This window comes from Sceloporus occidentalis, unplaced genomic scaffold, assembly GCF_023333645.1.
Source record: "Sceloporus occidentalis isolate IW3139 unplaced genomic scaffold, rSceOcc1.0.p SCAF_89, whole genome shotgun sequence".
Classification (NCBI taxonomy): Eukaryota; Metazoa; Chordata; class Lepidosauria; order Squamata; family Phrynosomatidae; genus Sceloporus; species Sceloporus occidentalis.
Window position 1 is genome coordinate 3,983,817 of NW_028317069.1, and position 71,433 is coordinate 4,055,249.

General features: G+C 42.6%; 5 protein-coding genes across 6 annotated transcripts; all 5 read right to left on the bottom strand.

The window, feature by feature from the left end:
* Positions 1-1,575: 1,575 nt before the first annotated feature.
* Positions 1,576-31,645, bottom strand: LOC149284759 (threonine--tRNA ligase 1, cytoplasmic-like). The gene is made up of 26 exons (XM_089496367.1): positions 31,607-31,645; positions 22,147-22,221; positions 21,564-21,754; positions 21,045-21,168; positions 20,601-20,722; positions 19,860-19,977; positions 19,105-19,166; positions 18,167-18,245; positions 17,840-17,986; positions 17,543-17,641; positions 16,030-16,196; positions 15,682-15,844; positions 15,398-15,535; positions 15,121-15,198; positions 14,166-14,266; positions 13,243-13,347; positions 12,980-13,052; positions 12,586-12,700; positions 11,281-11,400; positions 6,459-6,527; positions 6,232-6,300; positions 5,121-5,422; positions 3,943-4,407; positions 3,495-3,715; positions 2,124-2,211; positions 1,576-1,734 (listed from the first exon to the last, which is right to left on the bottom strand). Exons 1-26 carry the CDS (start codon positions 31,643-31,645, stop codon positions 1,576-1,578), a joined length of 3,489 nt encoding a protein of 1,162 aa, XP_089352493.1.
* A 90-nt stretch (positions 31,646-31,735) lies between these two features.
* Positions 31,736-43,017, bottom strand: LOC149284760 (regulation of nuclear pre-mRNA domain-containing protein 2-like). Its single transcript, XM_089496368.1, has 12 exons — positions 42,861-43,017; positions 37,387-37,516; positions 37,135-37,235; positions 36,295-36,350; positions 36,034-36,160; positions 35,744-35,919; positions 35,070-35,358; positions 34,905-34,946; positions 34,599-34,817; positions 34,143-34,337; positions 31,881-33,835; positions 31,736-31,789 (listed from the first exon to the last, which is right to left on the bottom strand). Exons 1-12 carry the CDS (start codon positions 42,952-42,954, stop codon positions 31,736-31,738), a joined length of 3,438 nt encoding a protein of 1,145 aa, XP_089352494.1. The 5' UTR covers positions 42,955-43,017.
* Positions 43,018-45,374: 2,357 nt separating this feature from the next.
* Positions 45,375-50,725, bottom strand: LOC149284761 (U4/U6 small nuclear ribonucleoprotein Prp3-like). Of its 2 annotated transcripts, none has more exons than XM_089496379.1 (15): positions 50,581-50,725; positions 50,174-50,316; positions 49,689-49,832; positions 49,427-49,504; positions 48,836-49,053; positions 48,337-48,643; positions 47,851-48,017; positions 47,632-47,714; positions 47,401-47,544; positions 46,994-47,093; positions 46,620-46,733; positions 46,388-46,506; positions 45,851-45,934; positions 45,641-45,702; positions 45,375-45,521 (listed from the first exon to the last, which is right to left on the bottom strand). In XM_089496379.1, exons 1-15 carry the CDS (start codon positions 50,723-50,725, stop codon positions 45,375-45,377), a joined length of 2,055 nt encoding a protein of 684 aa, XP_089352505.1. The 2 variants fall into 2 exon arrangements, with proteins under 2 accessions (XP_089352505.1, XP_089352504.1); XM_089496378.1 differs by having other exon boundaries at positions 49,424-49,504.
* A 2,364-nt stretch (positions 50,726-53,089) lies between these two features.
* LOC149284762 (small ribosomal subunit protein bS21m-like) lies at positions 53,090-53,575 on the bottom strand. The gene is made up of 2 exons (XM_089496422.1): positions 53,493-53,575; positions 53,090-53,270 (listed from the first exon to the last, which is right to left on the bottom strand). Exons 1-2 carry the CDS (start codon positions 53,573-53,575, stop codon positions 53,090-53,092), a joined length of 264 nt encoding a protein of 87 aa, XP_089352548.1.
* A 15,078-nt stretch (positions 53,576-68,653) lies between these two features.
* LOC149284763 (ankyrin repeat domain-containing protein 34A-like) lies at positions 68,654-70,279 on the bottom strand. Its single transcript, XM_089496369.1, has one exon. It carries the CDS (start codon positions 70,277-70,279, stop codon positions 68,654-68,656), a length of 1,626 nt encoding a protein of 541 aa, XP_089352495.1.
* Positions 70,280-71,433: the final 1,154 nt, after the last annotated feature.

Here is a 71,433-nt window from a genome sequence, read left to right on the forward strand (position 1 = left end):
AGCGGAAACAGTATCCTACTCACCCAGCCGCTTATATAGTCAGCAATCAAGTTCCAGGCCACAGCAGCGAAGGTTTTCAAAATCATCTGAAACGAAACGCACTACCGGAAGTGCATAACGCTCTTGACCGGAGGTAAGGGGATCGTCATGGAGGATGCCGTTACAGATCCCGACCCTACAAAACACCCGCGCCGCCTGAGAAGAGGCGCTAAACGGAGAAGAAAGGTAAGTGGCGTCAGGCATTGTGGCACCAGCCAACAGGCTATGGTGCAGACGGCATCCCCCAAACAACAGGGCTTAGCCCAGGAAGTCGGCTCAACCTAGAGCTGTTTAAAATAGCCAACGGGGCTATCTGGGAGGGGCTTTTAAGTGTTTGAGTCCTGCCCTATCTCAGGAACGGAGGAGGAGTCTATCCGTAGTGTCACCAGGGATCAACAGAGAAATCTTTGGATGTCAGCTGGAACCCAGTGTCACATCTCACCTGCCCTTATGACATCTCTCATTCTTGGTGCTGTTTCACAGGACATTCTTCAAACAGAGTGTAGACTGCATCAGCCCTGTCATCACATACCAGCACTGGGCATCTGAACAAACGCTCAAACACACACCCCGAGTGCGTTCTATGCTAGCTTCCAGGCTCAGGATTGAACCCAGTGGTGGCCTTGGCACTGTAGGCCTGTGGACTGTGTACCGCTGCACGCAGTGGGCTTGGGGCTTAGTATCTCTGGTGAGTGTTTCCCAGACACAATGTTTTACACTGAAATCTTAAACCCACAAATCTAGATATGAGGGTATTCATTCCAAGGGCATTACTCGCTGGCTGTGGGACGTGGTAACTATGGACCATTAAATGCACCGACACGACACTGTCAGCCTCACAAATCCTTTGCTGTAACAGTAATATACAATGTTGCACCAATTAATAAGGCACATTGTATTAAGGGTTGTTTGTATATGGTTTTATTGAAACAAACTGCATATATACATATACAAAAGTTAGTTTCTACCTAAAAAAAAATAATATTTCTTTGAACACTGAAATATCTTGATTAGTTTTTAGGCTGTATACACATTCTTTTCAGTTACTAAAAATCAAACGTGGCGCTATACAGAGCTATACGCGTGATATTCTCAACATATAAGAAGTAAAGCAAACTTTCTTCCTAGTGCATATTGTGACCTCTGTATATATATTTCTGAGATAATGCCTGCCATCAGGAATAAAATTTTAAGAGCTATGATTGCTTGGCCAATTGGGCTTGTAATTATTTTCTACCCCAATGCCTACATAAGCTGTGTGCTCTTCCAGCCCCTACCGTTCCTGCCTCCATGTGATACTCGGGATGGTGCTGTGAAGGTAGGTAGATAATGCTGGGTTTATTACGACTAGAAGTTTAACAAGAAGTGTGAGTTAGCTTATTAGTGGTTAACACACCACACTTGCGCCATCTGTATCTGTGTTGGAGAGAGTAGATCTCCTAAACATAAGGAAAAAAAATCAAGGTGCACAAAAATAAAACCACCCCGCAACCGCAAACCACAAATGTGCATTTGCGGTATCTCTCTGTGAAAGTCTCAGTCTGTCTGCTTTCTGTGAGATACGGCGACAGACACATCCTGCAGGTAGGAAGTGAAGCACTCGTCTCTTTCCGGTGTCTCCTTCTTACAACAGCTCTCAGAATCCTTCCACGAGTTTTTCTTGACGGTGCACAGTGTCTCGATAAACTTCTCTTTCTGTGTGAAGAAGAAAGGGTGTTAGTCTCTCTGTCCGACCAAGAAGATCAAGCAAAGTGCATTATGTACTATGTCTGTACTGATCAAGCTTCTAAATAAAACCTCTACTAATCCAAGCCAAGGTTTGAAAGCGTATAGGGAAAATAAGCCGGAATAGAGGGTCTGTCCAGCGGAGATATTGTTACCCTGGAAGCGCAGTGATCAGACAGCCTGATCTGGTTAATGTCTACGCAGAATAAAGGCATTTCATCTCGCTGACCACGTAGGTTTTGTATAATGTTTAGGTGATGTTGGGTGTTCTTAAAGTCATCCCCCTCATCTATTTAACCATACCTCATGTTTGCCATGTCTGGAAATATTTGGTCCACGTTTATCTGTTACACACTCACCTGCGTCTCCACACACTCCAGCGTGGCATTTGGAAGCAGACCACAGCAGGACTCTTTCAGGCTGGACACCAGCAACGTGATCTGCTTACTGTTGGGTAAATAAAAAGCAATGTGAGTAATGATGCCTGCTGTTGGAATCAATGGAATTTTGCAGGATCTAGTTTTATGTTGAAATACTAGCACAAAGTACTAGTACAAACTGGACAAAGCAGAATATTCCATGGGTTGCTATGGTGGTTGCACTACTAACACCAGAATCCCCATTTAAGATTACAGAATGAAGACCTTTAGAGAGTCATGGTCAGTGGTTGAGGAGCCACTGTGAAAAAATACCACTCAGCATATTAATGTAACAAACTGGCAGCCGTGGCTAGTGCTTCCCGCAGGAGCAGAAACCACATTTCCATAGCCCAGATTCCTGGGTTCATGCTATGTTCCACCACCCTTGGTATGGTGGCCGGAAGCAATAGGGGTCCTCCTTCCACAAACGTTGCTGGTCCATGTGAAAACTCCTACTTGCTCAGCAACCTGGAGAGATGCCTACGAGCAAGAATCAGCCTTGGACGGCCCGAGTTGGAGATGCAGGTTGTTTGAATATTCGGGAAATTGTCATTGCTTCATCCCCATCAATTTGTCCAAACTTCTGCTCCACAACTGGGACTCTCTGTCAGGGCCTTTGACCAGTCTGACATAAGCAGGCCTTTACTTCCTTGAAAGGCTCCTAGTCCCCTTCTCCTGAAATAACTGTGACTGACCATATCAATTCTGGCCAGCAGAGAGCGATGTTTTCTAACGTTTAAAGGGCAGGCAACTTTCACAAAAGCCCAAAAGACAAAAAAATTGCTACATTCAGAATTTTAAGGAAACCACACGAGCTTTAGAAGGATTTAAATATTAAATATGAAATAATTTATTGACTAAGATTCTACATTCTATATACAAGAAATGTATTTGTGTGCAATAAAACCCATGGCTGGAGGATCACTACTAATCCACTGATGGAACATTGTCTTTCTTGCTATACGTGCAATAGTTTTACATAGCGATATGGAGTCCTTGCATTTACACCCAGGACTGCAGAAGCTGGAGCCTGGAGGATATCAGATACTCTTAATAACTTTAAACAACAACAAATACTACTACTAGTGGATCTGTGACATCAGATGTAATCTATGAGCTGAGATAAATCTCGTGGACAATTCTAGATCGCCTTTCTAGAAGTGATGTTTTTAATTTCTGGTTGTAGCCAGGAGCTCCATGTGTTTAACTAAGCGGTTTAAGTGTTTAAAATATTTCTTTAATACAAAGAACTAAAGAATTGAGCATCTTTTAGGGAATGCATCAGTGATGAGCGTTATGGGTTGTACTCACTGCTTGGTGAGTAGCTTGTTCTCTCCGCATAAGATCTGCAGATCCTCCACAGTCACATTGCTCAAGTTCATAGTCTCCACCTCCCGGTCATACTCAGGGTAAGGGGCACTTTTGGCAAAGCAGCTGAACATGCCGGGCCGGTCCCGTTTTGCGCAGCATTCGTGGCGCTTGGTTTTGACGGTTCGCTCCTGCAGACAGAACTTGGCCAGTACTTTGTCCCACTGCATGTCACGGAAAACAAAAGAAGACGTTGGGATTAGTGCTACAGACATTAATATCTACAAACAGAAACTACCAAAGTTACTTAAATGCTGAATATTCAACAGCCCTTGTGCACTTTTACAGTTATCCCAGAAACAGCATTGTAAATGAAGTACTGTGTTTTACAAAACAACTATAAGAAGAGTCAGGGACTGAAATAGTCCCCTGGGTAAAGTTGGACACTCACCGCAGTGTGAGCGCACACCACATTTTCATCTTTGCAGCACTTCTTGAACTCGCTCTCCAAACGATTGATTGTTTTGGCCTGACGCACATAGAATCCAAAGCCGCTCTGGGGCAGCATGTCTTGGTTGTAGATTGGCCTGAACTTCCTCAGCTTGCAGATGTTCTGGATGTTGCTAGACCTGGGTTCTCCTGGTGGGAAGGACAGATCAGGTAGCCCGTGTGTGCTGTGTTTTTGGACTTTCCGTGATCTACCGGATATGATGCCTCTGGAGCTTCCCAGAGATGGTACGTCAGCGCTGCCTATTTCTTGCAAGGCAACTGGCACTGAAGGAAAGACGTATCTGGGATTGGGAGCTTCAGACGCGAAGCAAGCTTCTCTCTCGGATCCTTGCATCCAACAGCAATGGTAATGACGGGTCTTTATTGAAAACTCTACATCACAAAACGTCTCCAGGCTGTTCTTCCACTGGAAGAGAGTAAATCATCAGAATTTAATCTTTAAACATCACTACTACCAATTTTCACTCAGTCTCCTCATCAGTAGAACCTTGACCAACATGCCAAGATCAACAGAAAAATCACTGAAAGTTGTCCTCAGGAGCCAAACTCAGCAAGTTAAGACAAGTTTCACGCGCCTTCAACTGTCAATGGAACACATCTGACAAACTTGGCATAGCTGCACAGTTTCAAAGCCAAGTTAAGCTTCAGTGGTCCCCAGATAACAAGCTTGGTCCTCAGTCAGCAGATAAAGTTTGGTTAACATGGACCCTATAGATATGAGTAATCTCAAGGCATTGGTTTTTCAACCTATGTACTGAATTAGGGATGAGGTAGCAACAAAGCCAGTACGTACAAAAATCCTGTTCTACTTCTTTGGCCGAAGGAAATGCAATCTTAAAATTTAGTGAAGGGCAAATAACTCTTCACTGGAAGCCCTGTTGAGGTGCAGATGCAAGAACCATAATAAGATTCATCAGAATACTATGTACCAAAAAGAACAAATTCTCAGAATAGTTGAAACTTATCGTCCTTATAAAGTGAAATGTTCATATTTTGTTTACAAATATCTATGGAGATTCTACCACTTAAACACTAGACCAATATTTGGTGGATTCGCTATATCCTATGAGGGTGCCATCGCCATTCAGATCAGGTTTCAGTTATAAAAACCCCACTCACCACTTGCACCGCACAGTGCAGTTTGTCAGCCTGCCGGCAGCATCTTGCATATCCATTTTCCATGTTGTTCATGGCTTCTCCTTGGCGGCTGAGGTGGGAGAACCCAGTCTGTGGAAGGTTGTGTGGACCGTAGCCGGTGATGGGCCGGTTCATATTGCAGATATTACCGATATTGCTCCGATCTGGCCTTCCAGGAGGGAAATCCTTCACATTGCTGCCTATAGACGAGATGCGCCCAGCTACGGGTCTGTGGCCACGTGGACTCATGACAGGTTCACCATGATGGGGAAGAGGAAAACGAACTGCAACGACAATGTCACAAAGTTACATAAAACTAACGGCAAGTTAATTAATGTGCTCTGTACATTTTAAGATGGCCCTGTGGGCGCCTGGCACTTAAGGCAAAACTATTTGCCATTACAAATAAAACATGTAACAGCAAAGTGTGCGTATAATGGAATGTGAGCACGGCATGTGGTCTTCTGGATTTGACCTCACCCATAATGCAAACAGAAAATGCTGCTTAAATTAATTATAAAGGCACCCTGGGCCAAGTGCCAGAGGTTGGCTGAGGGCAGAAATTCACCCGTATTTATCACAAAGTAAGAAAGCTGCTGGTAATTTCTCATAAAGTCTGCCCTTATGTTTTAATTTTGTGGAATTCCAATAGTTTTAATAAGGGTAAAGCTATTTTAGCTCTTGGATATGAATTCAAGCAGCAAAGCGAGAGCTTATCTCAGCCCACCAAGAGGTCCAGCTCTCCATGATGCAGGAAGTAGATGCATTGTCCTGGTCTTCAGTGTCTGAGAAACTATTTTTACTGATACGAAGGGCTTAACATGAAAAAAGCAAAGTTAAAGCGTCTTCTCCATTGGTTGAACATAATCAAGATAATTTCATAAAGATAAAAGAAAAAATGTAGGACAATAAGAATTAAATATTTATTTTATAAGGGGCAAGAGGTGTGCTGATAAAAGTACTGGACTGGTGGAAAGATAACTCAATAAACTACCAGTGGTCAAATATTCTTGAAGCATTTTGCCACCGAGACGGGACATCCTAGTAGTTACACGGATCTGCTCTATGATAATAGCTGCGAAACCATGTTTACCTTCTCTCTGCTCCTGAATGGGCATCTCCGGGAGGACTTCCCTCTGATACATGTTCCAATCATCGGTAACTGGGGAAAAATGGAAAGGAAAGAAGTCACGCGTTGGTTTTATTCCAGGTAGAATATACAGAAACAGTGAGACTGCTTACGAAGGAGGGATATCAGAGGTGACCGGAGCCTCTCTGTGATAAAAGCTTTATACACAATACTAAGCAAACCATTGTTACCTTCTCTCTGCATCTGCATGGGCAGCTCCGGGAGGACTTCCCTCTGATACATGTTCCCATCATCAGTAACTGGGAAAAACACAGAGCGCATGAAATTAAGTCACGCGTGAAAATCCGAAGAACGCGTATCATAGCACAGCGCTACGGAGTATGATGGTGCCATATAAATTAATAAATAATCACATACACATTATAGACCATTTAACTATGCTATGGATGAAGCTTTCATCCAAGACTTAATAAAAATCAGATTAGTTTCTATTAACCCTTCTGTATCAGGGTCACTGCGCGCACATTGTATGGAGGTAGTGCAGGTATTTCCAGCCGTGTTGGAAGGAGGACCGGATCTTGCATTTAAAGCTGACATTTGGAAACGTTTCAGGATTACTTCCGTCTTGCTGCGGTGGAAAGATTCCGTAAAACGGAGTGGGGAAATGCCTGGCATCAGGACAAATTATGGGATTCTCCCGAAAAAGAGAGTGAGTCTGTGTGCTGGCGCACAGCAATGCCTCTCCAGTAAATACGGCTTTAACATATGTTTTATACAAACATACATACATATGTTACACATACACACTCTAACACTATAGGGGACTCAATACTAATCTAGTAAACAGGATTAATTGTTTCAACAATATTTAAAAAGTAAAAGGTGTATTTGGCCCCAGGAAAGCAAAAATCTGGATTTAAATGGAAACCAGCTGAAAAGCGAAGAACAAGGAATTCTGCCTGTTTACATCTGCACAAGCAGTTTACAGATACCAAAACGCCAAATATTTTATATCAACAATATACAAAAACAAACCAAAATTGGCCATATCTCTGGAAATCTGCAATATTGCTTAAAAAACGGTAAATTTACAGTTCTGAAGTGGATGACACTGTAACTCTGACCTTTAACACAAACATTCAGGACGCCTGCGAGGGGCAAACGAGTTCAGATTGGTTTCTATATGTTTATGCAGCAGAATCTGGTCTTCAGCACAGAGGACAAAGAAGACCATCTCACCCACCAATAATAAATAGGGATTCCCTTTCCAGACAAAACAACCAGCAGCCTCTCCCTTTTCTACTCTTCAGACAAAGCAGTCTTATGCAATTCTTTTCTAAGCTGCATTAAGCATCAACATACTGTCCCTGGGATTCCAACGCTCCCAGATGTAGCGCCAGTGGTCTCCAGGACGGCCTTGTACATCTTGAGTTTAGTCTCAATGAAGGCAGGAATCTGGGATTCTAATTTTAGAATGATTAGAGTGTTTTGTTAAGTTCTGACTTTGATTCCGTTAATAAACTGACACCTTCCCACAATCTGCCCTTAACGCATATGGTTTCCAAGCACCTTAAAGTTGTGTTTCCAGTACAACACCAGTTTGGCAACTGTGCTTCAATGCAATGGCTGGCACAGCAAACAGGACATGAGTCCAAAGCTAAAAGCAACATCTGCTCTAGAACGATCCAACGGCAGCACATGCAGGTTTATAATGTGTTGGGATGAGGGTTTTTTTTTCGCTTTTAGGGAAGTAAAAGGAGAAATCTAGACACAAAGCGGGTTTTCACATGACTCGGCTCTAGAATGCTGTAGAAGTTTATACAAAAATTCAGCTATAAAACCAAAGTAAGCAAAAATGACTTAAAACACTATCCCTGCTTAATGCAGCAAATTCATATACCCCGTACTTAAATTCAATGCAATAGTTAACCTTTCTAATATTGGAGTGGCTGACTCCCTTGCACTAGAAGGGTTAAATTAGATTAAGGTGCAAAAACAACACATCAGAACATGTTATTAGAAATTGTGGGAATGTCCCAATCTAGCACTGTTAGCCCTTCACACATTGTTACTAGTCTGAGAGTTCTAGTGATATTTGGAGAATCGGAGGGCACACAGATAAATGTATATTAGATCATAGGAACATATGGGATCAGGGATAGGCGAAGTATCTGTATAAGGACACCAGTGTCCGTGGCGAGGTTTGTGAAGGTCTATAGAACATCATTAAATTGTCCACCACAGACCCAGTAAATGCCTAGCCCTACGTTAGACGCATATTCCACTATTAATCTGAAGAGATGCGATGGTAAATGGGCTACAGAGATCAAGAACTGGTGGGTTATTTCATTACGAGAGTCGACGAGTCTACGCTATGGAATCGGAGCCTTATATTTAATCACAAATAGTCCTTTGGCTTCTTGCCCCAAATCAGCAACAACGAGATAAAATCAGGTCATACGGATTTAAAGGCAGTGTATACTGTGAACTAAAAACACGGTTGTGGGGACTCTTCTGACATGCAAAGAGTTTAAAAAGACGAGAGCTCCGAAAATCTGATGGCTACCACACCCCCAGCACCAATGATCCCACGTAAAGCGATTTCCTTTTAGCTATAATATTCCACACTAGCTGTCTCTATCAAAATCACTGCGTAATTAATGGGACCTTTTATCACATTTCGTTCAGTCGCTGGAAATCTGGAAATCCCAAATCTGATCTTGAATGTGGAACACCAATTCTTACTACGCTCATCCAAAATGATAATAAAGTGCAGAAGAACATCATAGGAGTTGTCGACAGCTGGAGCACTATTCTGGTGATTGCTCAGGTTCCCCTCTACTGGAAAGTGATTCCACGAATCCACTACACTTTTCCTAGATCCCGTCTCCTCTCCTGCTGAGGTTTTGATATTAAGAGGCTTACCTGCATGCACCACCAGGAATGACAGCTGCAGAGTTATTATCCACACGAATAACCGATCCATGATGTTTGGGATTGCGATGCTGGATTTCTCTGCTTCTGTCTGCCTTCGCTTGGGGTTTCCCAAGCCTTTAAACAGTTCTTTCCACACCCCTGTGTGTGACTCACCGGCCTGCAGTCACTCCCCCCCACGGTACACTCAATACTGTAGTCTCGTGATCAGCTGGTTTCAGCATATGTTGATTTTGGATCGTCCCCTGTGCTGATGCTGAGGAAACCTCGTATTGACGGTCACAGAATTTTCATGTTTGTAGAGCTCATTACCATTCCTTCCCAAACTTTTCGAAAGAATACAAAAAAACTGGATTTTTTTCTGAATTTTTTTCCAACGCCTGAGGGCAACTACAGTCTGTGGGTTGAAAGAGTGATGGGCTGCTGCTCATATAATATATAGTTATTCACAGCAGGCGCTGCAAAAACATTCATGGGACGCCAGTGTCTGCTTACGTGGCCACCTGGGTAAGATACATGGCAATCTCTTTCCGTCTGGGGGCCTCCGTTATTATTCCGCCACCAGTCGCTGACCCCTAACAGCCTGCCGTGCTGGGGACTGTGTGGCGATATAGCCCGCAAACTGATGGAAACATGGCGGCTCGGTAAGGGTTGCACTAGCCAGGCTAGTTTGGGATAGACAGGAATTTGGTGTATTTGCCAAATCAAAACAAACAGCTTTCTTGTGACCCATACAAGCAGTAATACAGCCCGATCGAATGCATTCCACCGTAACAAAGAAATTATTTTCACAAGGAAAGGGTGGGATGCTCCGTATCACCCAATCACAGAGCTCGTTTCACCGCCATCATATACACACACCACGTAACCGTGTGCCACTGCCAGTAATCTGAACACAAACATTGCATACGCATGAGGTTTATTGTAGGATGCCCTGTGCCGACACGAACACACACAGGCTACAGGCAAAGCTGGAACCTTCTCCCATACATCCCGTGCTACCCCCTGTATAATAGTAATAAATAGTAATTATACATGGATCTATGGGGTAATGTTAAACAATTACATTTAAGATTTTGGAAAAGGTAGACATGCTTTAAGATTATGCCTAATACACGGCACTTTACCTTACATCCTGACAGCTCTGTGCACGGTGGGATTCCACAATGGGGCAGATTGTAGCGTCTCTTACCACCGGTCCACGACACTCCTGTACACAAAAGGAGGCGGCCTAGCGCTTTCTCGTGCTGCCATATCTGGTCATGCGCCGCATATTTGTACCAAAACTACTTCCTATCTAAAAGATATTTATTTTATGGCCCCTTCTGTTGACAATTGTCTCCATGTACATACCAAAATGTAATTTATTTTTGGACTTTTGTTAGCGCTGTCCCTCTGAAGGTCAGGCAAGTCAAAACTCATGGCAGCTGATGTTCCAAAGAGGCCACCCCCACCTATACGATCATAGAGGTCACCACAAGTCTGAAAGAAGCAATACTGTTTACTAAATATTTTGTATTTTTTGCCTGTATGGTGGTCTGTTTATGATTACACTCTTTATGAGATAACAATACTTAAGTTATTATAAAGTTTATTGTTTTATAAAGCAACTTGTTTACAGCCTATTTCAAATTAATGTTATTGCTTAAAACAAACAAAAAGCACATAGTGGAGTTTCTATAAATATTTTAATGGTGTCGAAAGCGGTGGAGCTCACAGGTCTTCTTCAGCAAGACTTGTTCATTCTCATGATGTTGACAGCATGTTGTCTGGGGGGGGGGGTGTTAATTGCTGCTATGTCACATTCTATGAGCTGTGATGCTTCTGGTCCATCCAAAGTCCAAGAATGGCATTGAGTCCTCATCATGTATTCACATCTTAATGTGGATCCATAAAAAATTCAAGTGTAGAGAATGATTTGCCACCGTTTGCTGTAAAGAATAATAGCAGGTCCTGTGAACACACCTTAGAAGTGCAGACAGCAATGTTGTCATGGATATGTCAACCACCATTTGGCCAAACTCCCTACAGGAGAGGGAGAGCTGGAATCTGGAGCGATCCCCCAGGCGCCCCTCAGGAATCTGGAGCTTCAGAATATCTCCTCAGCGTTCCTGACACGCGAGTCTCGAAGCTCTGCCAGTCTCCCAATTAGCTCTGCCAGGTTGCGCTCCCCATGCTGCTTGTTGTCTCTTGTCCGCACATTCACTGTACTGTTTTGCCTTTCTTTCTCCCCAGCCACTGGAACGTAAAGAACAAATCCTTAACACAATGATGATTGACAAAACATGTTTTTATTTCTGTATGAGAAGGCGGTACAAAAAGTTACTCATAATTTTTGAAGACCAGCTTCCACATATATGTATTCTCACTGAGCTTTGAAGACCTCAAAGGGCTTTTCTTCAGATGTAAACGTCTTGTATCCCCCTTTTGATTCACATCTAAAGTGACCTCAGAGGTCGTGAAAGCTTATTAGTAAAAGTGGTAAAAAGTGGTAAAGGGGGAGAACAAAAGTCTTAAACACACAACAATAATGGAAACATTAGTGATTGAGTTCATCAGTTATCCAACCAATGTAGGTCATACGAGTGAATCACCCAGCGCTTAAAACGAGAGAGACGCGGCCACTCATCACATCAGCAGAACATCTGGGACAGTTCCAACTAAATTAATGACATACTTCCAGGAACCCATCACGTGAGTTGGTTAAAATATTCCACTCTGTGCCTTCTCATGTCACAGCACTGCAGGCGAGGATCAGGCATTAGCGAAGGAATACCCGCGTAGCAAAAACTGACACAACCAACGACATATTACGACGACTTGGACGCTACAAATGGGAAAGTCAGGAAAGCTCGTTAAAGGAGAGTTTTGGTCACTGTAACATTCCCACTTCCTGAATGTTCCGGTGGTGGCTAAAATCATCCAACTACAGATCACTTGCAATTTACATTTCCTGGTTATGGTATTTATAAACAATATGTATAGTAAAAAAAAAAAAAATCCTCCAGCTTCACAGAAGCTTCTTGATATTTTGACCGCGGGCTCCCTGGGCTATTGTCTGGACGCTGGTCAGGACTGATATTGTTTCACTGATCTAGCATTGTTGTGTGTCTTTATCATGTGTTATTCAAAAAGGACCCAGAGGAACAGCTACTTATCACTTCCGGACCGTCCTTCCTTCCAGCACGGAAATAAATAAGGTCAGCTTGATAGAAACAAGGCTATGCAAAGAAAGATGATGCACGAGTGTTATGGAAAACTCTTCTGGCTTTATGTCAAGACTTATGTAAGAGTTACGATGGCCTCCGAGCAGCCTACGGGCCTTTATTTTGCTGGTAGACAATCCAAAGGGGGTTATTTTATACATAGTACCAATAAAACATCGTATTAACTTATATATATATATATATCAAGGTTCCATACCAAGAATGAAGTTATACTGTGCCAGCTGGGCCTTGCGAATCTTTTTGTTCAAAGTGGTCCCTTGGTCAATGTCCACGTCAGCCATAAAACCACATTCGTGAATTGCCTGTCGTACCTAGTAGGGAATTAGAACAAATGATAAAGGCAATCCAGGAGAAAAAAAACAAACTCATTTTTGATCTTTAAGTATTTTGTGGAATGCATACATTTAGAAACACTTTGTATTTTTCAAAAAGCACCATTTCATACTCGTTTTTTTTTTCCATCAAAATAAGCCAAATCCTTGGCAACCACGTCACCCAGGGTTATTTGACAACTTTTTTACTGATTTCAACAATGAATGAGAAGGAAGGGGAACTGTTTAACCGTGTTACCTGGGATAGGATGATCTTACCTCGTTGGCATAACTCTCAACGCTGGGTCCTATAGGTATCACCATTACCTGGAATGGGGAGAGCCAAAACGGCCTGCAAAAAGTAAAATTGATAAATAGCAAGTTTCACTATTTTTTACCGCTGAGAACTCAACTGCATATCTCTTGGTGGACAATATCTGGCTGGCCGCTTCCTGTTGGGTATAGTATTGGTGGATTTCCAGCCAGGAAAGAGTCAGCAGGTTGACGCGTATATCGGTAAAAGCTGACGGGCATACGCTTACCACTTCCCGGCGTAGTTTTCAACCAGAACAGCCAACATCCTCTCCACTGATCCCAAAACAGCACGATGGATCATCACCGGCCTCTCAACGCTGCCTTCCAGCTTCCTGCGGAAAACACGAACCCGACATATCAAGCACGGAACTTAACGAATACACACACGTGTTATATAATTATAAATACACCTTCAGTAAATATCTGTACAAAGATCATTTACATGCAGAGCAAGAACAGAAGATTAGAAAGCCACTTAATTACAGTTCAACAAGAACAAAGTTTCTTTGTTTCTACAAACTTGGAGAAAAGATGAAAAAGTTGTCTTCTGATATTCTGGGACAAAATTCCTTAAAAAAAAAAAAAAAAAAAAAAAGTCCTTTCTTCATCTTAGGTTTAATCCTACACTTCTTATAAATGTCTAGAAGTCACGAGCTTCGGAAGATATTTTGGTGAAGCATCATATCTAATCCAAACCGTAAGAGGTCTTAACCTCGGGGCGTTCTATCTCCCAGAAACCTGGTAAAGTAGGGTTGTTGTCGAAATCGTTCCTCGTTGTTTTCCTACACGCTACTTGAGCCAAATTATTTCTGAAAGCTTTAAGCTGAAGCGTAAAGTCCAAGAACGCGCACTATTCGAGGCTGAAACAATCTGAGATAATATGCGATGGAATTACTTAGAAAAAATTAAGCCATCAAGCTGGCAAAGGAAGCGAAAGGAACATTGAGGATTTCAGAGGCATCCGGAGAGATTTGAGGCTGTTCAGGGATAAGTATATGAGGGATAGGAACAGGTAGGGAATTTGCAGACCGTACAGGTGTGTTGGATGTTATCTGCCACCACCTGAAGCTCTAGCTCGGAAAATCTAACAAGCCATATTTTGCAAATAAGAAAAGAACGTAAGAGAAGCCACGTGCGGCATGCCACGTACCCCGCGTAGCTGAGGTCGAAGCGAATTGGCAGCTGGAAGTCCAGCTGGATTGTGGCACATTGGTGATAACGACCCATAGCATCCTGTATCTGGATGTCAATCTGCAGTGAATGAAACCAGACAATCAGATACAGAATTCCAGCGTTTAACGTGGAACAGAACTCAATCATAGCAAGCGAGTTTAGTACTGCCGGGGATAGGAAACGGCTGCCGAATTATTGTTTCAAATCACCTGCCTATGACAGCAGCCTGCTGACACTGCAACTGGGACTAGTAAATTAAACACGATTCAAGATTTCACACATTGCAAGAAATAAAAGGATGACGCAAGATTGAGGGAAGTTATCAAAAAGAGGACAATAAAGCAAACTCACGAGTGGATTACAGGAAAAGCAGGGATTACACCTTTCTAAAATTTGTCATAAAGCAGGATTGCACTTTCTACCACGGATATTATTTTGCCAGCATGAATATGTTAATAGTTTCCAAGAAAGAGCCGCCAATCTATCCAGCTTCCGTTAAGCAATGTCTGGGAGAAGGTGGGGCTGTCCTGGAAACGGAGACAGCCTGGGGCACTGAAGATGTTCTCAAAAAAATTAAAGCAGACAGATTTTATTTTTTTTTTTAGAAGTGACCCAATCTGGATAGAAGCTGCCAGCGTTCCCAAAGAAGACGGAATTTCTAACTTTCTCAATGTTACTTAATCCCGGTTTGGATTGTGCGGTGAGTGATTGGGTAATGTGCAAGTTTTACCAAGTGAAAAAGGAAATACAGTTAAAGCAGGAAAAAAAAAACAAAAAAAAAAAACGTTAACCCGATTCGTAGAGGACACTAATTTAGCCGTGCCACAATGAACAGGCTGGAGAGATTTGGCGTCATGCCATGTGAAAAGGAAAATACATAAATGACCAGCGCCCCACAGGCAACAACTTAAATTCGGTTTATTAATTCTTACCTTTGGACCATAAAAAGCTCCATCCCCTGGGTTCAGCTCCCATGGGAGGCCAAACTCATCAAGACTTTTCTTAAGTTCCTGTGTTAAAAAAAGGGGTTTTAAAGGACACGGAAGAACAGACCACATCGCACATTGATGCTGCGGACTATGATAACTCTAATGTGCTATATGATATCTGCAATAGGTTGCAATAACAATAAAGTTTTTTTTCCCAAGGTTTTATCTGTTTTGCATGTGCCAAGCTAGATGATATTGATAAGCAAAGAAGTGAATTTACTGCTTCAGCTTCCTCCCAGACTTCCAGCTCTCCCATAAACTGCTCTGGCCGCGTAGAGAGGTAGAACTTGAATGTAAATCCAAACACGGAGTACACAGCGCGGACAAAGTCCAAGCAGCCGCTGATTTCACTTTCAAGCTGGTTGGAAAAACAGAGAAAATATTTTTGTGACCAACATTCTAGAACTACATAACATTACAAGAATATGACTTCATCTTGGGTACTTATGAAAAGATTCTCCCTACCAATTATCACCCCATCTTTGGTGACCTTGGCGGACTCACCTGATCCATTGAGCAAAATATATGGGCATCGTCTTGCTGGAAGCGTCGGACCCGGGTTAGTCCCGACAAGGCTCCGGATAGCTCGTTCCTGTGCAGCACCCCAAAGTCTGCCAGCCTCAGAGGAAGCTCCCTCCATGACCGTGGTCTGTGATCGTACATCAGACTGAAACGTTTACAAGAGGGATGGAAAGGATGGTCAAGGTGAAGTCTTCAGTTGAAGGTTTTTGGGCCAACTGAGGAAACCTTTCAGGAACATTGTTCCTAGTTTAATAATACTATATCAATGTAATTTAACACTAAGAACCAGAGCGCATAGACGGTAGCGCAGTACACATATGCCAAGCTCACCAGTGACCGGGACAGTTCATTGGCTTCAGAGAAAAGGTGTCTTCTTCCACGGTGAAGGAGAACATATTCTTGGCATAGTGCTCCCAGTGGCCAGATATCTCCCACAGCTTGTTGTTGTACATGTTCGGGGTGATCACTTCAGTGAAACCTCGCTTCCTGTATTCGCCCTGCAGAAGGGGAGCAGTGGGTGAGAGTCAGAGGGTCGGGTATGGGACGATTGCACAATAAATCTGGTTGGATTCTTACGCACTAGGGCCTTAAAGGAAAGCCATGGTTTCATGACTCAGATGTGGCGATGGTGAAATCAACTGCTGTGGCGTAGAATGGCACCATGCCAATGTGAATCACTACTCAGCCTTACTTTATGTTACAGAGCTTTTTAAGACACAAACACCATTACCATAGCATTATAATATTTCAAACACATGATGGCATCCAGTGACCCAGACATCGTCTCATTGCCCGCGTCATTGACATGTTTAGGTGTTCCCAAGGGAACGCAAACTAGACAGGTAATCTGTACGTGTCAAAACTTCAGTATTTTGTTTAAACTTATATTGGTGAATATCCTCCACCCGTTAATTGATCTCTGCCTTATTGTTAAAGTGCTGATTGTTACCGATTGGTTCAGGCACCCTTTGTTAAGAGAAGGAGAAGGGAGAGAACTTCAGGACAGGAAATTAATTAGATAATGCCAGTTCTGCCACAGGATGCCAATGATCTTAGTTATTTGGGGGTAAAATGTGTATATTCAGAACAATTACACTGGTTCAATAACAATAAGCATGCGCTATCGGTAGTTTTTGTTACTGAATGTAGGTCTCCTATAGTCTGTTAGGGGACACGGAGCACGCAGTTCAGGAGGATGGAGTTTATACGTAGCCAGCAGATCACTGGGGAAACACAATTGTTTCTAGTAATCCTGGAAGATGACTTTCCCTTGTGGGCTCCCTGCAAAATTTCCTATTACACAATATTAAGGGAGAGGTTGGCTACTGAGTAACAATTACAGGGTGTCACTGCTTGGATCTTGCTATAGGTAAAAATCCTAAAAAATAACATGGGACAGACTTCTGTTCCTAACACAGCTTTACTTGAGTAACTAGAAAAGATTCAGATTACGTAAACAAGCGTGGCGGCCTAGATTTAAAACAAGCTTTGATAACTAAATGTATGGATCATTAATACAAACTGAACTAAAAAGGGTCAACGTTTTAAGACTGAATGGGAAAAGGGGTGACCTCCATGATATTAGGCCCCATCCATTTGCAATAGGGCACAAAGCATTGACCAAAATGACGGATAATAAATGGCTGGCTTTCCCCTCGTCCACATTTTGGTGACTCGCTTAAGGGTTGAGTCATTAATAAGTCAAATGTGATGAGTTAAAGAATTTAGGTCAGCGCAGGACAAATCATCTAATTCTGAAGTCATGGAATCTTTATTCAGCTTGGTGGAGTGTTTAATACTTAAATGGCGTACGTCATACGGTGGAGGAACATTCGATAAATACCTTTATGAAATCTATTAAGACGTTGTAAATATGAGCTCCTCTGGGCAGAAAAAAACAGCTTCCGGGACTGAGATCATGGAAGAAGAATAAATTCTGGTCCTGGAAAAGAAAAGGAATACAAAAATTAGCAAGGGCCACAAAGGATTACATGGTTTTGATGTGAAATATTACATGTACGGTGCTGGCATCCTGGTTAAAAGGCGCGATCAAACCACAAAAAACAAAAAGTGGAGGAAATCCTGCACTCGATACTCAAGAGCAAATCCAAGAGGATTCTTCTAGGAAAAATGAACTCACCTTCCCGATTTTCCGGTGGTCCCGGTTCTTTGCCTCCTCCTGGGCTCGTTCCCATTCTTTCAACCGTTTCGTATCTGGGAAAGAAATTCCATAGACTCTCTGCAAAGTTTCCTGCGCGGGATCTCCTCTCCAAAAGGCAGAAGAGTTCTGTTAGAAGGCGACACAGGGGGCGATGTCATTAAAGCAGGAGGCAGCTTTTACAAGGACGCCATTAAATAGAATCACTTCCTTGCATAAACACATAGCGGAGGTAGTCAGCGTGAACCTGGCCAAGCTGCACAGACTTTCAAGACATTTTTCATATCACCTTGATGTGCTCCAGCTAACCTTAAGAAGTGTCATTGCTTTGACTTGGCCCGTGTGCCTCACATGTGGCCCCTGGCAAAGGTCTACTAATGTGCCGCACCTGAAAGGCAAACACAGGGCAACAATGAGCCATTGCGCAAAAAGGGTCGTGGTTTTACTTTTTGCATCATTGCATAAGGTGACATAATTTACATTGTTGCTTAAATTAAATTTTTCCTCTAAAAACAGACTCTCCACCTGGCACTGGACTATAGCTCCCATCATCCTCTCAACACGGGATATATATATGAACATACCGGCTCAGTTATGCAACAGTCTCACACATCAGCCGTGTCCTGTTCCACTGCTGAGGATCACGTCATGTAAAAAACTGCGACCCCGCAATACGCATTAACATTTCTACTGCTAAAAACACACATAGAACACTCTTCTGTTTCTCTTTTGAGGCAAAGTAGTCTCCTAAATACGCCTCCTGTTTAATCAACATACAACATCAATTGGGATCACAGATGCCCAGAGCTGGGCTGCGATGCACCCTTGTAGTTATATTCTCACCCTATATCGCAGCCTAGTATGGCAGAAGAGGCTGTGATCTCCTTCTCCTCCGGATAGACTATTGTTTGACTAGATGCTACATGTTCTCAAACAAGCACAAGCTGGGCTTTTACTGTTTGCAGGACACAATGTAACCTGTAGGTTTTGAGATTATCTTTGGGCCCAAGGCAAACCGGTGTCCCGATCTGTTTGATCATGGGGTGTAAAGCAGTGTCCATGTTGATTATGATCGTGTAGGGTACTTGTTGGAAAGATAAATATCACAAAATACATGTTGTGATAATGGTACATGTTGACCGAGGAGTTACTTCATCATTGACACGACAATCTCTATGTGCACAGGCATAAAAAGCAACCTGGAAATGTTTGCCCCTCGCAGGAACCCTGAATCGTCGCTAAGGTACCTGTAAACGGTCGTAGATGCTTTCACCTTCTCCTCGATGATCCGTGTTTTAAATTTGTTGTACTGTGGATAAAGAATAATTTACAAATATACATGGTTTACTATGTGAAGAAGAAAGACAGAGAAACATGGAGATTTAACAAGATAAAAATCTGTAAAATGAAAAAAAAGTGTCCAAATAGTCACATAAAAAGAAGGACAAGCGGTCAAATGGACAGACGTCCATAATATCTCAATGGACGGTCTAGGCTGACGCACTGAAAGGAGAACAACAACAAATTAGTTTGCCAGGTTAGGATTACTGGCCACGCTACATCTTAATACAAATGGACATGGGTTGGAATACATTAATTTTCAAGGCAGGTCAAAGTTCTGAGCTGCTCCTGATAACAGGCCCTTGTACAGCTCCAAAGTCATCACAATAAATAACTACCGGCTGCTACTAAATGGCTACTGGCAATCTCAAGAGTCAGTGGGCCAAAGGAACCCCAAAAAGTAACCATCAACTCTGCTCCTAAACGGCTGCTAGCAATACCAGGGGTCCGTGGGCTAACTTTGTGTCCGGAACGCCAATAGAATAACCTAATTATTTTGCTGAAATTATTTCACGGAATTATACTTTGCCCTTCCGTGGGGTAAAGTTTAAAGGAAGAAGCATTAAGAATTAACATGAGACGAAGAAAGCCTTGGCTTGTCTTGGACATTTGGAAACATACAGTCTCAGTTGGATCTAGCAGGTAGACCCGGAATCTTTACCTTGAAGAGCTCCAGAAGGTCATCCCGTGTCACCTCGATTCTTTGGAATGGAAGTTTCTGTTTCATGATACCTTTGCAGATGTTTTCCAGAGCAGGAAGGTCACTGCCCAGCACAGTACTAAACCAGAGAGGAAGCAAGCGTCACAGGGTTTGGGGCTCCATATTTGTTGGACATTAGTGCTGGTACACCGGATTTAGAATTTCTTAACACGTTTGTATATTATAAATAATAATACACTCGCAGTGATAACTATGTAGAAACATCAAAGGGTAAAGCGCCACTGCCATCAAGACAGCTCTTATCGCACCCAAACCTCAGATTCAGCTATTTGACATTTGGTTTCCTCTTAGAGAACGCGTGTCTCCACGCTGACATTATGCCCCTTTGACTTTTGGGTTTATTTGCTTATTTAACAGAAAAGTTGCAGGCGAGTATTTTTGTCACAGGGATTCCTGTCCACTCTGAGATTTCTCAACACACAGCTGCGCTTATTAGATCTAAATTAAAAAAAAGATGAAAAAATAGCTGCCGTTGGGACTATTTTACCAAAGTAAAGATGGCTTATGGGACAGCTGCTCTCAAAACCAAGAAAACTATTTACTATCCGGGACTCCTTCCTCTCGGCCGGCTTCAGCCATAAGACAGAGGCACTTAGTTCTCTACCGGGTTTGCAATAAAGTATACCGAGACAGCTGTAGGTTTTGGAGAAGTGACAGACGCCGCTAAAGGTTTCTCATTACCTGGTCGGTAGGTGGATATCATAGAAAAATCCATCTTCAGTGCTAGGACCATGGCATAAGAGACCCCCATAGAACTGCTCCAGAGCCGCTCCCAAAACATGAGCTGAGGAGTGCCAGAATACCTGCAAGGAGAAGCTCGGTCACAGCGTCTGCCAACACTCCATAAAATGGTACATTATTTTCAGGAAACCACCCATCTCCCTCAGGGAATGACAGAACAGTCCCACTGTGTTTCTAATCAAACCCCCACCAATTCTCCTGAACCTATTAATTAATGGTGCTGGTCCACTGGGATTGATGCCCAACAAGAACACCAGCACATTCAGCGGAGTAGAGGACATGGTCCACTGCAGAGGAGTATATGGGATCAGTAGCACAGACTATAACCCGTGTAATATAACCCATGTAATAATCGCGTATAACGTAGTATTCAGAGGAACTCACAGACTGCCCATCACTGGAGTCAAACGTCAGGAATTCAACCAGCGAGTCTTCTTCTAGAGGTCGAGTCAGGTCATGCACAGCTCCGTTCACTCTGGCTGCTACTGCGTTGTATGCCATGTCTGGCCTGAAAAAACAATGGATTGTGATGCCACTGTAATAACTTCTAAACAACCAATTAAAGAAAAATTCAATTCACAAAATTAAATATTTTTAGAGTGATAGTTGAAGCAATTGTCACCCCAGAGATGTACAGCTAGGGAGGAAGAAGCCAAGGTTGTTTCGGATGCCCCCTGTATGTGGGAGCAGAAGGGGTAAACCCTGAGGACACTTTGTCTGCACGCACAGACATTCTGTGCCATCCCGATGGACCAACAGTCCCCGGAAGTTATCAAACACCTAGATGGACTAAGGGGTTAAACAAGCCTTAAAGATCCCCAAAAACCACGACCGACTATGCTCACTTTGTAAATGACCTCAGCGAGACATCGGCCGTCTTTTATCTCCAAGGACCTGTCTTACCAAAGCTGTGAGGCCACGTCATAAGGTGTGGTTTTCCACGACGCCCCGTGGAGTTCCCTGCCGTCGGGCAAAGAGATGTTAATGGGGCAGCTCTCCTTCAGCACCCTCTGAGACAGTCTCTCGTCATGAAGAATCTGCAGCTTCTCAAAGTATCGCAGGCGTTCGTTGATGAAACCAGGCAAAGCGGTGGGCTGTCAAAAATATAAATGAATCATAAATAACAATGATAATAATCAAATCTATAACAATAATAGATTAAATAATAGAAACAATAATCGATTAAATATTTATAACAATGATAATAGAATCTAACAATAACAGAAACAATAATAATAGAAACAATAGAAATAATGATCATAATAGAATCTATAACAATAACAACAACAATAATAATAAAAATAGGATCAATAATAATAAACAGGGAACAAACAATCTTATACGAGAAGTTAGTAAATGGTTTGGGGTTTAGCATTATTTTATATTCCTCAGCATACATCCAAACGAAGCCGTCTGGCAGCGTAATTACTAGATTCGTTTTTTCTAACTTGTTTCATGACGTTTGAGGTGTTATTCCACAACGTACCTGGGTGTCTGGAGGCTGCTTTCCATTCCGACGCTGTTTTGTGTTATCTGTCTGCGGGATGCCTTCTGAGCAGCTCTAAAACAGAACAACAACAAAGCATCACTCACTTCATTCCTCTCGGAATACATCTGCCAACAGGCTTATAGAATATTCTCAACAAGTCACTTTAAACACAAGCCGGTTCTAACGCAAAAGAATCTGCCGGCAGATCGGCCCGTCTAGTCAGCCCCTATTTACTCCAATAAAGACTAAAACCCTTAATCAGTCTCATCTTAGATTCAGGAGCCATATGCATGTCCTATGCGTGTTTGACTTCCATCCCTGTAATAACCTCTACCACTAATGCTGGGAGGCTGTTCTGTGTATCTACCACCCTCTCAGTAAACATAATACCCCATCTTTACTCACTATAATATACAATGGAATATGTTACAGCAGAAGCAAAACTTTCATAAATACATTATGATTTAGAAAATAATATTCACTAAGGTCACTTCCTCCAGATACATAAAAGATGAAAATACAGTGTGACCCGGGGGAGGGAGACAAGCAGAACACCGACCCTGCAAAGCACGGCACCGACACGCGGCCCCCTGAACAGAGACCCCCTCTTTACAAGAGCCAACAGCTTCATAATGCACAGATCTCTGCAACCATCACATGTCCCCTTCTACACACAGAGCCGCCATGACAGTGCGAGCCACGCCCCCGCACCGTGCCAACCACAGGGAGGCTGCCATTTGACTGGCTTCCGAAACCCCTCCCACCTCCCCCACTGTTCTTACTCTCCCGGCAGCAAACCGAGCTGTCTTGGGATAGTTCCGCAGGCGCTCTCCTCTGCGTCTATGGGCTGTAAAGCTGGCTGCCGTGTGTGTCTAAAGCCTAAACGAGCGTCACTGTCATGTAACACACAGGAACTGACAGGTTTCACTGCATTAACCCCTCTGATGCCAGAATGATGACCAGAGGCAAGCCACACTCCCTGCTGCAGTAACATTCTAGCACATGAACGGTTTAACCTGTGCATTCGGATACCGCAATCCCCAGATGTCTATACAGCCAGATAATAAGATGCTATAAACAGCTACCCCTGGGTTCTTATACTGCTTTAGGATGGATGGAAAAGGTGTATAAAAAAAGAAATAAAGAAATTCTGATGTGGTGGCCCTGTTGCCATAGCAACCAATGGAGTGGCCCTATCAACAGAAAACAAGACCTGTTTTCAAACTCTGCACTAGGATTACTATCTATGCTTAACTCCAAATGTGTTTCCCACCGGGTTGGGTATTAAAACGCTAAATATATTACACTGAATAAAAATAGTTAAAGAGATGGCTTTTTAATCATATGAATATGTAATACGATGCTGCCATCTGGTGTTAAAATAAACTGGCACACTTTTTTTTTTTAAAGTAAACATTTGGTAATCTGTCCTTCCAATACATATTCAGGTTGGACTCTACTGTTAAAGACTCAGCTGAATGGAGTCCAGAAATGACCCCCAAGTATTTTGTGACTATTCATCATATTCACAGAATACATAACGAAGCCAAAAGAACTCATGAAAGCCGGCACTGACTAAAAGCTAGGCATGTCCAGGTGGAAGCCTCCCCACAAAGGTTCTGCATGGATACTTTTTTTAGTGAAAAAAAAAAAAGTACTTGGGTATTAACTATACCAAGTTTTCACAATTTACCATTTTGTTCTAAAATAACGTTATGATCTAAAGAACCTTAAACCTTGCGATGGATAAAAACATTATATTTTGCAGCTTTATACTGATTTGAATCCACCTCATATAATTTAAGAGACGTCTGTCTTACTTAACTCCACCCCAGCTGCCTCTACTGAGAGCATGCAGTATGCTTCTCGCACATGCTCAGTAGAACTCTAGTAGAACCTATGTGAACCAAGCCCCCACAACCAAACACATGCGATTAGCCACTGCTTCAGTGACAAATGGCAGTGCTACTGGTTTTAGTAGAGGCAGCCAGGAGAGGAGCTAAAATAAATTAAATGAGAACAAAAGTCTAATTTTCTAACCCCAACGATTAAAAGAATATATTCTCCATCTGAAGACAGTAAAATGAGTCCATGCACAATTGACTCCAACATGCATTAAAACATAACACGATATGATATAGCGACTAAGAGTAATACCCAAACATCTCGCATCCAAAAGTGATGGCCAGATCAGAGTAAAAAAAGAACACAACAATAAACCACAAAAACATACGTGCTAATAACATTCCTTGACCCCAAAAATAACGGACTGCAGCCGCTAGACAGTTACTCCAGTAAGTCAGTCCCAAACATGCATCTTAATGCATGGTACACAGACATTATAAAAGAAAAACTGCAATATATAAAACATACTACACATCTAGTACTCCCAAATGTCCTCCAACAGAAATATCGTTTTAAATGCTTTAACATTTGAAAAGTAAAATCCTGAAGAAAAAAACCCCAAAGCATAATGGCAATAAACTTGTTGTTCAGGTACAACACAGGTATGGTGACCATTACCAGCTCCACAATCCCAATAAAATACCTCCTTGGCTCAAACTATTGTGGGTCTTTAAAACTATTAGAACATTTAGAAACATGTCATAATTTCTTTTATTTCCCCAAAATTAAAATCATCATATGTGATTCTTGGTGAGATTCGTATATTCTGTAAAATGCATTTAGGGTGAGTTACCCTAAAATATAAATGAAGTCCTTAGAAGGAAGGAGAGATCCCAAAACATAATTTTTCTATGTTGGCCCAATAAAAAAGTATCAGCTTTGACTAAGGACTCTTCAAACTAAAATCCCAAAAATAGCTTTTATAAAGTATTTTCTCCCATACTAAAGCCTTATAACCTAAGGGGGGAAAAAAAAAAGATGTTTGAAAGGATTTTATATTATATATCATATATATTATGAAAATCTGTACGCTTATTGGTTTAAAATTTTCTACATTAATAAAAGTAAATTGCTGCTTTGAATTAAATGTATATCTGATGACCAACAGAATGCATTTGGTAAAAGCATACATCAATAAAGGCATTGTTTGATTATTTACCACAAAAACATAAACCAAACAGAATAAATAAGACAAAATACATGAAAACAAGTTTTGTTATCCTATGGTTACTTTATACTATTTTCAGCTAAGAAAAATAAAACAAGAAACCAAGTAATTAAATCTTTACATATCCCTACAAAATAAATATAGGGAAAAGTACTTTATAATTACTAGTATTTGATACTATAATATAAAATATTTCTTTGGTTTATAGTAACTCACTAGGATAAAACAGTGGTAGAATGTGCATAATACAGCGCTGCAGAACATGTTGGTGCTATATAATGTGAATTACTGTCTGAGAGAGAAGACTCGACTTCCAGAAAGATTTCGATTATGGTGTCTCCCCTTTTCTAAAATTCAACACAAACAAATGTAAGGTTGTGCATTTGGGGGAAAATAAACTTGCAAATCAAGCTTTAAGCAGACGATCAAAAGGAACTTCTTGACAATGGAACCTTGGGAGAAAGAGCAAAATGTCTTAACATTTACTGAAAAGGGGAAATTAGCCCAGAACCAAGAAATAATACCTCGTAAATTCTTGGGTTGGCAATTTTTAGAATACGACAGACAATGTGAAACTTTGGAAGGTTTTAGAGAGGCAACGGATTACATTAGGATCCGGAAGCCTACTGGGTGTAGTTACCTGGGAACAGGTATCTACGAGGGCTTAGAATTACTGAGGTTCATTTATAGAATTGGATGTAGGAACCTCCAATCGCAGAGCTTTCCAGCTTATGTGGTGGCGTTCTGAAAGATTAATGCCAAGATAATGTGTACAGAAAACACAGGCAGATAAAATTAGTAATTTGCCGCCATATAAAATTTTTCTTGTGGATTCAGTCTACGTCTTGGTTAAATGCTTGGTTCTAAGAAAAAAAAAAAAATGTTGTACAGAAAACACAAAGCTTTATATGTTAATGGTGACGGCACCAAAAAAGGCATTTTTAAATTAAAATGTTGTCTTGGCAACAACTTGCCCTATTTTTTTTCCTCCTAATAATGATTATTGATTTTATGTCACATTATCACAATTAGCCAAAAGGACCAGGACTTACTGTATGAAACGTAAGCCAAGTGTTTCAAACGTAAAGAGAATATGCTCTGGGCCTGCCAGACAAAAGCTTGTGGATGGCTACACCAGAATTTAATTGGATGTAGCCATTAAGTATGTCTTTTAATAGTGCAACGCTGATTGCAGCGGCACGTTCAGAGAGAATTATCCAAGATATGGATCACATTTATTCTTCGACTCATTTGTAGAAAATCTTGCACGCCAGGGGTCATTCCTATTTTAGCATATCCTTACTTCTGTTAACAGCTTTCATTATTAAGTCTCTAAAAAGTGTCCCTGTTGGTCCAAGGGACCATCATACAAGGTAAATACTCAAGAACTGCAAATGACCTCTGATGGCCTGCGGCTCATCTCGTTCGGAAAGGGCATGGGACGACCAATGTTTTTGAAAAACTTGTATTCCTAATCAAGAGTCTTTATCTGTGAGATTTTCTTTTGATAATGGGGGCTCTGTCACTTTGGAGGATCTTCATTTTAAATTGCTTCTGGGAATAGTTGTATAGTGCACAGCATTATGGGTATTCCAGCTTCTCCCAACAACCCACAAGAGAAGGGTTCATCACTAACAAATACTAAGAAGCTTGCAAGACTACGTGGCATAACGGAAGATGGTAAATTAACATGCACAACTCCAGAAGATTCGGAGGGCCGTACGAGGGCATACTGCAGTCCGATATCATACATTGGTTGGGATATAATTACAGTCGCTGTGAAGAAAACAGCAGGAGCGTACAATCTTACAGTTCCAAGAGTTTCATGAACAACGTGAAACGCGCTGTTGGGAGTTACTATCAATTTTATCGTAAGGTGGATCCAGAAACCTTTTTACTATATCGCTGGCAGTGATTAGGGTAACAATGTAGCAATTTGGGGCTTTTTTTTTTTTTTACCTACGAGGACTTAATTTATTCTTTTTAATTAAAAGCTTCTGGTGTCAGTGCTAACACGTCTTCCCATTTTAGATTTAAAAGGTGGTGTTAGCTTATTTGCATTAAAATAAATGCATTACAGCATTTATTGGGCCACCATGTTGCTCTACCCTCCTGTGTATCAATCACTGCCCCCTCCTCCTTCAAGAAACTGCACTCCCCAATCCTTCTGTAACAAGAATCTGGCCCACAAAACGCCTTGGATCCCCTTCAATACACTCCAGCAGTAGGACTTTGGACAAGCACTGGGCCTGGGTGGAGAAACTCATTGTGCCATATTAACGCAAACTAACTAAAACAGCCATTAACGGCATGGCTAAGGGCCGAGGTATGTCACTTTTTGGTTCTCTACCCATGGTACGTGGGCTCCCTCGTTTGCATATGACTGCTGTTTTAGGCACAGCTTTTGACTATATCAGAGTTCATAAGCAATTTAAGGGCAAATTTGCAGCTGATTATTAAATCTACTTTGGAACCTATGCAAAGTGTCTGCGTTTGTATCACTATATAGAACTTTGCTCTACGTAAACATAAAAAAAGGGGTTTGTTAAATCAGTTTTTACACCAAGTTAAATAATAATAATAAAAAAAATAAGTATAAAGTCATATCGCTATAGCAACCATTGGAATGTTCCTGCTTACTAGACCATTCCATGGGTTATAATGGTAACAAGACCACATTTCACACTTGTCACCAGAATCAATTTCCATACATTATCCCAGGCAAGCGCTCAAAGTTCTGGTGGTTGCTCATACACGGTATCAGATACATAAGGTTACTTCTATATTGAAGAGCCCTTTGCCTACACAGAATACGTTATGAACTTATCGGTTATCACATCTCTCAATGTGGATTGGGTAATAAAAAAAAAATGTAAAAAAATTGGCGGACAAATGTAAAGCTTGCCCGCTGGAGAGACCTTCACCTTGCAACACGTCGGAATTTGCTTTCTGGATAGTAAATGGAGTGCTCTGAAAAATATATAGAACAGAGCTCCCCCATAAAACTCACTCAGTTAAGCAGATAGAAGGCACAAGAGGACTATTTTGTTAATTCATTTTTAGCCAGAAATTCACAAAATAAAGTGCATTGCAGATAGAGCTTGCCCGCTAATACAGGATTAAAGGGCAAATATCCAGTCTCCCACCCCACACATTTCATAATTAGTTCACTGGTTATTAACTTATTATATTCTGTTTATGTGCCACATGATTCTCAAAAAAGAACAAATCAGTTCAAAAAGCAAATTCAATGCCGAGCTGCAATGAGTGCTAAAAAGTCATGTTGAGAAAACCCAAACTATGTATATATATATATTTTTTTTTTTATTATTATATGAAAACACGAGACAACCTTCACTTTATTGTTTCTGTCTGTAATGTAGTGTTTGGGGTTTTTTCCATTCACACAGAAACACAGAACACTAAGCAGGTTGTGATACAGGCGCACAATATTTACAGCTGTTTTTCATTTTCCTAACCCTAGAATCTTAATATAGGTTGAACACAGTTGACAGAAGATGGACACCTCCCTGTCCCATTAAACACCAACGCTTTAAAACGGATGCAATGATAGTAGAACGTTAAGAGTGCAGTTAGTTAAAAGGGTTGGTATGAAGGAGATCTTAAAATGAACATGTCTAGGAAGAATTTAGGGACAGGTGTCTAGCATATAAAATGTCATAGCTCTTTATACTTTATATATATATACACACTATCGTTCAAAAGTTTCAAAAACAAGGACATTTCCAACTGTAACAATTCCAAAAGGGCTTTCTAATGAACAGTTAAGCCTTTAAACTTGTAGTGAACACATCGCGCCATTGGAACACAGGAGTGATGGGAGCAAAAAAAAGCCATTGGAACACTGGAGTGATGGGAGCGATAAAGGGCCATTGGAACACTGGAGTGATGGGAGCGATAAAGGGCCATTGGAACACTGGAGTGATGGGAGCGATAAAGGGCCATTGGAACACTGGAGTGATGGGAGCGATAAAGGGCCATTGGAACACTGGAGTGATGGGAGCGATAAAGGGCCATTGGAACACTGGAGTGATGGGAGCGATAAAGGGCCATTGGAACACTGGAGTGATGGGAGCGATAAAGGGCCATTGGAACACAGAAGTGATGGGAGTGATAACGGGACTCTGTATGCATATGAAGATATTCCATTAAAAATCAGCTCTTTCCAGCTACAATAGTCATTTACAACATTAACAGTGTCTGCAGTGGATTTCTGATCCATTTCATGTTTTTTCAATGGACACATCTGGATTTTAAAAAAAAAAGGTGTCCCCAAACTTTTGAACGGTAGTGTATGAGTGACCCCAAACTTTTCAATGGTAGTGTACACACACAATGCAACAATTTGTAAAGGGAGACACTTTACTGTAGATAAATGTACGCATTTTGCTTAAGTTAACAGCCCTCAACTTTAATGCACTATTACGATCTGAGATTTTAACATGCAATGTATTGCAATATACAAGGTTACAATAACTCCTAGTAAATGGTGAAAACAGTCTTCCCTGGCCATTGGTAATAGATCTATCTTAAGAAAAGCAAGTATGCTAGTGACATTTCCACACAACATTATAAACCTCCCAATATATATATATATATATATATATATATATTTTATATTTTCTTAAATATTCCCAGCCCCACTGTTTTATTGGTACCCAGAATGCATATTATTGAGATGAGCAGCTGCAACAAATAGAATGACTGCATATCAAAATTATTAGCACAAGGAAAACAGAACAAAAACTTGCTTTATTTTCTTTTTTTTTTTTTTGGAATAATGAGAAGAAAAGAAAAAAAAAACCCCTTGTTGTCTGTTATACTTCCCTACGGTTAGACGCCAACTTAAGTTTCTTCTACGATGGTAACTTTCTCACTACCAAAGCAATGGATGAGCATTATAAGAGGGATGCACCTCTACTGCATGCAAACTCAACAGTCATTGGGGAAACAGCCATGGTAAAATGGTTAATGAGCATTGGGAAAGGAGAAAAAAACAAAAACACTTTGCGAAAGAGTAGAAAAAAAAAAAAGTGTTTTTTATTTTTCCATCCAGTCTGAGAGCCAAGGTCATTACCAACTACTCTGCATTTAAGAGTAAAGCTCTGTATGTATTTGTTTGTATATATATATATATATATATTACACAAATTTACACAAGTACTTCATTATGTGAATGTAGAAAGGAATCCCCTTCATGCCTTTCCTGTTAATTCAAGAATTTTAATGTGTAAAGCAATGTGGTGAGGCGGAATCAAATCCACCAAAGAGATAGTGCGGCTTTAAATTTAAACGCCTCTATGCAAAGAAATCAAAATTAGGCTACGCCTGAAATTCTGAAAGCATTCAAATTCACTTTTTTGTCATTTAGAGATGTTACACGCAGAAACAGAGAGCCTACAATCTAGGTGGTTTCACTTCTGTAAATACACATACTATGGAAACACAGGCACAACTTGGGAGTTTCATTAGCCCCACACCAGGCATTCACATGGCTCCTTATGCTCCCAGGACCGGGACTTGGCGCAAAGATGAAGCTGGTCAACTGCATTTTGGTGCTGGCTTTCTGCTGGAAACAGGTGTATCGGAGTACTGCATAAGTAAGACGGCTGGGAAAGAAATGTCATTTCATTAAAGAAAAAAAAAAAATCTGAGCTGAAGAGACTGATCTTGCCATCATGCCCCTGCCACTCACCTATCTGGAAATAAAGCAAATTGGTAGATCTTGTTATGCTTCAGAACTGATCAGTTTTTTGGCTCCACGGACAGGTTGATGAAGAATAACTTTAGGCGTGAAGATGGGATTCCATTTCGGACAACAGTAACATCGCTCAAGAAGTTGGACAGAATAATCGCTTTGAGTCGGCCACCTTGTGAATGGGAAATTGCACAGGTAACTTGATAGGGAATGGGGCATTTAGGCCCTCACAGCAGTCTCTTTTGCTTCTAGTAGTAGTTAACCTACGGCATTGCTCTAAGGGTAAAAAGGGTGAAATAACTAATGTTTTCCCTATTCTTACTTGTTTGAGCACAAGTATCTGCACCCTAAAAACAACCCTTAGAGACAAGCACAAAAGGTTAATGCCAAAGTTCCAAAAGTGATCATTTATCTTGTAATCGTAACTCAGTACCTCGGAGGATAAAAAGGACGTTTAGGGGAGAAGAACTGGGGGCCCCGTCCAAATGGTGGTCGTGGCCTTTTTAAACTGTTATATGGTTCCCGGGGCCTGAACTGCTGTCTTTGAGGCCTTAAGCCTCCTGGATTCATATTGTCTCTATGAGATGGAACAAAATGATGTGGGGGGCCACTATGGGGTCCATGGTGGTCCCTAGAATTGGGTACCATTGCTTCATTTACCCTACCATGGGGTGGACCATTGTGGTCGTGTGATGGTGGCCCATGATCTCTTGAAGCTGGGGGCACTCCAAAATGTTCTTTCATTACACCTTGGTGGACAGTGCCATGATCCTGCGTAAATGGACTTCTCATGTCTAGACGTGGTGGAGGTGAAAATGGTATGCTGCCATGTTCTGGAGGAAGATGACCTGGAAATGGATTCACGTGTTCTCCAGGTGGAGGGTGAGCAACATGAGATAAGGGATTGGGAGGTTCCACAGAGGACATGCGTGCAGTTACAGGAATGTCTCTCCCAAAGAGACTTCCATGATCAGGAGGTGGTGGCCCAGGAGGTGGGCCGGCACGTTCCATTTGAAAAGCACCACCATGCTCTATGGGTGCACCCATGGGTGGCGGCGGCAAGTGATGTTCAAAAGGTGGCATATTTTTTGCTCTGAAGTCACCAGCATCTGGAAATCGTGGTAAGTGGTCTTCATACTGAGTTTTAAATCCTCCACTAATAGATGGTGGATCATCAGCACTACTTGAAGGACCATCATCAAATGAGCTACCTGTGGTTCCCATTTCGTACCAACCCCCTCTACTTCCATCTATCCCATGACCTCTATTTCCCTTCACTCCCACTCTTACCGACTCAACTGTTTTAATAGGCTCCCCTGATAACCTCACGTTACCAGCACTATGATACCCCAGAGTTTCGATAGGTGCACCTTTTTCTTCTGTGCCATCTGATAAATTGGCACAAGATGACGAAACTCTTGTTTCAATGCGGTAATGTTCTTCTTGATGCGATCGCTCCTCAGAAGCCATCCCAGTATGGCCAGGACCACCGACATCTTCATGTAAGCTGGTTGGGCCATACTTGTTTTCATCAGGTCTGTGAGATGCATTTTTAAGCATGTTTTTAAACTCCATCATACTAGAGGCTGAAACAGATGAGCCTGGTTGTTCTACATTTGTCATCGGTGCACAACCGGAAGGAAGATTATTCTTGGGTGCAAAATTATGAGGTCTGTTTTGCAGAGCGTGGGGAGAGTTGGTGTATGGAGACTGTGACATAACAGGACGAGCCACCGGTAAATTATGATTGTCGGAAGGGAAAAATGACTCATCTTTCTTTGGAGAGGGCGTCTTATTCACGTCTAGATTACCTCTTCTTAGATTACGATTTCCATATAGTTCAGAGGTAGGAGACAATGGACCACTACCATCGCCAGAATGGAAAGGACCACGCATAGACTGTGGAAAGGGCTGCCTTCCATAGTCTTGGTTTTGACCGAAGCCAGGGGGCATTGACTGATATTCTGAGGACTCTAAATGGACATTAGGCTTCATGATGGGTTTTGAGGGCCTTTTTTCAAGACTGCCAATGGCAGAAGGAGGTGGACCGGAAAACTCAAAGTCACGATAGTCTTCATCCTCCGGAAACACTGTGTTTGAATAAAACTTGCCCAGTGAGGAATCAAGTTGCAAAGCTTTTTCTATACTATCTCCAGGCTGCCTATATGCATTAGGAGAACTTCCTCCCATACCAAAAGACCTATATGCAGGCATGCTAGCAAGCTTCTGAAATTCACTCTCTTTGTTCAGAAGAGGTGACCTTGTGCTACTAGGTGTAGAAGAGTCAGGGCTTATTATCTTTGATAACAGTGACACAGTATCAACACTGCTTGAAGCAGGTTTGTCCATCATCTCATCTTGAGTAGGCGTACCACTTCTTTCATCACGCACCGGAGTCCCATCTACATTATCAAGAGAGGTGCTAGAGGAGCCGCGGTGGAACTCAGGAGCTGCCTCAGGCACCGTGTTGGAACCTATGCCGGTAAGAATAGGGATATTCAGATCTAAACCACTGAAACCTGGATTTCCTTTTAAAAAATTATGAATCTTCATTTCAAGGCTTGACGGCTCGGTCGCATCACTGGACTTTGAGGTTTGCGGCACTTGGGTTATGGACTTTTCTGCTGGCATGGGGGGCTGAGATGAAAATGCCATTGTGGTAAGCTGTGGTTTTGAGCCATGGCTGACAGGAGTTTTTGCGACAGGCAAGGAGGAGGATTCTGAGTTAGAGGATGGTGTTGAGTAACCAAAGGTTTTAGGGACAGAAGGAGTAACAGAAGTTGTGATAGTTCTGTCTTTCATGGTCGACAAACCACTGTTCACTGGTGCTGTCGAAGTGCTGTGTGTTACGGTTCCACTCGACATAGCGACGCTTTGAATAAATGAAGAAAAGCCTGAAAAACAGAATAAATGTATTACAATCACATATGTACTACCAGCGCCCATAAGACAAACCGTCCTTAAAAACTATTCAGGTTATACAGGAACGTGTGTTGCCGAAAACACATACAAAGGTGGATAAAAAAACAAAAATTCGACAGCAGAAAGAATGATTCGGCTCATGTAGTCCCCATGACCATGTAAAGGAGAGCAAACAGAAGAACATAGCAAGGCGAAGGTGAACAAAACAAACAAAAACCTTTTATTGCTGTTAACACTATAAATTGATTCAAAACCAGATTCCTGATTCTCAGCATTTACCTTGCAAGGATGGTGTGGATGTGACTTGTGTTTTAGACAATACTGAAAGAATACTTTCTGGAGTTATCTCAACTTTCGACAGAATGTTTGCCAGCGGGTTTGATTGACCCTGAGCAGGGGGCTTCAAGCCACCACCCAGATTTGTGGTAGGCGTTGTCGGCGTGCCAGGAGAAGGCTTGCCTGCAGGGCTAACACCTAAAAAAGCAATATCGGTTAAGTACAAATCATGGAAGATGGGAAAAGGGAAGCATTTTGTAGGCTACATTACTCTAGATCGTTACAATGCATGCTATTTTTAGTTTAAAGTGTTGAACGGCACCGAAGTATTAAAGATTATACATAATGGGCAGGTGTAACAGCATGTGCAGAACATTATACATGATTTCAGTACTTCACCTCTTTAAGGCTATATGTTGCCACATTGGAATAGCGAGCCAAAAACTGCCAATAACTCACCTGTATTTTTCATAACAGAGGTTAAGCTACTTAGGATGGAACTTATCTTCCCCAGGTCTACATTGGGCAGGTTTGGCAACGCAAGGGGCATCGAGGGGGCGATTGTCGGCGTGGTCACCGGTTTTGCCGGCGCGGTTTGAGCTGTAGGTGGGGATGTTGAAACAGGTGTGGCGGTTGACACCAGAACAGACGCTGTGCTGCTGATGGGTACAGAGGTGGGAGTCGGGGCAAGGGTGGCCACTGAAGGTGTATTTGTGGAGTCGGGAATTGTTTTGGAAGCCTCGGTGATGTTATTGATGGCTTTTGAAGATGAAGCAGGATGAGTGGGAGTCTCCTTCCTTTCTTCAACTTGAAAAATAAAGAATATTAAATATTAGATTACACAAAAGTGTACATTAAAACTAAAACATCTAAAATATGTGGTTTCCATCAAGTGAATGCTCTGCAGTAATTTCAATTCAAAGAACCTACTAATAATATTGGGCATTTCTTCATCTGCATCCACATCCGACAGCTCCATGTCCTCTACAACACGGTTGTCCTTAGGAGGTTCCGGAGAGACAGCTGGAATGGGCTCTGGTTCTGGCGATAAAGGGCTCTCGGCACCCATGCCTTGGAATGGCGATTCAGAGCCAGTTGGAGATGGAGCATCCATTGTAGGTGAAGGCATTGGGGATTCCTCTGGGTCTGGAAGGCTAGCTTTCAGCTGGTCTAACTTTTTCTTTAAGTTATTAACCCGATTGGCAAAGGTTTTATAGGCCTGAATAACCAAAAACAGAAGAAAAAGCAATGCGTGGTTGGTACTAAATCACGTTTGTCACATGACAATGTCGAGTCGCTGCACGTAGGTACAGATCATACAAATTTCCTGGACGACGACAAGTTGATAAAACAGATCAGCTGCCACAATGTAAGGGTGCTTTACCGTTTTGATGGAAACTAGCGGGTATGCTAAGCTTACAGGCTCCGCGCGCTCATCTGGTCTAGCAGACAGACATGTTGCCAGCCAGTCGAGCCCAGGGTATAAAGTATAAGCCCATTAAGTGGTATCTTGACTGCCTACAAAGCTGCCCACACAGAGGAGACCTCATTCTAAAAACCCCATTCTGCAGTTGCATAAACGTCTTTCATCACCAGTTACTTACATTAACCACAATTTTAACTTCCTTGTACTGGGCTTCGTAAAATATGCCAGCGTTCTCCAAAGCGTCTGTCAAAGAAGGTCCGTTTTTCACTTGCTTGTCAAGAATATTGACAAACTCTTCGAGTTTCGCGCTGGCTTCTTCAAAGTCTTTTGAAAACTTCTTTCCTCCGGCTTTATCTAAACCCAAACATGAGAAAAGAGAACAGTTAATGCGACCTAAAGCTACCTCCTACATCCCAGAAGATAACACGGTGCCAGAATGACAATCACACAGAGAGCGCGTGCGCGTACCTTTCAGTCGTTTCAATGTCTCTGTGCTGCACACATCAACTCTCATGTTAGAAAGTTGTTTTTCTTTTAGGTCAACGTGATCCACAGAACGCTTGAATGTCGCCAAATCATCAATCAGTTTTTGGGGCTGTAATCAGAAGAAAAAGTAATATAAAAAGGGTTGGAAAATGTGCTTTTGTTGAACATGGATCTCAAAGGCAGGTTTCTATTGACCAACGGTGTTCGAGCCAAACCAGAATGGTATGAACATTGGAGGCTTACCCGAAACTCAGCCACAATCTTCGACTTCAGCGCAGCTTTGCTATTTGTGGCAACAGCTGAAAAAAGGAGAAAAAAAATTAGGCCTTGATAGGGATTTCTGATTGGTGGAATACGATTAAATTAACAATTACATTTACTACAGATTCTTAACTTATAAAACTTTAGCTTCAGGTTTCTGAAGTAAAAAGAGGAAAGTAGGAGAACTAACAAAAGCGTCACACCGGTACTTGTGGGACATCAAGAGAGCAAGAACTTTAATGACTATTTTCTCGCACGCAAGTAGAGGACAGAGCAACCCGCAGAGCTTCATCTGTCATGCCTTACGCAGCACCACGGGGAACAGACGACATGACGGATGCAATAACGCGCAGTGACAAGGCAAGGTCCAGTACGGGAGACCGGTTACATTTTTTGATCCAAAGTGTCGGCTCTAACCAAAAGCATTAGTGCCCTGGCTGCCGTACCCGGCTGTCTTACCTTCTGTCACCTTCTCAGCCACTCGAGCACGAGAGCTCCGGCTTCTCTCACTCCTCTCACGCTTTCCCCATGCTCCACCTTTAAAAAAGACACAGACGGACATTTCCAAAGAAGTGTCTTAAACAATACATTTTAATATACGTGTTATTTAAAGAACAAGACATCCGCGCAGGAGTTTCAATAAAACGTTGGAAAATAAATAGGTAAATGACTTCAAAATACTACTTCCTGATCATCGGAACGGGATGAGGTGTATTCCCAGTACCCCTATATCACCAACTACTTGGCAAATAAAATGCTTTACCTCAGTACATCATATATAATAAATAATCCATGAGGCTGTAAAGAAGTGAAGCTACTTACTTAAACCAGATCTGAACGATGCGATGGTGTCTTCAGAGTAGACGTTCCTCTCCTCCCATATCTTAAAGATTCTCTCTACAGCTTTCACCACGGACTGGTCCCTGCGCAAAATAAATAAATATAAACGTATAATGAAAGCATTTACATTACACAGCAAACATTTTAAAGAGTAATAAAAACACAGCAGAAGAAACGACAAGCTTTAGGCCGTCTTCTGAATTCTGCTCAGAAGTACAGCTGGAATCTACTCACCTGACCAGAGAGGCTGCCTCAGGAAGGGCTTCGGAAAAGGCCTCCCGATACACAATTGCATTTTTCCTTTTGCAGTTCTGTATGACATCATTCGCTAGATAGAAGAGGTTCAGGCGATGGGGGACGGACGCTGAGAAAGAAACAAAAAAATCATGGAAAATCCGCATACGAGAGGCGAGCGCCAGTCATGGGACAGACGGCAAGCTTGAGGAGAGCGCCAGTCATGGGACAGACGGCAATCTAGAGGAGAGCGCCAGTCATGGGACAGACGGCAATCTAGAGGAGAGCGCCAGTCATGGGACAGACGGCAATCTAGAGGCGAGCGCCAGTCATGGGACAGACGGCAATCTAGAGGCGAGCGCCAGTCATGGGACAGACGGCAATCTAGAGGCGAGCGCCAGTCAAGGGACAGACGGCAAACTAGAAGAACGCACCAGTCACGGGACAGACGGCAAACTAGAAGAGCGCACCATTCACGGGACAGATGGAAAACTAGAAGTGCACGCCAGTCACGGGACAGACGGCAAACTAGAAGAGCGCGCCAGTCACGGGACAGACAGCAAACTAGAAGAGCGCACCAGTCACGGGACTGAAGGCAAACTAGAAGAGCGCGCCAGTCACGGGACAGACGGCAAAGTAGAGGAGAGCGCCAGTCATGGGACAGACGGCAAAGTAGAGGAGAGCGCCAGTCATGGGACAGACGGCAAACTAGAAGAGCGCACCAGTCACGGGACAGACGGCAAACTAGAAGAGCGCACCAGTCACGGGACAGACGGCAAACTAGAAGAGCGCACCAGTCACGGGACAGACGGCAAACTAGAAGAGCGCACCAGTCACGGGACAGATGGCAAAATAGAAGAGCGCACCAGTCATGGGACAGATGGCAAAATAGAAGAGCGCGCCAGTCATGGGACAGACGGCAAAGTAGAGGAGAGCGCCAGTCATGGGACAGACGGCAAACTAGAGGAGAGCGCCAGTCATGGGACAGACGGCAAACTAGAGGAGAGCTTCAGTCATCAGATTCAGTTTAATAGAGCATCTGTGGCAAGCTAAATCTGACAAAGCCATTTCTAACATGTATTTCACTTTAACCGCCACATAAGCTTCCTGAACCTACGTGGAAACTTACTTGTCAAACATCTCTTTGCAATCATACAGATTAGTATATACGTAGTATTATATTTGTGGTATACAGTATATATATCGTATACTACAGGAGGTTGCGTCCTACGCAACCCTTCTGAGGACACACATCCTTGTGCCTGTTTATTAAGTAATACGAAGCCGATAAGTAACACGATTACAAGCGTTTAAATCCATACAATAATTCCATATTATATACTACTGCTTTTACAGCGCTGCGGAATACGATGGCGATATATCAAACAATAATATCCCACTAAATGGAAAAAGGAGGGTTAATATCCGAGATTGCCTCCTCTTCACATAAGTCTTGTCTTTATCAAGCGTCACACCTGACACTAAAGCAGTACCGGCTTTACATAGACGTTCTCAAGGAAGAAAGCCACGCGTTTAAACGGTTCCTTTTACCAGCATCCTGTGTCCCAAAGACACGAGCCCCGGGGACACGCAGAATTCACCGACGCCGGCTATCGGCAGGACAACAGGAACCGATTACGGCTCTTAGGAAAGTTTAACATACAACGCTAAACCCCTCCATGTGATGAACACACACAAGGTCAGAGATTACCCCACGCCGGCAACCAAACGCACCCAAGGCAACAAAAGCCCTTTAAAAAGGATTACGCAACCCATCACTAACTACCGGGAAGGGATCAACCCAAAAGCTGGTTGCCCAAAGCAAGCCGTTAGTAGCCATGGCTCTCAGCCTCAGGCCCTGAGAGTCTGTATGGCGCAAGTTTCCCATCTATATATATTAACAAGTCAGCACGCATAACGGGGATAAACCTACAATATTCCACGGAGGAAGCCGACAATTATAACATTTCACTGCCATTCAACTCAGAGGCTTAATCAGACAGCGTAATAAACTGGGTTTTCAAACAGACAAATCTTTATTGACAGTTACATTTGGTACGCTGCATGTAAGATGCAAACAGAACGAAGACTTGTGTTAATAGGAATAAAGCCAACGCTTAAGCTGCCGTGTTCTATAGAACGGCTCTAAAGAAGTACGTTACGGCTCTGAGGGATCACAATACACAAGCTTAACAAATCTGTGTAACTTCACAGATGTTACTCCGACGGGCCCGTTTAATGCAAAGAGGAGTAAAAACGCATCTAAAATTTTTTTAAGATAACTTAAAATAGGAACGGTTTGCTTCCCTATGACACGGTGACATTTACAAGCCACATCCACAGGAAGAGTAAGCAGTGTTACGACGACACAATACACAAGAGATCACACAATTACCCACAAGCCACAAAGGTACAACCACACCACTCTCAGCCAACCTAATGCATGGAGTAAACGCTGTGTATCTTACATAGAGCTTCCTGGTTTTGCTTCACGGCTCTTAAAACTCTTGCCAATGCCTGCCAACGGTGGCACTGCAGGCAACGCAACGGAAGACTGTTGCTCCACATTATGGGAAGGGAACAGGAGCCGCTCGCATCCTCACGGGAAGAGGAAGCCCACGACGTGCTCTGTGAATTTATTCTTAATTAAAAATAAATGAAAAGCCTGTTCTAGCTGTATTGTCTCATATATATCATGGTCTCTGCTTCGTATCTCAAATCTCCGTAACACATCCATCAAAATATAGCGTTATACAGCTGGGGTTAACTCAACAAAATGTGTTCCCACAGATTGCAGACGTTACCCTATTACTGCCAACACATCTGCCAGAAATCAGCACATCAAGGGTGTGATAATATATAGCGCCAACACTTTCCGCAGAGCTTCTTAAAGTGCAAACAATGGAAACGTACTAGAAAATATATACATTAGGTTAAAAAAATATATACATTAGGTAAAGGGCGCTTGGCTCACAGGCTTACACTCTACCAAATTTACCATTGAACACCTAACAGTATATCCCCCATTACATATATATCGCTAGATGAATGAACCCCTCGGCCAACATTACACCGCAGTGCTGTCAGAAATAGGTTAATGGCTATAAAAAATAAATAGTACTATGGGATATATTCAGCAACCCGCTTCGTTCTGGGTCGTAACAGTAAATATTTTCATAATATGTAACAATATTGCTCAGAGCTGTCCAAATCTGTCAGTTTGTTTTGAAAATAGACAATTTAGATAAAATGTATCGCAGCGGCAGAAAGGGAGTAAAGGAATAGATTTGTTCCAAGTGTGACATAATACCGTCGTTTCTCATCGCTTCCTGCGGTGACTTATCTGTGATCTTTCGTACGGGAGCCTTTACCCGCAAACAAACCCGAACTACACTCTGTGTATCGGACCGTGAGGGAATAATAAATAAATATCTAGTACTCTTACATTAAAGGAACAATAAATATCTCATACTCTTAAACGCGCTGTCAAAAGAATAAAATGATTAACCCTTATGTCTGTCTTCTGGGAGCAAAACGGATTCTATAGTCTGTGGCACCACCAGAGATTTAAAAGCACTCTATGCAGGGGCACAAGATGCCAAAATTATATGATATATATTTCTTCCTGTCCATTATGTGTGTGTGGGCATGTATAGCTATATATATATGTATAGTATGTGCGTGTGAATGTATATCATATATATTACGTGTCCATGAATGTATATTATACATGTGTGTGTTCTAGAACTGATGTGTAGCGGATTATTTGTAGTCGAATTACTTGTTAGACAGATATATAGATACAGAGTAGCCTGTAATACCCCTGCTAAAAAAAAAACAAAAAACTGTAAGCAACAAACGCAAATATGAAGGTGCATGAATTCATCCTAAAGAGATGATTGTACAGAGAAGCAGAACGAAGGCATCTCTCTTAATCCGCATTCTATTAAACATTCCCGATAAAAGCCCCGTGATACCCCTAGCAGAGCGTAACAGGGAACATTAAACACACATCACCAAAGCCACCTTCTTCGGGAGTAAAATCACATTATTCCCGTGGTTTTAAGACGCATTCATTTCCTTATATACACAAAGCGGCATTTTAGAACCAACAGAACCCACATTCCCAGTCCCCTCACGGAAGCAGATTCTGCGCTCTAGAGTCCAAAACGCTGCGTGAAAAGCCCGTGTGCCGGGGTCTCCCAAATCATCAGAACAGGGAAAAAAAACACACACACATCACGCAAACCGCCATCTAGTCGCCTGTTCCTCCTACTGTAAAGACTCAAACCTTAATCAGCCGTTGGTCTTGTATGTCTATCCTGTGCCTTCCCTCACTATATTATTATCTTTTCTGTATATAGCGCCAAGTGTTTATGCAGCGCTTAATACAATACATATGTTCAAGGGGTCTGACAATGGACAGACTAGTTACCCTCTACGGCTTTTGCTGGGAGGCGGTTCCACTTATCTACCACCCTCTCAAAAGACACATTGAATTCCATTTCAGATGCCTGCGGTTAATGATTTGAAGGATATACTGGTATATTATATATATATATATATATATATATAACTATAAAGGATATGCTCTTCTATATAAACATGCGAATGGGTTTTGGTGGTGCGGCGTTACCATATTTACAGGAATAAGCAGGCCATTTCTGTAGTGTAAGTCATGCTTTACAGCAGGCGGCCCCACCGATGGCACACGGGTCCTGAAAAACCTGAACGCAGCCCCTAGGGAAGAACACGTTGTCGGCGTGTGAACACATGCACTTCGCTCATAACATACGTGTGCCAAGAAGCCAGTGGCCGCCTGGGAGATAAACGCTTTAAAAGCGAATTGTCACAAGTCTGCCGGAAAACCGGTGATCTGAGACACAAACGCAATTTTCCTCCCCGATCCCCGTAAAACAGGTTAACACAGGGTACCCCCGAGAGCTGCCAACGCGCTAACTGCCAAAGCACACGCGTGTGCCCAACAACCACTGAGACACATCCAAGACCCCCAATACACTGCCAACCACACATCACGGTGTAAGCACGTAATACGCAGACCGTGATCCGCGCACCCGGGAGCACAATCACACCGTAAAGACCCGGCCAGCGCCAGGGAAACGGGGGCAACCATCTGCACTCAGCGTGCGGGGGGGCTTCGAAAGTTACAGGAGATTTCCGGAGCTCACACGTCTCTTTTTCAAATAGAATAGAGAGACCTCTGAGGTCCTCAAAGTTTATGGGACTTTACTCTTTTCAGAACCTCAGTGGTCTCTTCTTTAGATGGAACGAACAGGAGAACACCGAGGTCCCAAAAGCCTACGGGACTCTACACTTATGGATGCACGCGTCTTCTGCGAGTAGTATGAACGAGAGACCTCTGAGCCTAGTGAAACGGCACTCCCATCAGCCTACGCTGTCCCCTGCCCCATGACCCCCGGATGAATGATGGCGGCGGCCCGGCTCATACTCACATCTCCGCAGCCATTTCAGCCAGTAGTGCACGACGGTGCCGTGGTGCTTCTTGTTCTCGATGCACCAGGAGGACAGGCTCTGAATGGACTCCATGGTGTTGGTCACGGTCTGCAGCTTGCGGTCCAGGGTGGCCTCCAAGGCCCCGACAGAGGCCTTGCTGCTACCTCCGGCCGCCATGTTTACCCACAATCCCCAGCGAGCTCCGGAACGGACGGGGAGGGGGTTAACGGAGAGCAGGTGGTGGGGGTGAGTCCCGCTTAGGGTATGTGTGGTGCTGGAGGGGTCAGGAAGGCTTTAGGGGGTAAATCGAGACCCTTCCCGGGGGCTGGTGGGAACTCAACCTTTAATAGCGTCTATTACCGGGGGAAAGGTAGATAATGCATGAAGGAGCGGTAATCAGCTGCCTCCGACCGCTGGAACCAGCAAAACACACCCAGGCGAACAGAGGGGCAAAAGGGGGTTCTGTGAGGGCAAAATGCGTCACCACCAGGGGCAAGGCAGTCCGATCGAAATAACAGGAGGGGAGGGAGCGCGTGTCCGGGGAGCGTACGCGCACACCTCCAGAGGCGGGGACGCGTACGTCACGAGCACGCCCCCTGGAGACACAAACGCAGCTCATAAATGGCATTATATATACTCCAGAGTGACTTCTATACCTGCCAACTGTCCGTTTAGTGTGACCAGCCCGCCCGCCTCTTTTATAGCAGCTCAGAATGTTTGCTGGGTGTGAGGGTATCACAGCTTCTACAGCCCTAAAAACCCAATAATGTGCATAGAAACTGCGGAAAATGTCTTTATTAAGTCATAGTATATAATGGCAGTTATATGTTCTGAACAAATGGAGATATGTATATGCAAATTGCAATTAGAACCAGTATGGGCCCTGATCCCCTAGCAAGGGTAACCAATACCCCTAAAGTAACTCAGCCTTTTGCATCAAATGCATCAAGTTCCATAAAGTGTTGCGACCATAACCAATCATCACCAGCCAATCACTTTCACTGAATATCTCCATTATATAATGTGTTGGTTATATAGAGTATATCCTCAGCGTGACAGGAGTTGGGGTCACATCCGTGATACTGGGCCCCCGGTTCTAAGCTACTTTTATAATATCGTTAAAAGGAATCTTTTATTGCCCCAGCCCTCATCTGCTGCAGTCCAATTCTTGCCACTGATTGGCTGCTTGCAGAACATATAAAGGGAGCAGGCAGCTATTGCGGGCATTAAACTAACCCTTACCCTATTCAATACGCATTGCTCCAAAATGGCAAAAAAAAAAACAAAAAAAAAAACTTGTCTGAACCAGAAGCTGCAGCCCCGCTGCAACAGAACCCCCTCCCCTCTGTATAAACTATTCCTGAAATCAGTGGGAATGCTTTTCCATATGCTGTAGCCAAGTATATCGGCTGCAGGGAGATGTGTTGGGCTTAATACATCTCCTACATGGCATTTAGCCGAGGGGGCAGGATTTCCCACTGAAATCAACGAGGGGGTCTCAATTTCACAACAGAAAAAGTTCTCCTTTATCAGAAAACATCCCGTTTCTAACTTCCAAGAAGTAAACTAAAAAAACCAGAACTTCCATAAAAGAAAATCTTTTTATTAGGTCATAGGATTTGGGCTAAATCCCCTTTTCCTACACTGGATTATAAAGGTCAGAGTCAGTGCGTAGCGGTGTTGTTATACACAGGCGTCCCCCATATTGGCCCTCCGTCCACAAACAGTAATCATACACTACATGAAAATAATAATAAAATATATCAATACACCGAGACTCGACTAACATCGGCAACTTTAAGCCTGGCCGAGAAGAGCAGCCTCCTTAAAACCTCTTGGCATGTATTCACACATACAAATCTTTATTTACAAACATTTTGATGATCAAAGCCATCCTTAGATAACCCCAGAAATGTTAACTGTCAATAAAGATTTGTGCACGAACATTAGGGAAGAACTTGCGCAGAGCATTATGGGTAGTGTGAAGCCGTCAAAAAGGAAGCCCCCAAAAAACCCAATCATTATAATAAACTATAACTATATAATAATACATCTATGACCCAATCACTAGCTCCCACTTTTTTTTTTTTTTTTTAGCTTTAATGGGAATGAGAAAAAAAAAAAGAAATCTTGTTACTAATAAGGCTCAGGTTCATCAAAATAAACTGATTTAATAATAGACAGCGTCAAAAAAAAAAAAAAAAAATCAGCCTTATTCTTTACCAAAAAAAAGGACAAATTAAAAAAAAAAAGTTTTACATTTGTATATTTTCTACAGAGAATTCTGGAGTAGGCATCAAGGAACAGCGAGCCAGTCTGCAGCTATCGTTCAAGATAATGGGGTGACGAATGTAATATCCAAACCGCAGAATTATTTAAAGGGCGAGTTTTGCTGGAAGAGAAGGATGCTCTGGGCGTCTCGCGGGATAAGAGACGTGTTCAGAGGTTGTCTCTTGGCGACGAGTGGTGCAGCATGGGTAACAGTGATCCTTGCTGTAGGGCCCGGGGAGGACTCAGTCTGTAGGCTCCAATACAGACTGGCTTAGTGCCAGGTCCCAATAATGTTCTGCTCCGTTCTTCTTAAAATGTTCCCGCGCCATGTTCTCGGTCGGACACTGTTTGAATTTCATTTCACCGAAACTGCGTTCCTTGACCGTGCCCTGGTGAAACAGAGAGCCGCTCGTTTTAATGAGATGGTGCTAAAACTGGAAGAGCCTCCCAGCAGAAGTGGTAGGAGGTTAACACAGCTCCTGAATCTAAGACAAGACCAAGGACTTACCTCCCACACTAACAAACATCTGTTTGACTTTTTAACCGATTCTTCGTCCGATTCATCATCATCTGCAACACGTTAAATGGAGAAGGGAGAGTAAACATCACACATGGCTTTATCGAGATCCACCATCACATCGCTAAGGCCCGTCACTGAATCATTTAGCGGCCCGTCTATGCCGTCATGCAGTGCTTTTAATTCAGGCCGCGCACTCACCATTTCCCTTGGTGTTGGTCGTCTGCTCGTCCCATTTTATTCTGCTAAGCATCAGCCGCTTGAATTTCTTCTGTGCTTTGGGTCCTAAAGAATGAATGACATGAGATGATCACACGGGCAGCTGGCTTTCATTGTGACCGTTTAGAAACAAATGGCCCAAAAGCAGAGCTGGAAAAATATTTGCAACTCATTCAAATACTTTGTTGCCAGAAAAAGTACACAATCCCAATCTATGTATTTTAACCCCTTCAGTACACTGCTCTGACTACTCTGCCCTCCAGTGACCTTCCAGAGGACGTCAGTAACGACATCTACCGGAAAGGAACAGCCGATCGGGCATTCCTCATATAACTGCGTGCCAGCACCGATACCCACAATCCGGCAGCAGGAGGCCAATGGCTCTGGAGAGACGTCCCAGCCACAGTAACGAAATCAGGACGTACCGGTTGTGCGAATGGGATTCTTGGCACAGGTATTCAGGACGTACCAGTCGCAAAGGGGTTAAACATGAAACCCACGTGGACAAGTTATACCCACCTCCTTCTACCACGACGACGTTGACATCTTTGTGTAGAATGACAACTCCTGTGAGATACAGCTGGCCTGCGTTGGCTTCGATCTTGAACTTTTTGGATGGGTTACTTAAGTTCCTGATACTGGAGGAGGAAAAAAGGATTTTTGCTGAAACACAAATACAGAAGCCCCCCCCCCATTGCTGTAATAAATATTAAAATAGTACATTTTCAAGTTATTAAGGTACTATATATACCTATATACAGCTACGTGGACACCTTGCGACGTATCTTCCTTCAGCTTTTTAACTTTTTTCTCTTTTCTCTGTTCCGCTGTTAGTTTCCTCGCTGCATTCGCTTCTTCATGAGCTCTGGAAATAGAAGGGTTTGGGGGGGTATTTAAAAAAGGCTGAATTCAAGAGACGGCTTAATAAATGAAATAGCACATCCAAGAACATTTTAACACCATGAAAGGGTTACTTCATCTTCACAGAAGCTACATTGTATTTATTGGACCAACGCAAAAATGTAGAGCCAAATAAGCTTTCAGGACCTCAGAGGTCCTTTCTTCACATGGACTAAGCCACCACACTTCACTTGCTTTACAAAAGGACAGAGCCTCCACACTTACTTCTGTCTTTTGGCCATCTGGGCTCGCACGTGGGCTTCTACCTTCGTTGGGTCCTGGACTGCCTCTGTTCCCAGAACTCTCATTAAATTTGATATCCGAACTGGGGGGGAAAAAAAAAAAAAAAGCACACGCTCCATTAGGACCCCGATATGTGATATAAACTGTCTCCCCCCTGAATACGAGCCCCGCATCCTCAGCACAGACTTAATCAGCCGCAGGATCACGTGCAGCCTCTAAAATCGCAATGGATTGGAAATCACTTTGTTCAAACAAACTAAACTATAAAATAGATTTCCATTAAAGAACAAAATGTGCGAAAAATAAAACGCCCCACATTTCACACACTTTTCCTTCCTTTGTTGCAGGACCCGACTGATTGTACCAATAAAGCTGAGAGCTAAACTTGCCTTTGGGTTCAGGTGGAGGCATTAGCCCCAAGCGCACTTTCTCCTGGAGCTCTTTCTGAGTCTCTCGTCTCGTCTGACGCCGGAGCTTTTTCTGCTCTTTCTTGGTGAGGTAAATCCCCAGAGTTACGGGGGCATCTTTGTCAACTAGAGAAGAAAATCAAGCCAATTAATGGAGCGCAGCAGGTCTTACTGGAGTCCGGCCATACGATCGGCCGAGCAGGTCTACCTTACCTGGAGGGCTGAGCTGCGCCGGGTGCTCCACAAGGTTTGTGATACCGTAAAACTCCTCTCGTTTCAATAAGGCTTCCGCCGTTCTAGAAAAGGAAATACCCGCTTTAATAAAACATTATTGAGGTTCCTAACATGTTTTGTAAATTAACGCGAGCAGATCTGTCATTGTCTTAAGAATTAAAGGGCTTATCAGAACCTCACAAGACAACGGAGACTTACAGTTCGGTGCCGTTGGGGATGATAAAGGAATCCCACCACTCAATCTCTGGGATCTCTCCTTCCTTAACCTCTTTTTTCGGGGCGATAAGAGCCAGTCTGGTCGACGTCTGGATGCCGGTTTTCTTGGCTGCTTGTGCGATTTCAGACTGTAGTTTCTCCAGTTGAGACTGTTGAACAGAGACATATATGCTTAACGCAGAGGCCAGTGGCCACGGCTCAAATAACTGTCCTGCTCATGCAGTTTCAAGAAAATGTAAGGACTGAAAGCACGAGTTAAAATAAAAACGGGAAAAAAAGCACATGAAAGCAGCTCTGCCCAACCCTATACCCCTCAATTCAGCACATTTTATGCTGAAAAGTCACATAGATTTAAATGTATAACATCAAACTAACAGCATCTAGATTCCAAAGCCCGAGTTACAGAACGCAGCCTTTCCGATGAAAGCATTGGGAAGCTAATCTCTGAAGAGCCGGTGATAACGGTACCTTTGTCCGCAGCCGCTGAGCAATCTTCTCGAATTTGCCCTTTTCATGAAACTTGAATCCCCGTTTCTGGCGCTGTGCTGAGGTGATGGTAACACGGGGGTCAAAGAAGGTGTTTGACTCCAGATCATCGGACGGCTTTTCTTTCAGCTGCTGTTTGAACTGCTCCCGCTTTACAGCTCTGATGTTGGCCTTCAAAGTCGGCATACGATGGGTCAACTCTATCTCCTTCCCTGTTGCATCTACTGTCCGACCTTGGTCATCCAAGATTAGGGGGGTGGGTTTGGACTGGTCCCTTAATTCCACTTTTCTAGAAGAAAAAAAAAAAGGAAAGGAAACTTAAGGAAAAAAAATAGCATGGTACCTATTGACTCGCCAGGCAGGGAGGACACTTCCACGCAGTTCTACTTACGCTTCCAAATATTTAGTGCCTTCATACAAGAGCATCCCAAATAATTCTAAAGTAAACAGCCAGAAGCTGCTCGGGTTCCGCGGTACTTACGGAGGGGCGATCCCCATGGCATGCAGATTGGCGAGGCCAACCATGTTGGTGGTTCCGATGAGACCGGGTTTCAGAGCCAGTTGCGCTTGGATTCGCGCTTGTAACTCAGCTGCCTTCCTGGCCTTCTCAATGGCGTCATTCATGAAACTCGCAGCTTGAGATGGCTGGATTGTGTTCCCGATCAGGGACCGGTCTTGCTGCGTACCTGGAACTTTTGTCTATTTAGAATATAATAACTATTAGTCCACCACACATTTTTGAAACGCCTTCAGAACTTAAAGCCATCAGTCATATCCCTTAATTATAAAAATGGCAAAACATGGAAATAAACATAAAAGGTGTAGCAGTACTTTCAGTAGATCTGGTACTGCTGAATACCCAAACCCCGTCCAGGAATACATTCTCATATCAAACCTGGTTCCTAATTCTTCATTATTACTCGTGATTTGGCAGTCTGCTTTATTTGCTTGTAATTATGATGTTCAGAGCTACACATTTTCCCTTTTGGGAAAGTATTTCTGTTGGCAATCTAAGTCAGGAGACTTAACAGAACGGTCATCGCTATGTAAATAGCCATATGTCACTTACCACAGGGGGAGGACTGACAAAACTGAGCTGCTTCTTCCTCTCCTCAATCTGCTTTGTCGCAGCTTCCATCATCTGCTTAATCTGCAAAAGAAAAAAGCACGAGCTGAATAAGACAGGTTCAAATTTATAAATCCGTGTATCAGATTCTAATGTCTTCTTAAGAATGGTAAACAGCAGAGCACAGATATGTCGGGATTTCATCACAACGGTGATAGTTCTGCCCAAAACACAGCACGATAATTCTTGCTCATAAGGCACAACACACCTGCATCTTGGTCAGCATGCCGGGACTCTCAGAGGGAGGACCAGGAATCACTTCAGGCTCTTCCTCTACTTCCTCAAACCGAGGCACCCGCTTCTTCTTGGAACTGGAATCTTTGGAGTGATCTGGGTCTTCCCCGAACACTTCCTTAAAGAGGTGATAGAAGATGCAGATAAAGTGACTTCTAGTGACTAGAAGGTGCAGATAAAGTGAGTCCCGTTTCCTTTCTCCCAGAAACCTGATGGCCAGATGTCCATCTGAGGACACGTCCGCAAAATGTATACTGCAGGGGTTTATTAAACCCATTTTATGATTACCAGCACGCAGAGAAGTATTCCTCTGCATCCACAGCCAAAAGAAGACCGGATCATCAAAAAAATCACCCCACCAAAAAGCAATCGTTTTATCGTCACGCCCATCACATATCCATGAGGTGCTTGCATCGTTCCCGCTCCTCAACGACGCGGCCATTTTCAAGAACAACTTACCTTGAGCTCACGCTTTCTGCTTCGGTCGCTACTCCTGTCGCTACTTGACCTTGAGTGTCTTGAACCGCGGCTCTCCTTCGCAGCATCGTAAAGCTTTTCAACAAACCGTGACGTGGAGTCATTCAGGAACGGCTTCAAATGGTCTTCGTAAATAACAAAAAGAAAGCCATACGGTCACAGAAATACTCAAATTATATCAGACAACCCATCCAACCCAAACTTCCTGTGCTCAGGCTGGCGGAAAGATTTCCTTGGCTTTAAAGACTAAGGAGAACTGTCAGTGTACTCGGTCTACAGGATCTAATGACCTCACAGGGACAGCAGAGCTGTGACCCCTAATTACCGGGGCGAGGGGTGTTCTACAAACACGCGTTTTACCCGTTCTCAGGGCCCGCAAGCACACTCACCGGCAGCTTTCTTCTTATCCATTCCTTTTCCGAGGCAGTTCAGGGCTGTGGTGACCACCGTAGGCTCAGAGAAACCCAGGACTCCCTTAACGGTTTTCTCAATCCATGGCTTTAGATCTTCGAGCTCCCGCTTGGAGAGGGACATGATTACCCGGCTATCAATAAACTGAAACACAAACGGCTCTCGGTGTAAACAACTAAAGAGACTGCACTGTAAATACACTGCGTTAATGTCTGAGAATTCATTAAAAAATACATAGAAATTTACTTAAAAAAAATCTAAATATACAGAACTTCAACTACCATCACTACTTCAAGTATCATGCTCTATTAAAACTTTGTGTTACCATGGTAATGGCATAATTAAGGTCTCTATGTCTACAAACAGAAAATCATGATTTCTTTAATACACAGAGGATTAATAGCAAACTTGTGACCTGATGAAGTAGTTCGCACATATATCTGCAGCGAGCAACAGGTAGCCCTCCGGTGAGGGACATAAGAGGCAAAATCTACCTGAGCACCACAGGAGGCAGCACATTAACCTCTGGCATGCCGCTCGCCCGCAGGGGGTACTTCTATACCTATGGGAGTGAATCAGTACCAGCCGGGTGCCTGTAGATTTGGGGTGCCTCCCTACCCCCTGTAGGCATCCCCGTTCTCACATTCCTCCCTGCCCCACGGGGGTTATTCAGCGCGTTGCGGTGACAGTCCCAAGTGGGTGCCTGCAGATTCGGGATACCCCCCTGCCCCAAGCAGGCATCAGATTGTGAAAACCTTATAGTCTTGCTTGGAGCAATCAGGATTATGGGGGAGTAATTCCTGCCAGGGAGCGAGACAGACGGGAATCATTCCCTAACTTTATTCCTGTCCACTCCTTAGATCACCTAGATGTGCTGAGCCAGTATACATTTATATACTATATGTTTTATCTTAAATAATACTATATGTCATACTATTCTAGATTATACATTAAACTATAATATGTCATATATATGACTATATTATATCTATGACTATATTAAATAATACTGTTATATTAAATAATGCTATCTTATGAGATAATACTATATGTTATATTAGACTATATTATATATATATTAGTGCTTTATGTTATATTATATATTAGATAGTGATGTATGTTATACGAGATAATACTACATTATATAAGGGAAACTCCCCACATTGGCTTAAAAACATCCACAGACTGGGCAACAATTCTTTAATTCGGTAGATATATGGTTATCTGTAACGTAGATTATGTATGGGAGCTATGCGGTGAGGCCTTCTGATCGCTCCATAACATCAGTGGCTGGATCCCCGCAGTGAGTTCTACTCCAGGCCGGGGATTCTGCGGCCTCCCACACCCGAGCTTCCTAAAACAGCGATCCCACGCGACACGCGCCCCCCAACTCACCCGTGGGCTGGTTAGATTTCCACCCAACTCCTTTCAGTTCCAAGAACCGGGAATAACGGAGCCCCAACGTTACGACGGAACCGGAAGTAGATCTAGCATGCAGCCTGGCGCCCACACTAACACGCATCACGTGACAGGGGACACGGCGCATCATGGGTAACGCTTTTTTTTTTAAATTAACTTTATCAGTAGGGCACTGGTACCGATCATATTACCAGTTACAAACTGCCTAAATACCTCCAATCGCCATTTGTTAAAATTGATATAGTAAATAATAATTCTTATTGGGGACATCCTCCCAGCAGAAGTGGTAGAGGCTAATCCAGTGGGGGAGTTTAAACATGCATGGGATAGACATAAGGCTCCTGAATCTAAGACGACACCAACGACTGATTACGGTTTTATCTTTACAGCAAGAGAAACGGGTGACTAGATGGGCCGAACCTGACAGGTTCAGTCTTTGTCCAATACATCCAGAGACAAGCGGCGCCATAATTTGCTTCTTGTGTAGAATTGTTTAGGTTCAGTTCTTCCTTAAGTCAAAAAACTTCTCAAAAGCAACGTGGTAATGATGTAAAAGAAGTGATCTTGATGCAGTATGAAACATGGTCTTGTCACCATAGCAACCAATAGGATGCTCCTGACGAATGGACCATGCCATTGGTTGCTACGGTGATAAGATTTAAAAATTTCTACCAGAATCACCCTTTATACATAACATATACATGTGTGTATGTGTATATAAATATAGATATATATTTACACACACCCACATATATATGATACAAAATCATATGAAATAATATAAAGAGGTGGTAAAAAGCACTCGGTCCTGAGCCCTCTAAGACCAGTAACTTAGTAACTTGGTGCTGCTAATAGCCAAGAAATACAAATATTCTGAACCTAGTGAATATAAATTTATTATATATTTTGTGCTTAAAAAAAAATAAATCACACAAATTAGACAGCGGAGCATCTCAAATTCCTTATTTATCCCATACGTTGTATCACAAGTAAGCAAAGTCTCTGTTTGAGGTCATCGTCACGCTGTCATGACACCTGGAACTACTATGAAACGTCCCCGTCCGCTTCTTAGCATCCGGGCCAAGGATCCGGGCGATTCTTGCGCATTAGAAACGAAACCTTGCGCGCCATCTCCGTGTTGTATATCCTCCTGCAGTTTTCATAGTTTTCTCTCCGTCTCTTGTCGCATGGTTTCTCGTAGTAACGGCGACGTTTGGCTTCATCAATGATTCCATCCACTGTCAGAATTCTGCAGAGAGGGTGGTAGATAAGTGGAACAGTCTCCCAGCAGAAGTGGTAGAGACTAATACAGTGAGGGGGTTTAAATATACATGGGATAGGGATACGGCTCCTGAATCTAACACGAGACCAACGACTGAGTAAGGTTTGGGGAGTTTCAGTTTCCTATCGCATTTAAATGATTTCACCTCTATGATTTTCTTGCTATGGGTGCTTGGGGCAGGTTACTAACCTATTCAGCATCTTGTAGGCTCCGTCTACGTTCCCGTTCTGAACCATGACTGTACGAGCGATAAACTTCAGGTGTCGCGACATCCTGGCAGGGCTGGGATTAAAGAAGAATAAATAAATCTTTTTTCTTAGCATTTATTTGTTGGTGTTGGGCTCTCATTTCCACCATGCCCTTTAAACTGGCTTCTGCCTGGGACAAAAAATAAGCATTAAACAAATAAACAATCCCCCCATTAAATACTAATCATTAGAATTGCAGAACCCAAATATAGCAGAAAGGATCGAAAAGCACAAGGTGCAGACCCAATAACTGTGTCTGGGTTCTGGAGAGGAGACCTAGACAGCTCCAAAACCACATACATGGCACCAAATAACCCTATGATCGCCCATGCTTGGGAAACTGCAATGAAACGCAAAGCGTCCCGGCACCTGTAGTTCACACGCACAGCATGCCGGGAGTTGTAGTCTTCAGTCATCACAATGTTACACTCATGACCTTCTGCAGCTAAGCAGCAGATACTCATTGCCCGTAGTTACAGCAGCCAAAAAAGCCCCTCCACGGGTTCCGCAGGCATTTGCCCCACGCCTCTAGGAGCCCCTCCCAGGTCCCATCTGCCTCACCCGGGGGATGGTACACTCACCGACCGGGACTGCTCACGGAGCCCCGCACTGTCAGCGCTTAGCAGTAGCCTGTCACGTGGCAACCGACCCCGCCCCCGTAGGCTAAGCTAAAGGCCAGGCTCCACCTATTGGTACCCAGAGGTTCGTGCGCGCGCCTCAGGTGCTCGTGAGTGGATGTGCACGCGCTTCTAATTGTCTCTAGTTATAATTAGAATAAGGGGATGTGCAGTGACCCCACCAATCCAGATACGCATATGTGGGTCCTGGGATGTGTAATAAATGTCAGGCTACTGGGTAATACATTACCTATATGGTAACCCCTAGGGCAAGGTACAGATAATTACCCCATCTGCCAAATGTTAGGGCATATAGTGATTCTCTGTGCCAAATACTGGGCTACGGCATTTGGAAAACACTGCCCAGAACACAATACCAGAATATTAAAGCACCTAATGCCAGTCAGTGGAAATATCAGCGTATTGCGGCACATGGTGAGTCTGTAGAGGCAAAAACAAGGATATAAGGGTTATGTGCATAGTGACCCCCCCAGCAGAACATTACCGTTTGTGGAGATCCCCAGTTCAATGTTTCCATATTGTTTCTCCAACATCCTCTATAAATATATACAGTGCAACCAGGGCCGGCACCACCTATAGGCAAAGTAGGCGCCTACAGCCGCGAACTGCCGGCCGCGGTCATTCATTAGAAGAGCGGCCGCGGTTCGCGGTCACTTGATGGCAGGCAGGCAGGCAGCCGCGTGGGCAGTGCAGGCTGCAGCCGGAAGCCACCGGCCACAGTCATTCACTATGGGGAGGGGTGGGAGCGAGTCAGCCAGTTAGGGCTTGTGGGGGTGGAGCCAGGGGGCGGCAAAATTATGTTTTGTCTAGGGTGGCAAAAATCCTTGCACCAGCCCTGAGTGCAACTCATCTGCACATTATTCCCATTGGGTTTTCCCATCTGGATGTTGCTTAATAAAGGGCCACTCAAGCCAAAGGCACGTTAATGCCCCAATAGCTGCACAGTCTCTTTAAATGTCTCTATGGTCCCCATTTACAAAACCTGGGATGATTCTATAGAATCCTCCATATACATTTTCCACGCTCCCCAACTATTTGCCAGGCAGGAGTCCTGTGCGGTCAGTATATACAATGCCCTGTAAAAGCATTCACCCCCCCTTGGCATTGTTCCTATTTTCTTGCATTAGAATTTAGAATTCAAATGGATTTGTTTGGAGTTTGTATCATTTGATTTGCACAACATATCTACCTCTCTGAAAATGAAAAATATTTTTTATTGTGAAACAAAGAAAAACCAAGACAAAAACCCCCCCAGAAAACATGATTGAGTATAACCATTTACTCCCCAAAGTGAATACCCAAATTTGACTAGACAGAACCCCAAAAAACGGGGTTGTCCCAGCTAATTGGGACTGTTGGCAACTGTGCCCTAAGGTTTGGTCCAAACCTGCAACTATGCACAAAAACATAGAAAGGCGATCGCACCTTAACAGGATGCAGATTCCAAAGCAAGAGATTAGCACATAGCCACACTGTATAATTCACTATACTAATGTCAAACAAAAGCACTATCTGTGTGTCCTTCAAGGAAAAAAAAAAGGAAAAAGATTCAATGTTCTTACTTTATTGTTGATGTTTTAATTAAAAAAACATTCAAGTGGTTTGGATGCAACCTGGGTGCTGGGCAAGTCCCGTGGATACAATCTGGATGCAGGGGCAATTCCTGTGGATGCAATCTGGGTGCCAGGGCTGGCCTTTGGGGTGTGCGATCTATGATCTATGCCTGCTATATGGGTCAGGGAATACTAATGTGCGTTGTCCAATTGATCATACTTTGCTAGTTTTCTGTTTGGTTTTTGATTCTCACTTTGTTAACGCCATGAAAATGTAATGTGTTCACCTGTGATTAAGCAATGTTCATATTCTTAATTGTGCATCCTGATGGGCCAACCTTTCATATTTTTGGGCGATCTTGTATCATTTCTCCCTCGTTAGAGGGAGTAGGTGTACATGTTTTGTTCCATGTGCGCGCCTTACCATTAGTAGGTGCGCATGCACGGTGCGCACTTGTGCCAGTCCGTCGACGTCTGAGCTGAAGCCTCGCGCTGGAGCTGCATGTGCCCCTCCAGTCTCCCGCAGGTAAGACGCAACTGTGGTCGCGACAATCTGGTTCAGTATATAGTGATGGGAGTTAGGGTGTATCACCATTAATATCTGGCACAATATATAGTGAAGGGAGACCTGTACCACTGTCTGTGTCTGTCCTGCTATAATGATAAGAGATACACTGTACCCCATCAGTGTCTGGATCACGATATAATGATGGGAGTTATGCTGTTGTGGTTACGGTGATCGAAGTTTTATTATGCCACTGTCAGAATCAGTATATATATATATATATATATATATATATATGTATAAAGATGGGAGTTTTTTTGCACCCAGGTGTCAGTGACCCTAGGCTTGGCCCTGTGTTAAAAGATAAACTTACATTATACTGACTCAAGGAGACGCTGGAAACGTTCCTATTCTTCTGGATGTGAATTGGCTTCTTGTACAGTGGCCTTTTCATGCTTAATGTAATGTTTTTTAAACATATTGACGTTGCATTCTATTAGTCATGCGGAACTGTAATGTGAGGATAGTGCAGCCCTGTACCCTGTTTTATGCATTGCCTTTTTGGCAGCACACGTTGGACTTTCTGGATGTCAGAATCTGGCAAACATTGGTAGTCATAGAATTCTTCTTCTAGTTGGTCTCTAATGTCAGAAGTTACTACGTTTAGAAAAGCCTCCAGAAATATCTCCAAGCGTCTGAAGGATATGTCTGCTCTGTGAGGGACATTGAGAACGTGTTCTGCTTCTGTAGGTATCTGGTCATGAACCGGCTTATGAAGCCATTTCAGGACATCGGTATGAAATTTGTCAATATCGTTTGGTGTCATGTCAGATAAACCAATATATATCACTTGGGTAGCAAAGCCTATAAACAATCCTCCTGTTTTCTAAATCTACGTCCAGAAAAGAAGACTTTAAAATTCTTAAAAAACCATGAGAGCGGCGGATAATAAAATAATAAATATTGCTCTCGTTCTTCATTATTCTCTTCCGCTGTGAGTATTTCCATCCTGTGCATATGACTAAAGAGCTGGGCGTTTGTCTAACAGAGCTGGGCGTTTGTCCGTAATTTTTCTGTTGCCTGCCTCAAGGAGTTCTGATACTCTTTTGAAAAAGTATCTGCAGATATTCCTCTTTCAGCCCATCCAGTCTGCCTGTTATTACAGCATTAAAAGCTCAACTTTAGCCAGCCTGTGGCCCTGTTTTAGACTAAGGAGCCATATGCCTATCTCATCCATGTTCAAATTCTCTTATTGTATTGGCATCTACCACTTCTGTTGGGAGACGGTTCCACTTATCTAATGCCCATTCGGTAAAGTAAAATAGGAACTTGCTAAGATGGTGTAAATTAACATGTGGTTGTCTGCCGCACTTTATATTTCATACATTTTATATACATGAATCCACCCAAATAGCGCTTTATTGAATAAAACATCCGTAAGAAACATGTTTCTTTTTTAGAGAATTTTAGAGAAGCGGTACGGCTCATGTGAAATCCAAAGCTCTTTCTATCTGTCGTTTTTATTTTCCTTCAGGAATGGATATAGACCTTCATACGCCACCTTGACTGCCTGGGTTTGCCGTTTCTTGCATGTTGTAAAGTATCAGATCACGTCAATGAGCCCCTGTTTTTATGTTTAGTAAAGAAATAAAAGCAGTTAAGATGACAGTATAGAACCCAGAAAGGTGGACATCAAATATGTTATAGCCGTGTTTTTCTACGTAGTCCTCATCCTATGTATTTTAGAAGCCTTGGGCCACATATTATACCAGCTTAAGAATATGGCCTTTTTATAAAACTGATTTAACGCATAATTAAATAAGACAGAAAATAATAGGAGTCAGGCCAGTTCTACCGTTTAGGGGTCCTAGGTGGGCACCGCGGGTATGGAGCTGGCAGATGACACCACCAGGTTGGCAGGCGAATGGGTACCGTAGAAGCCGTCTCTGCCATCAGGAGCTTTAGCTGAAACTACAGTGATACATTGGTTCCCCTGTTTCGCCGATTACTCACCAAGATCGCGATAAATAGAGTTACAGCAACAATAATCGTATTGCAATCGCAGTCACAATCATAGCCCACTGTCTTGTATGATGATGTGGAGATTCTGATGTAAACAGAAGGTAAATAAAATCCAATTAATTAAAATAAAGTAAAAAAAAAAGAAATACTGAAAAAAAGAAAAACGGAACGCAAGATAAAAAGACATGCAGTAAGCAAACTACACAGAGAATTTAGATCTACTCACACCATGCGTAGCACAAGTAACAAAAAAGGCACAATTACAAGCTTTCATTGAGGCATACATATTATTCCAAGTACGAGTAAAAAAAAAACAATGATATGGAACAGGAGCTCAAAGCTCATGTGAAATGTCTCCTTGATATCGAGTTCAGGAATGAAAGGACCCTTGATGAGAAGGCATCAATACTCACCAGAAGTACAGATCTCAGGCAGCTTGTAATGAAATGAATGGAAAAACGGAAAGAGGCGATATCAGCCACAGAGAATGTTAGGGTTACTGAAAGAGCAGCCTGTTTAGGGATTGTAGTGACTATTATTGGTTTATTTTGGCAGCTAAGCAGTTATTTATAACTAAACAAAGGGAAAAAACAAAGTTCTCTAATTAACACACAAACACATATACCTCTCTCAGCCACACCAGCATACACTCTAACACATAACTGAGACTCTCACGATTATGACACGGATTACAGGCCCTGTGAAGTACGGTGTGCCTGACTGTTACTCCAGGGATGCGCAGGAGTTTTTTGGGGTGTAAGATGTTGTAGGGGATGCTCGCATTTACCTGCATAGCTCTTTGTACCCTGGAGCTTGCACTCTGCACTGGCCGTGCCCAGTGGGTTAGACACCGATGCTCTGTATGTCCCGTCGTCCTCGTTCTGTACCTTCAGGGTCCTGTTCTGCCCACTCAGCCAGTGCTTTTCAGGCAGGTCTCCTCCATCTCGGGTCCAGGTGACTGTGGCGTTGTCCCCAGTAAACACAACGTGCAGAGAAGTGGTCACATCTGACTTATTGCTTCTGATGCTGACCCCGGAGATGTTATCTTGATCAGGACAAAGAAGAAGCAGATAGTTTTTATTACACCAGACTACAGGGAAACTTATGCCATACAAAGGGCCCGGGGTTACCTGTAAAGAGCAGTTCTGGTAGAACTTGGTAAATCATGGCACCAGCGGGGACATTCTAATAGTCACGTTGCATCAGAATTGCACTTTACAAATTGCTAAAGCTCTATGAATATATTATTTTAATAACAATACAATATTTGTAGGGGTCAAGCTTGAAAAAGGGGGGATTCCCCTTAAAAGCCTCTTCCTGCAGCCTCTCTATCACACACTCTCTTCAATTAACTTACCCAGAATAACACACAAACTATTCAGGATCTCGACGTCCTTCCCGTCATCTCTGATTGATGTTATGGAATAGCTGCCAGAGTCTTTTCTCTGAGCATTTCTGATCACGCAGCATACACTGGGGAGATTGCATTCAGTCCTGGACTTGAAATGGTCATCTAATTGGACAAAGCCCTTACACGGTATATTGGCAAGAACTGAGTCTCCAAACTGGAGTCTGTGCCCTAAGTCCTGGGGGCCACACTTAGTTCCACAAATAGATATATTCGAGCCAATTGCCATGTACTGGGTGGCCCCCGAAGAAAGGCAGAACAAAGAGACCAGGACCACTAAAAATATAAAAAGAAAGCAGTGTTAGATCTACAGGATATGACACAAATTGCAGTGGTGAGTACCGCAACCGGTGCCGTCTCTTCTGCTAGTGTTACACTGAATGAATAAGGCAGCCTGGCCTCCCATCTCATACTCCTGGACAAATGACACATACGTGTGTGTGTACATATGTGTGTATATATATATATACAAGTAAACACACACAGTTGTGCCCCCCAAACTGAGGCAAGATGCCTCTTAGTAAGTACCTGTATTCAGGGCATATGAGTACATTAAATGAAATACAAATAAATAAATAACTACATAGAGATTAAAAAAAACATATAAAATACCCAACATGCTATTAACTACCCCTAAATCTCTTAAACCAGTAGTATTAAAACTAGTACACCGCGAGGTAATACATATGGGATGGATGTGACCTCATGGGTGTTGCTGAACATAAATTGCCTAGCAGAAATTTTGAATGTTGTTTTTTTTATATTATACACTGCTCAAAATAATAAAGGGAACACTAAGATTACACATCCTAGATCTGAATGAACGAACTAATCGCATGATATACTTGCGTCTTTACATAGTTGAATGTGCTGACAACAAAATCACACAAAAATTCTCAATGGAAATCACATTTATCAACCCATGGAGGTCTGGATATGGAGTCACACTCAAAATCAAAATGGAAAACCACACTACAGGCTGATCCAACTTTGATGTAATGTCCTTAAACAAGTCACAATGAGGCTCAGTAGTGTGTATGGCCTCCACGTGCCCGTATGACCTCCCTACAACGCCTGGGCATGCTCCTGATGAGGTTGCGGATGGTCTCCTGAGAGATGTCCTCCCAAAACTGGACTAAAGCATCCGCCAACTCCTGGACAGTCTGTGGTGCAACGTGGCGTTGGTGGATGGAGCGAGACATGATGTCCCAGATCTGCTCAATCGGATTCAGGTCTGGGGAACGGGCGGGCCAGTTCATAGCATCAATGCCTTCCTCTTGCAGGAACTGCTGACACACCCCAGCCACATGAGGTCTAGCATTGTCTTGCGTTAGGAGGAACCCAGGGCCAACCGCACCAGCATATGGTCTCACAAGGGGTCTGAGGATCTCATCTCGGTACCTAATGGCAGTCAGGCTACCTCTGGCAAGCACATGGAGGGCTGTGCGGCCCCCTAAAGAAATGCCACCCCACACCATTACTGACCCACCGCCAAACCGGTAATGCTGGAGGATGTTGCAGGCGGCTGAACGTTCTCCACGGCGTCTCCAGACTCTGTCACGTCTGTCACATGTGCTCAGTGTGAACCTGCTTTCATCTGTGAAGAGCACAGGGCGCCAGTGGCGAATATGCCAATCCTGGTGTTCTCTGGCAAATGCCAAACGTCCTGCACAGTGTTGGGCTGTCAGCACAACCCCCACCTGTGGACGTCGGGCCCTCATACCACCCTCATGGAGTCCGTTTCTGACAGTTTGAGTGGACACATGCACATTTGTGGCCTGCTGGAGGTCATTTTGCAGGGCTCTGGCAGGGCTCCTCCTTGCACAAAGGCGGAGGTAGCGGTCCTGCTGCTGGGTTGTTGCCCTCCTACGACCTCCTCCACGTCTCCTGATGTACTGGCCTGTCTCCTGGTAGCGCCTCCATGCTCTGGACACTACGCTGACAGACACAGCAAACCTTCTTGCCACAGCTCGCATTGATGTGCCATCCTGGATGAGCTGCACTACCTGAGCCCCTTGTGTGGGTTGTAGACTCCGTCTCATGCGACCACGAGAGTGAAAGCACCGCCAGCATTCAGAAGTGACCAAAACATCAGCCAGGAAGCATAGGAACTGAGAAGTGGTCTGTGGTCACCACCTGCAGAACCATTCGTTTATTGGGGATGTCTTGCTAATTGCCTATAATTCCCACCTGTTGTCTGTTCCATTTGCACAACAGCGTGTGAAATTGATTGTCCATCAGTGTTGCTTCCTGAGTGGACAGTGTGATTTCACAGATGTGCGATTTACTTCGAGTTACATTGTGTTGTTTAAGTGTTCCCTTTATTATTTTGAGCAATGTATATAGCGCTCATAGCGTCATATGCTGTGTTTCTGTGGTTTCAAAAGATACCCCTACTTGTCCTGAAATAAAAAAGATGTCTGAGTTGTGTGGCTACATCAAACAATGATTAACCCAACGTGGCAAAAATAAATACAGTACTGAAAATCCAGGGTACAGGAAGGGGTTAAATCACACAGTTACAAACCTGCGACAGCTAGTTTGCCACAAATAGTTACAAGAGAAAGTGATTACCGTTTGCTGCTTTTGATACATTTTAACACTGCAGGGCATTGTCTCCTTTAGGCTGCCAAGCCGTGACATAGGAGTGTGGTGTGAAAGGGTTAAACGCCATCCAGACCTGTCACAAGGCTACCACCACGGACCCCAGCCACCCCCAACACTCCCAGCATAAAACAAGCTGCCACCACCACCACCACAGTAGAACTGCGATGTACATGCAGAACTAACATAACTATGTAGTTAACCCCTTAGTAACATGAGATCTATATATACATATAAAAACACATGTATCATCTTCCTGTCAAAGGTGACAATATCCACGTATCTAGCACGAGTAATCAAGATTCATGTCGGGCTCCAAAGGGAAATGCATGAAAAAATGTTAAGGAATGAACCAATACTGTGCCAAGCCCATTCTCATTCTCATTCTCCCTGACATTGCCCGCACGCTACAGCCACAGTCGCATGTATCTTCTCTTTTGCCCGGTACGATGATGTCATCCTGGTCAACTGCACTGCATGGGGCAGAAGCTATGACATGGACTCGGCACGGCCCTCCAAAGTGTTAATAGCCCGGTGGGGGAGATCTGTGCCCCCCCCCCTCATTGAGCAGTGGCATTACAGGTTGCCTGTTATGAGACACAAGGGGCAAACGCCCGCCCCCCCCCCCCCCGACCTGCTGCCCAGATCCTAGGCAAGAATGCACCACTGTTAGGCAGGCACTAAGTCGATTTATATAGCGCCATCATGTTCGGCAGCGCTGTACAACAGGTAAACAGAACATAGCGAGTAGAGCAGCACATAACGATTTGGATTGAAGCTTACGGAGACAGGAGAGCACGCCGCTCCGGTAAGGACATCACCAGCCAACTTACCCAGCAGCAGCAGGAGCAGTAAACGGCCTCTCCCAGCCATTATACGAAGTGTGACTGACATGAAGATGCCAATCCTTCGGTATGCAGAGCGGTGAGCAAGGGGGCAGGGAATGGGAGGGGAATGGGAGGGGAATGGGAGGGGAACGGGATGGGAATGAGATGGGAATGGGATGGGAATGAGATGGGAATGGGATGGGAATGAGAGGGTCAGCAGGTGATTCGAACCCATCAGCATGGAATATGTAAAATTCTTTAATGTTCGTATAAAATCTAGAAAACTTTTATACCAAACGCCTGCATATGCACTTTTGTGCATGAAAAATTGTGAGTGCATTCTTGTTGGTACACTTGTATTTTACCTTGAGATATTGCACCATTTTCAGTTTGTTTTCTAGATTTTATACAAAGAACATTAAAGAATTTTACATATTCCATGCTGATGGGTTCGAATCACCTTCTTTATTTGTGAGTGAGATATATCACTTTACCACTATATTGAACATACCATCTACACTATATTGTGTTGTTTCTTTTTTTCCCTTTATATGTACCTGCGCCCCATACATTTTTGGTTCGTTCATATTTTTACACTTTGAGGAAGAGTGTCGTTTGGGCAGCTGCGGTCGCTTTTTGGGAAGTATTATTTTATGTATTGATCTATTCATTTTTTATCCTTTATTTACTACACTTCACTATAGTGGCACATAATTGTTGGTTTATTCTGAGTGTGAGAAAAGACGGGGAAGCGCTCCCATTGGTTACTGATTGGCTCCTTCATTACCCAGCAATAAGAAAAAATACACTTTAATCCTGAAATTATTTCCAGTTGTTTTTATTTCACGTTTTGATATATCTATGTTTTGTTTTTTATTTCCTGATTGTCTAATCCTCTGAGCTAGCGTTTTCATGATTCTTTGATATTGCGTTACGGCGCGTAGTTATTGTTTCAACCGGTCACATTGTTAGGACGCATTTCGCATTTAGCAGAACGTGTATATAGCAGCTTTCTCCAGCATGCGAAAGGTTAATAATTCCCAACTTGCACCACATTAATCCTTGTGTCCTTTAGCAGCAAAAGAGTTAAACGCAAGTCCCAGTATTAACTCCTTAGTGACTGCAAGGTGGGGACGTTTTGGAATGTTCTTCTCAGTAAGACGCGTCGACAGTAGAATTAAGACAGATTATGTCATATTATGAGATGTAGTCCCCTTTTTAAGAATAAAAGTGCATTTTTATCCATATTTTAATAACATCCCCAGCCGGCTAAAAGTTTCTCACAAAAATGCTTCTTTGCGTCTTAATGTAAAAAGTTTAACTCTTCTATTCCAGACGATGACCAAAATGTTACCGCTCACAGTCCTTTGAAGAATGACACTTAACTAATATATATCTATATCTATATATATATATATGTATCTTTATCTCCAACAAATCTAACATCATCATCATTATGAACATCAACCAGAAGTCTTGGCCAGTATTTGTAGTAACCATTATATATGTATGATAATACACAGAAGGGCCGGAATGGCATTGACGAGGGGGCTCTGGCACTTTAAGGCCAGCGGCTGCCTGATGCCTGAGCGTGGCTGGCGAAATATCCACTCTGCAGCAGCCGATCTGGCTGTGCGGCTCTATTGGCCAGCGGCCCACCGGGCATTTACCCACTGTGCCAGAAGGCCAGTCCGGCCCAGTCCGGAGTCTGATGGACATTCAGAAATACACCTAAAATTTGTTTCTTTTTGGTAAAGCCATTAGCGAGGTTCATGGAAGTTCATTTTTATGACTAATAAAATCTATATTACATCTATCAGATTTTTTTTTATAAATTGTGCTCTGTTATTATAGATTTCTTCTTAATCTAGCTTTAACCTGCTTCTAGAAATGGTGATTTCTGATAAAGGCTGGTCTCTAGCAATACCGGCAAAGACTTCTGGCCAAAGTGCAATAAATGAGAAGTAACATCAACATTTCATTAGACTGAATTTAGAATAGTAAAGCAGTTATATTATTATTATTTATTGATTTATATAGCGCCATCATATTCCACAGCGCTGTACAACAGCTAATCATCTTTACAAATGATTGGGTTGAATTAAAGTAACTGAGATTCTTTTCTAATAACTACAAGCGATCAAATTTTACATTTAATCAGCTAATTTTAGTTTTAGGAAGGTAAGAATATATATTTTTGTACTTTTAAGGAACATTTTGCATGCTGAACCACATCATACGTTACGCATGGAAATTCCAGGACAATACGGACAATGGCCGGCCATTCTAAAAAATGCTAACTTGTGACTTTTCCTAATGCATCAGATTTTTGGTAATGATAATACTAATAATTAATCAAAGCAAATTACCGGTAATGAAAATAATTGCTCTAGAGTATTTTTTTCTTAGAAACAGAAAAGTATTTTCCATATTTTACCATATTCTTAATAAACACCCCAAAACCATGTTTATTTAAAAAAAAAAAACATTTTTTTCATTACAACCATATCCCTCCGTTGTCATTTTTTTTTTTTGTCATATGCTCTGTACAGCTCTGTTTATTAACAGTTCGTTAAATTAACTGTAAATGTGGGTTTATCTATTGCATCGTGTCCCAGTCTGTGTAAAAATCTTACATATTATATATTTATAAAGAACTTGCCCTAATTGCCCTAAAATATATGAGGCAACATCGCCACCTAGTGTACAAAAGGAGTAAATGTATTTAAAGGTTCTAATCTAGACATTTGGCGGATTCACATACAGTAGATACTCACATTATACATATCTATGCTGCACACAGTATATCTTCAGTGACACATACCTATAGCTATACATACACCTAACACATACACAATCTTGTGTATTTTTTTTTTATTAAACCCATATATCAACCTCTCTTTGTATATTTATATATCAGTAGATTTAATTACATTTAGTCTTATTTTATGACCTAGATAGAAACATTCTAACTGCCATTGCCTCACGTTAAATTCTAATGAGTCTATAGAATATATATATATATGTATATCAAAAAATAAACCAATGTGAGTTGTTATCTCGCTGGTCTCCATTCAGCCTATAAGAGCCACGTCAGACCAGTTTTTATATTTTAATGGCAATTAAAATGTAGATTTTTACACAAAAGGGGAAATTATATTTTAAAAACATCTCCTTTGTTATTTGCTTTAAATTACATTAAAGGTATTCCTCCACAGTCGACTGCATTATTTAATGAACAATGGATGCCCATGTTTCACACATTTCCCAATTTTTATCTAATTTATTTAGATGCCAGCTTAGTGCTGATTTAAAACATATTCTCTAGCCAACTGGCTAGCAAGATGTATAGGTAAAGAGTTAACCCAGTGAGGGCTTGTCATTTTTCAATACTCTGATTCTATTTGATTAAGCACTGAAATCTTAAATGCTAAGCTGAGCTATATTTTCGGCTACGGGATGATAATGCAATGAAAATGCTACGTTTTTATGACATGTCATCAGATGAGATCATCTCTTTTCTGATCTAGAGAAGTGACCACTACCCCATCAACATCTGAAGGCAGACAGCAGCCAATGCCAGAAAAAGCAGCCTGTAACCTCTACAGAGTCAGCTGTTTCCTTAGAATTATTAGTCCATGTCCAGCGTAATATTATTCCCATATTGCTTATTTGAAAGGTGCCAAAGATACTTGTGGCGGGACGGAAAGATTTTTGTTTCCCTCACACACAGGTTCTTCTGGGGGACTGATATATGCCAGATCATCCTGATTAACCCCTATAGAAAACACAACTTGACATGTAGAACTAGTGGTTGGCAAGCAGGCAGGTGGTGTCATTAAAGCTAAGGTTGTGGCTGAGCTTCACGCTCATTGAGCCAATCTGGACTTGCCTTCAACATAAGAAAAACCCATATGGATACTCGCAAGGACCAAAGATCCTGAGAAGAGGAGAAGTGTGACCCAGCTTGGATCCATCTTCCACTTCTTCGCTATTGGCGAGCCAGTCAGAACCCACATTGGCCCTCCAGGCTAGATGTAGAACTGTACAGATAAATGTGCAGAGTGCAGGGATATGACATCATACTATATTTTATATATCATAATAGAAGACAGTAGATGTGGTGGTAAGTAATGGGGGGGGGGGTGGCTCATGAGTTTCCCTGTGAAGAAGAAACTCCCCAGCCAAGATACATCACTGACAATGCCAATATTATAAGGACCCCAAAACACAAAGAACTCAAAGAAACATATCAATAACTTCCTAAAGCTGGTGCAGGATGAAAGGGAACAATTTATAAAAGGAAAGCATCTCAATACGAAATGCAGCTCAATCACATGATGCTCCTAAGCTAAATTAGTAATTAAGGATGGGCCCCAGAGGGCCATGGGATTTCACCTTTTGCTAAAGTGCAAGCAGAGTTACAGGTATAAATGGAATATAAATATGTATATACATAAAAAGAATAATAAGTATCTTCATATATATATTTAATCAATTACTTATATCACAAATAAAACTATTATAGTCATTCTATATATATATATATATAAATAAATATATATATGAAATTGTATGTCATACTTTAATAAATTAAATTTACAGTTCAGTACACTAAATTTACTCATGTAACAGGGCGCTCTCCTGCGTTTGGCACCCTATGCCACTGAACTCAATTTAAACCAAGTTATAAATATCTCCTGAAAAAATTCTGTCTGAAATGCAAAAATCAAAAGCTATAGGTAGTTTAGATAAATAAATGTGTAATGTAACATTATATATATATATATATATATATATATATTTATATATTTTTTTATATATGCTTTTTTCTTGGAATTTCTACGCTCCTCTTCAACTTGTTCAATTTATATCTAATACTTTTTCTAAGTGAAATTCTAAGTTAAATATTCTAAGTGCTCCTTTATTTAGAAACTTTGTTTCATATTATTATACAAACTAACAATATTAGAACAATCTGATGTTGCGCTAGGTTTTAAGATAACCAATTGGTTTTAAAAAGAAACATTACAAGGTATTATAACATTATAAGGAATATGTGTTTCACACAACCCAAAAGCTTTTGCGAGGGGACCCTTAGACTTGCGGGGGGGGCGGTGGGGGGGGGGGCGTAAGCAGCTGCTAAATCTATTTACATGGTTGCTCCACCAGTACACATTTAAATTATCATCCAAACCTTGCCCTGCATTGGCCACCAGATGGCAACGTAAATTAATGTATATATTAATGTATAAATTTCTATAAAGTAAGTCACATGGTCGTATTATAAAGTCGGGTATATTAACTTTAGCGTATATCAACTTATATTTATACACGATTTAAGTGTTTGTATAATTCCTCTACATCTGGTCAACATCACCTATTCAATAATTATTTGCCAAAACGTTCTTTAAACGCTCGTTAAAATTTCCATATCACATTGTGACTAATGGAGCTAAAAAAAACATGAAAGAGTTAATTATTGTATCAGTTCTGGTGATCATGTGGGCCAAAGTTGGAAACGTTAATGTTGGTTTTTTGTGAATTAATTTGTAGATTCACTTTGGGCAAATAGATTTTGAAAACTGACCAGCTGTTTAATCTGTTCGGTTTGCATAGAATGCCTTCGAATGAGCTTTTTCTTTGCTTTGGCATCAAAGTGTTTGGGAGAGGTCGGGGCCATGGGGATAAGTGGCTTCTGGCTTGCGTGGACAGGCGAAGGTACTTTGCCATTAGATCGGATGTCTGGAATTGGAGGGTTAAGGTTTATGTTCAGTGGTGGTAAGAAGCCTGGCCTGGTGTGAGAAATGTGGTCCAAAAGAAGTGTTCCAGATCCACGTCTTTCTAAGAGACCCGGGGTTCTGCGTCGCACACTCATCGGTGAAACGGCGCTGGGAATGCTTTCTAAAGACTCCCTTGAAGAACTGGTGAAGAGCGTCAATGGAGAAGCATTGTATTTCCGCCTTTCTAATGACACACGGCCAGAGTCTGGGGAACCTGGGATAGAGTCGGGACAAAGGTGGGAATCCGATTCATAGTGGTCCATGCGAGTCAACTTATGATGGGCAACTGCACGTAAGGCAGTCCCTACAGTAGGAGCCAATGTGGCATTTGATGATTCCTGAGCCTCGGGTGCTGTATTGCGCCTTGATAGTGGCTGGTGAAGATGGCTGAGATGGACTTTGTCAGCCCATGAAGAGTCAGGAGCCGAGGGATCTTCTTCAGGCGACTGGCCACCGGTTTTGAAGCAAGATGAGTCCTGTCCTTCAATGCTGTGACGTCTGGATAACACTGGCCTTTTGTTAATGGACAGATTATTTACATCTGCAATGATCTTCTCTTCATCTTCTTCAACTGTAATTTTCTCTGTGGGTACTGCTAGATGAGATGCCAGCAACACTGATGGAGCAACTAGACCCCAAGGTTCAGAATTGAGCCTCTTTAGTTGCTTCTTGTTGATCATTCTACCTTTGGTTGGCGGATGATCCGGCGGCTTAACGTCAAGTTTGCAGGATGGAGCACATGTGGGCCTGGTCCCCATATTGAAGTTAAAGACATCCCTTGCTTCTTCTTTTTCACTAGCCGGGGACAGGGATGTCTTTATGTCTATATCTGACGGCGACATGCATACCGCCAGGGATTGTTTTTCGTCCATTCCTGGAGACGGAGGCGAGTTAAGATACTGCTTTGTCTTTTTAGTTCCAGACGGAGACGTATCAGTGGTAATAATGATGACTTCCTTGCCTCTAGCTTTGCATGCATCGAGGAGAACTCTTAAGGTTTCGCGGTCACCCTTGTTAATCGCGTACATGAGTGCCGATGTACCGGAGTAATCCTTCATACTAGGGTCTGATCCATGCTCAAGCAGCACAGAAACTACAGCCGCCGCAGTTAGATTGCAGCAGGCGTGCATTAGAGCAGTTTTTCCCATTTTGTCTGGCATGTTGGGGTCTGCCCCATTTTCCAAAAGATATTTCACCATCCGACACTTGTTCTGAGGGTCGTCATATTTAGCTAGGCAAGCTGCTATCAGTGGTGTCTCCCCTTGGGCATTCCCTTCATTTATGTAGGCTCCCCCCTCCAGCAGGAGACGTGTGAGTCTGAATTTGCCCTGCCACACAGCCTTTAATAAAGCACTGCCCTCTGCATTAAACATTGTGGAGTCTCTCATTGGTAACGGTAGGCGGCAACAGATAAAAATATCTGTTAAGCTAAAGTAGGACACAAATACTGTTGAGCTTTGGGGCAACGCATTTCACAACCGAGTATTCTTCCTGTGGAAAAAAACAAAATGGAACAAAATAAAAATTAGATTAGCAAGCAAGGATTAACCAAGGGTGCCTAAAACAAAACGTGTTTTTCTTTTTTAAATATGACCTTAATAATTATACAAATTGTATATTTTTATGTTAAAAATGAAATCATATTTCAAAAAAATTTAATATTATTAAAAAAAATAGCACTTTTTTAAACCTTTTTTTTAAATGGATTTGTCCCCATATAATGATTCTTTATTCGATCTCTCTATAGTCTCACTTTCATGACTTAACTCAGTATTCACAGCTGGGATATTTCCTTGTTTAGATGAATTAGGACTGAATCATATCTGCCTATTCAATGCGTTTGGCACTGACATGTTCACTTATCTTTATACTTGGAATCCTTGCATGTGTGGAGCCATTTTCTGTGTGAAAGACCCGCGCCTCTATCATATAATCCAACCCGATGGCCAATCTTATTTATATGGACTGTAAAAGTTAATTACAAACAAACCTATCATTAAATCAGCTAATAGTCAACTCGTGGTAGCCTTCTAAGAAAGATATCCCAGAAACAAGGTATATGTCATATAGATCACATACAATTACACATGGGGAACGCACATGACTTAGGCGATAACGTTTCAGGTGGTATACCCCTGTGTTGTATATGGCTGGATGTACATGACGCATGTTATTACCACCAAGGATCTCTAATGCCTCAAACAATAAACAGTACAGCAGATGTCACTAGAGTAAAGCAGCACGTTACATGACATTTCACTTGTAGAGTTAAAAAAAGGAATCAAGATATATTTGAACGTCGTGTTCTAGAACAGTGCCAAACGCCTGGTTCCGTGCGTTCCTGTGTAGGATTGACACTGTCAGAAGGTTTGCCACTGAAAACAATTCTTTTTGGTGCAAATGCTTAATGATTATATATTGTTGAACATTTTGTGGCGTCATCTGTGTGTGAGCTTACACAAAGTGGTTACCCTGGAGTAACTCCAAAGCGCGTTTTAAAAATCAAATGTATTTTGTTCACGGGATTTCATGTATAAACCCA

Excerpts from the sequence above, each read along its gene's own strand:
- LOC149284760 (XM_089496368.1), bottom strand. The coding sequence starts at position 42,954 with ATGGAGTCCATTCAGAGCCTGTCCTCCTGGTGCATCGAGAACAAGAAG. Across the intron at positions 36,161-36,294 it reads AGATTGTGGCTGAGTTTCGG|CCCCAAAAACTGATTGATGA; the intron begins GTAAGCCTCCAA and ends TTCTGATTACAG. Across the intron at positions 33,836-34,142 it reads ATCCACACCATCCTTGCAAG|GCTTTTCTTCATTTATTCAA; the intron begins GTAAATGCTGAG and ends TCTGTTTTTCAG.
- LOC149284763 (XM_089496369.1), bottom strand. The coding sequence starts at position 70,279 with ATGAGAGACTCCACAATGTTTAATGCAGAGGGCAGTGCTTTATTAAAG.
- LOC149284762 (XM_089496422.1), bottom strand. The coding sequence starts at position 53,575 with ATGTCGCGACACCTGAAGTTTATCGCTCGTACAGTCATGGTTCAGAAC. Across the intron at positions 53,271-53,492 it reads GCCTACAAGATGCTGAATAG|AATTCTGACAGTGGATGGAA; the intron begins GTTAGTAACCTG and ends CCCTCTCTGCAG.
- LOC149284761 (XM_089496378.1), bottom strand. The coding sequence starts at position 50,725 with ATGTCCCTCTCCAAGCGGGAGCTCGAAGATCTAAAGCCATGGATTGAG. Across the intron at positions 47,715-47,850 it reads ATCCCCAACGGCACCGAACT|AACGGCGGAAGCCTTATTGA; the intron begins GTAAGTCTCCGT and ends TTCCTTTTCTAG. Across the intron at positions 47,094-47,400 it reads GCCTCCACCTGAACCCAAAG|TTCGGATATCAAATTTAATG; the intron begins GCAAGTTTAGCT and ends TTTCCCCCCCAG.
- LOC149284759 (XM_089496367.1), bottom strand. The coding sequence starts at position 31,645 with ATGGGCCACCATCACACGACCACAATGGTCCACCCCATG. Across the intron at positions 17,642-17,839 it reads ACCACCGGAAAATCGGGAAG|GACCAGAATTTATTCTTCTT; the intron begins GTGAGTTCATTT and ends TTTCTTTTCCAG. Across the intron at positions 15,536-15,681 it reads TATTTTGCTCAATGGATCAG|CTTGAAAGTGAAATCAGCGG; the intron begins GTGAGTCCGCCA and ends TTTTCCAACCAG.